This window comes from Carassius carassius, chromosome 17 (genome assembly GCF_963082965.1).
Source record: "Carassius carassius chromosome 17, fCarCar2.1, whole genome shotgun sequence".
Lineage (NCBI taxonomy): Eukaryota > Metazoa > Chordata > Actinopteri > Cypriniformes > Cyprinidae > Carassius > Carassius carassius.
In genome coordinates, this window is record NC_081771.1 from 740,001 (window position 1) to 800,000 (window position 60,000).

The 60,000-nt window shown below is 35.7% G+C and overlaps 3 protein-coding genes and 1 long non-coding RNA gene across 8 annotated transcripts in view; 3 read left to right on the forward strand and 1 right to left on the reverse strand.

Moving 5' to 3' along the window:
- LOC132160688 (zinc finger protein GLI1-like) overlaps nt 1-4,620 on the forward strand; it is a 71,979-nt gene extending 67,359 nt beyond the window's left edge. For both annotated transcript variants that reach the window (XM_059570333.1, XM_059570334.1), the window contains 2 exons: nt 356-662; nt 1,397-4,620. In XM_059570333.1, the coding sequence (XP_059426316.1) occupies nt 356-662; nt 1,397-3,792 (2,703 nt within the window). In that variant the 3' untranslated portion in view covers nt 3,793-4,620. The remainder of the gene's footprint in view (nt 1-355; nt 663-1,396) is intronic.
- Nucleotides 4,621-8,805: 4,185 nt separating this feature from the next.
- LOC132160689 (zinc finger E-box-binding homeobox 1-like) lies at nt 8,806-41,264 on the forward strand. 2 transcript variants are annotated; one of them, XM_059570335.1, is made up of 8 exons: nt 8,806-9,782; nt 28,556-28,762; nt 31,409-31,591; nt 33,769-33,971; nt 34,051-34,159; nt 35,309-36,342; nt 39,449-39,632; nt 40,767-41,264. In XM_059570335.1, the coding sequence occupies exons 1-8, from the start codon at nt 9,725-9,727 to the stop codon at nt 41,129-41,131; spliced, it is 2,343 nt and encodes a 780-aa protein (XP_059426318.1). In that variant the 5' UTR covers nt 8,806-9,724; the 3' UTR covers nt 41,132-41,264. The 2 variants fall into 2 exon arrangements, with proteins under 2 accessions (XP_059426318.1, XP_059426319.1); XM_059570336.1 differs by lacking the exon at nt 8,806-9,782 and adding an exon at nt 24,235-24,422.
- Nucleotides 41,265-46,830: 5,566 nt separating this feature from the next.
- Nucleotides 46,831-60,000, reverse strand: part of LOC132160690 (rho GTPase-activating protein 15-like) — a 57,013-nt gene continuing 43,843 nt past the window's right edge. For 2 of the 3 annotated variants that reach the window (XM_059570338.1, XM_059570337.1), the window contains exons 15-20: nt 59,026-59,124; nt 56,891-56,968; nt 55,973-56,026; nt 52,139-52,270; nt 51,953-52,058; nt 46,831-47,258 (exon numbers count right to left, since the gene is read on the reverse strand). In XM_059570338.1, coding sequence (XP_059426321.1) covers nt 47,066-47,258; nt 51,953-52,058; nt 52,139-52,270; nt 55,973-56,026; nt 56,891-56,968; nt 59,026-59,124 — 662 coding nt within the window. In that variant the 3' untranslated portion in view covers nt 46,831-47,065. Of the gene's footprint in view, nt 47,259-51,952; nt 52,059-52,138; nt 52,271-55,972; nt 56,027-56,627; nt 56,809-56,848; nt 56,969-59,025; nt 59,125-60,000 lie in introns of those variants that run through there. The other variant, XM_059570339.1, reaches the window with a different exon arrangement.
- LOC132160692 (uncharacterized) lies at nt 51,206-52,456 on the forward strand. Its single transcript, XR_009438065.1, has 2 exons — nt 51,206-51,372; nt 51,982-52,456. It is a non-coding gene; the product is annotated as an uncharacterized LOC132160692 (long non-coding RNA).

The following is a 60,000-nucleotide window of genomic DNA, read 5'->3' on the forward strand; positions in this document are numbered from 1 at the left end:
CAGTGCATTATAGTTTGTGCTCTGGAGAAAGTGCAGCACTGAGCAGTGTAGCTAATCACAGTCTTTGTAAATGTTCAGGTAATGTGAATCATCTTGTTATAACATAGTGTAGACGCGATGCAAATAAAAGATTTGTGTGCAGCGTAGAGGACCTTATTGATAAAAATGTATCTTTGTGAGACGGAGACTGCTTTTAAGTGATTATAAAGAGAGCGCACTTTGCAAAATAAATATATATATCTATGCTAAGAGCACTCTCACTACCCTCAGTGATTTGATTCTGAAGCTGGGTCTGATTCATTGTAATGGATAACTGTGTGCGTAATAATTATAATATGTTTTGGATCATTTCTAGAAATCCCAGCTAAGTCCTGGTGGCCAGTCATCTTGTAGTAGCGAACGTTCTCCACTAGGGAGCGCTAACAATAACGACAGCGGAGTGGAGATGAACCTCAATGCGGCGGGGAGTCTGGAGGACCTGACCACACAAGAGGAGAGCGGGAACACTGGCGGGCCCGAGTCGAGCGGAGGCTCGGGGGGAATGTGCATGTCCGTTCAGGCTTTGAAGAGGTTGGAGAACCTGAAGATCGACAAACTGAAGCAAATTCGCCGGCCAACACCACCTGGGCGGAGCGCAGGGAATAAACTGCCGGCTCTCCCAGGTGAAAGATCTTAATCTTTGTTTGCAATCAGTGTCAATCTGGTGAATTCATTTTGTTGACAAATGCTATTTTTAGAATTTGTAAAATGTAATTTTCGTACTAAAATTTGAGAGAAAAACTGACTAAAATCTGTGAATATGGCGTAACAAAATTTGCTGATTATTTTTGTCAAAGGACAAAAATTATGAATCATTTTTTTATTAACAATAATTATTGCAATTTGTTGTAAAACAAAAAGTATAACTAAAAAAATTGTACAAAAACTGATTGCAATTTATTATAAAACATTTGCAGGTAATTATTTGTCAAAAGATACAATTTGTGACTGTAAAAAAATATTGCAATCAATTTATTATTAAGAAAAGTTATTTTTATTCTTAAAAATAAACATTTATTGGGCTAGGCCATCTGAACTGTGCTTTCAGATTAAAGTAAAATTTACATTTAATAATTACATTTAGTTATTTAGCAGATGCTTTTATCAAAGCAATCAAAACCAACACAAGAGCATATAAATATATATATATATATAAAACAAAAAGAAAACAAGAATATACAATAGAAAAAAGAATAGCGGAGGTTATTGTTATGTTGTTGTGCAATTATAAAAACGAACGGTGAGTGCAAGTGTTTGAAGGTGAAGTCAACAAATAGATAAAATATAATTAGAATTCAATTTTTTGCCGTTTAATAATTCTCATACTAACTTCCTCCTCTGCACCTTTCAACAACAGGAGAGATGATGGGCATGTGTGCTCCTTCACCCTTACTCTCCAACCGGCGTGTAATGGAGCTTTCTGCCCCGGATCTAGCCGGAGTTAGTGGAATGGGAATACCCTGCCCACCAAACGACCGGCGGGGCAGTGGCACCAGCAGCCTCAGCTCTGCCTACACAGTGAGCCGACGTTCATCTTTGGTCTCGCCCTACCTATCAAGCAGGCGCTCCAGCGACGTGTCCCAAGTGGGTCACTGCCAGTCCGTAATGGGGACTGATGTTCCCGGCGACCCACTGTCTCCTCAGAACAGCCAAAGAGGCGGATCATGCCAGAACCCTGGGGGGTTGCCAGGTCTACCAAGTCTGACTCCTGCGCAGCAGTATAGTCTGAAAGCTAAGTATGCAGCAGCAACAGGTGGCCCACCGCCAACCCCGTTACCCAACATGGACCAATCTGGCAACCCTGGAAGATTCCTGAGGGAATGCCGTGGTCAGCCTCTTCCTTCATTTCTGCAGCAAGGTGGCACGAGGAGGCACAGTGCTAATGTCGAATACGGCACTGGAGTGATTTATCCACATCAGGCACCTGGGAACAACACGAGGCGCGCCAGTGATCCAGTACGCTCTGCTGCCGACACACAGGGTTTACCCAAGGTGCAACGCTTTAATAGCTTAAGCAATGTGTCCCTTATGAGTCGCCGCAATGCACTGCAGCAGTGCGGATCTGATGGCCCTCTCAACAGGCACATGTACTCGCCTTGTCCACCGAGCATTACTGAAAATGTCATGATGGAGGCCATGGCCATAGATCCTCATGGGACTGCTGATGGCAGAGAGCAAGGCAACATGATCCAAGGTGGAGACAGAGCCTTTATGGGCTACCAGCAACCTCACCTCCACCCTCACAATGCAAGTCAAATATCTCCCGGACAAGAAGGACTGAGTTGTATGGATCAAGTCTACCAGTCTCCAATGCAAGGTCAATACCAGCATGAGGAGATCTGTGTCACCGGGCTAATGGGTCAATCTGACATTGCAAACAATCTTCTACAGCAAGCTGAGTTCGGCATGAGCAACTGTCAGCTTAGCCCCTCCGGTCCACATTATCCCAGCCAGGGTGTTGGATCAGGACCCTGGGGTCAGACCAACCAGCTCCACAGCCCTCAGACCGATATGCAGTACCAGTGTGCAAGCATGCAAGGACAACACTACCCTCAACAGGGTGTGTACAACCCTACATCTGACCCTGGACATCGAAGAGTTACTATAAAACCAGAGCAGTTCAATTCATCCATAGGAGAGTCCAGTTCTTGCCAGAACACTAAACCATTAGACCAGCATCGGCATGATGTGGCGTATCCACCGCAGTCAGGTCAAGGCATCATGGGTAGGTCCTCCAATGCAAACTGTGACTTCCATCATGGCCAAATGGGAACACAAGTCGGTCTTCCACAGCAGAGCCAGGTGGGATCGTTCCCGAGTGGTGGAGGGATCAATCTTGCACTAACGGAGAGCCGTAGGTCGCAGACGCCAATGCATCAGATGAAGGAAATGATGGTGAGGAATTATGTGCAGTCCCAGCAAGCGCTCCTTTGGGAACAGCAACAGGAGCAAACAGATGGTCTCTCTGGAAAGCCTGATGGCATTGAAATGGAAGGACATCAGCAAGCTAACCAGAATCTTTATCCTGGAAACTCCTACCAGGGCTACCCGAATCAGAATTTGATGAGCCCACAGCAAAATCGAGTTCCAGGTTCCATCAAGGAGCATACCGCTGGGATGCAGGGATCCTGCTATGGGCCAGATATGGTGCCACGACCACCTCAGGGACGAAAGCCTCCGAGTCGCCAAAACAACCTATCCCAGCAGACAAGTGGAGCTTACCTGGGCAGCCCAACTCACCTGAACCCGGTCCACTCCACCGCCAGTCCCAGAAGAGGAGTCCGTCTCCCACCGGTTCAACAACAGCAGCAGAATTCGGAAAATTTCAACAATAACAACAACAACCCCATGTACTATTCAGGCCAGATACACATACACCATGACATCGAGAAGACTCAGGATGGACCATGCCTGGCCCAGCAGCACCTGACAGGGATAGACCATAGTACCAAGCCCACCTCGATGGCCTACTCGGTCTCTGCACCCATGTCCAACGCCTTAGAAAACCTGGACTTGGAGAACGCTCAGATTGACTTTACTTCCATCATTGATGACCAAGAACCTTCATCTTACAGTCCAGTAAACCCACCGCTTGGACACCACCAGTGCTCCTCTCAGACCTCCTCCCGTCTCACCACACCCCAAACCTCCATCACCCTTCCAAGAGGCCTTTCCAATATGGCAGTCGGGGACATGACCTCGATGTTGACGTCCCTTGCTGGTGAGAACAAGTATTTGAACACATTGTCTTAAAAAGTTTACACATATAATTGGGCCAAAGTGAGCATGTAAACTCAACACTAAAGGTTCCTCTGGACGTCCCTTTCTTGCTCATACGCCAGGTACTAATGGTTCTGCTGGTGTCCTTCATGGGATCTCAGAGATTTTGGATAATAGTTTTGTAATTGTGTAAAATATGTTGCTGAACATTACCACAGAGGCCTAATGACTATTACTGAAGGGGCATTCCGGACACTACTGTGAGACTGTTTACGATGGAAATATTGTTTAAAATGTAAATATGAGCTTTGGACTGTAAATGGTCGCAAGATAGTATAAAGAAAATCTCCTTTTTGATACATATACAGAGTTCGACTGGAACAAAAGCCACGTGAACTCTACATAAGAAGACTAAAATGCTAAGTGAGCGAACGTGTTAAGGAAGCTGGTAGGCAAGTTCTCTAGACGTATTGGTAAAGACAGGACTCAAGTGCCTTCAACCGTTGTGGCCTCTTTGATTCCTCACAGGTACGACATGTTGGAAAAAACTCAACAGATGAGACACATGGACAGTCAGATAGAAACACTGACAGATGTATAAGCTCAGTATGAAGCCCAAAGTATATGAACACTTAATGTATGAGTACAGTAGAAATGCATAGCCTTTCAAAGTATACTCTACTTTATAGTGCACAAAAACACAGCTGGCTGGCACAGTTTCATGTTTGCCGTTGTCTGTGCTATTTCTCTACTGAAGTTATGAGCAATAAAAACAAAAGTCTTTGTTCTCTATTAAACTAGCAGGTGTCTATATTCTTGTTGCATCTCCAGTAGTTTGTCGTTCTATCACGTTTTTTCTCTTCTACCTAATTAGTGCAAGGAAGGTATTTGCTCAAGCTGAGGGTAAAGAGTACATGCATATACTTTGGGCTTAGGAGAAAGTGTGTTTTCACTAAAATGCATCGTTAACTGATAATAGTAGATTACAAACAGTATTTTGAAGCCTTGTTAACTATCTCTAGGTCTATACAGGAGCCTTTGAGTCATAATATTAATTCAGAGTTCTTGTGTTTGTTTTCTGATTATTTGGCTAGTTTGCTTTCAGACAGCTACGTTAAAGGGTAATGGCACTGAGTGGTTTTTGTAAGGTTTCTTTTAATCTACGCTGCGCTATGTAACCCAAGCTAGCATGCATATGCATTGCACTGACAACAGCACTGAGCTGAGGAGAAGTGATGAATTTTAATTAAAGGTTCCATATAGTATGAAAGGTACATACAGTGCAGGTATTTTATTTGTTGGTTTTAAGTCCTCTGGTATTTCAAGACTCTGTATATGTTGTGCCTAACTCGTTTTAAGTATCATTTTATCATTTAAGTGTTATCAAGGGCTGCAACCCTTTCGATATCCAAGTGTTTCCACTTTCTGTGGCATACCAAAGACGACCTGCACTGAGACGAGTCCACACTAAATATTTGCTAGACATCATTTGCATAGACAGCTAGACGTCATGTGCTTTCATACTGCTGCAAAAATGTAACAATGTCCTTTTTATCATTTCCTTTTTTTTTTTTAAGAAAAAAAAAACATTTTGTGGTTTTTGCATTTCTGTTTGTTTTTGTCAAGTTCACTCAAACCTTTTTTTGCAGGCAAAAGTTCATCAAGTAGTAAGATTCATATTAGCATTTATCTCATCTATTCACAAGGAAGTGATATTTTTGCATACCGTTTTCTACATTTTTGTACAAAAGTACTATATTATACCAGTTTATAAATAAACAGAGCTTGTGATGGAAGAAAATGGTGTGCTGTATTATGTTTCTTTGTGCATATCCATATCCATTGTCATTGTTATTTTTATTTTAGTAACATTTAGATACTATTCTAGATTTTCTGTTTTCATTTTAATTTTAGTTGAACTTTCAATCCCTCAGATTCCAGATTTTCTTATAGTTCTATCTCAACCAAATACTATACTCCTAACAAACCATACATCAATGGAAAGATTATTTATTCAGCTTTCACGTGGTGTATAAAACTGAGTTTTGAAAAAATTGACCCTTTGGTTTTTTTTGCTCCAGGGTCACATATGAAAATGAGAAATGTTTCAACTAGCTGAAATAAGTTTAATTTAATTTCAGTTTATTTTATTTCAGTTAACTCAAGTTTTTTTTTATGGTTTTTGTTTTAGTTAACTATAATAACCCTGATCCATTTACTACCCTTAATAGAAAAAAGGAGACAACCGCATGATCCATTTGAGTGCTTTTTTTTTATGCTTTAACCTTGCCGCCTTTCTTTTTTCAGGTAGAAACACGTCAAATGTCCTCTAGATGTCATCAAAACTACAGCTCATGGTCTTTGTGAGGTCTTGAAAGCCACACACAGGGTTTATGTTACACTTTCATATTAGATCCCTCCTCCTTTAGCTACAAAGAGAACATTTTTGCTCACTAATACTGGAATCTCTGTGACAAAGCTAATCCTCTCCATACTTGCCCTTTCCCTGATTATACGATCAAAAGAAAGATTTCCCTGCACTACATGCCAGTGTGTGTGTGTTTGAGTCTATAATGCTGTGGCTCCCGGTCCCTGGTACACAGATTCGGCCCCACGGATATGTTACTGTGTGCAGCATGAATCCAATGAAGACCTGCCCTCGAAATCACCATGGCCAACTCCGCTGACTCAATTCTCCCTGTCTCCCATCTGTTATAATTGAGTGATCATCTCTGCTTCTTCCTTTCACTCTGTACCTTGCTTCCATCCTTGTTTTCGTGACTTGACCACCATCAGCCATCTCTCATCTCACACTATCCCTCGTTCATCATTAGTGGTTTATGCTCAGGCAAGGATCCATTTACTTTTGCTCATATTTAGGGTAACCTCAAGTATTGCAGCCATCCCACACTGTTTGTGCTATGAACATGAATGATTCCTCTGCGTGCTGTCATTTTTTTTTTTTTTACTAAAAATTTTAAGTTTGCTATTTTTTACCATTTTAATTCATTAAACAAAAATAAATTATGTTTATTTTGATGCATATACATTTTGAAACCCCAATCAGTCCAAAACCTTACTGCCACATGCACTCAACTCTCATTGAACAAATGCATAGGAAATGTACTAGTCGTTCTATAATTAACATGTTCCAGAATATAGCATTCTGTTGATTTCTAAAGAAAGAGTGTTTAACAGAGCTCAGATCTACAGCTTGACTTAAGTCACAATCTACTGAGCTGAGGTTGCTGATACAAATGGAAATGGCAAAATAAGCGCTGAGGTTTTCACATGCAAAGACGTGAAACCAGCATAATGACTTTTCTTTTCTTGGTTCGCCATTCAAGTCAAAGCTTTTTATTCTCTTTGTCACAAAGGTTGGCATATAATTAACTCCTGTTTAATATGCTGTTAAGGAAGACTCCTCCCTTTGCTCTCTGTCTGAACCCCTGCCAAACTCGTGCATGCTGGAAACCCCACCCTTGGGCGTCCCTCAGTGAGTACAGAGGTGTTCGAAACCCTTTGCTGCCCAGATTCTTGCACTTACTGACTGGTTTTAGGCTTATTGCACACAGCAAACTGCACTCTGTCTGCACATAAAAAGACAACGGTACCTCATTTATAACGTTCATGTGAAAACACTTTCTTATCATCTGCAAGGGCAGAGGTTTAAGTGGTGAATGAGGTTTTTCTTTGTGTCCTTCTTTACTCCTCTCATCTAAGATCCCCAGCAGGGTGTAGGTTTATGACCCATTCCATCTCCTTTCCTCTCCTGGACAAAAGGACTGTGACCTCTCATCCCTTCTCCTTTTCTTTGGCTTTCTCCACCTGAAACCCTCTATTTTATGCCTCTGAAAAGACAAATGTCCATTAGAAACAACAAACACAAGCTTAGCATTTTGCCTTTTGAATGCACAGGATTCACTACTAAAAATTACCATTGTCCATACATTATTAATACCTTGTAACATCAATATGGTAATAATTCTGCTCCTCAATGGAAATTAAAGCGCTATTGCCTTCTGATATTATTACTGTAGCCTACCAACGCAGTATTTTTATAAGGTGATATAAACAAACAGTTGACATCCTAACTGCAAAACATTAAACATAGCTTAGCAATTTGATAAATGCCTTTAAAATACACAGGATTCGCTATATATACATATATACATATATATATATATATATATATATATATATATATATATATATATATATATATATATATATATATATATAAAATATACAAAATACCATGATAATACATTAATAGTTTGAAGAACCTTAGGCTACGGTATGTGTGGAAAAAAATCATATTGTAGATTTGAATATGGTAGCTACAGTAGGCTATATGAATATGGTAGGTAATTACTGTAGCCTGTTACATTTTGATATCACTGTAATGTTTTATCGACAGCATTTTGTAAAGTTATATACACAACACGTTAAAATAGCTAACTGAAAAAAAAAACCTGGTATAAAAGAAAGTTCGAATGGCGGGTAAGTCTTGCCACGTAATTTACGACGTTTATGTTAAGCAAAATATCCAAGTAAACTATACAAAGCATTTTCTTTTAAATCTCGGTCATCCTGTGGAAATATTTAGTGTTGTGGGTTTTCTTGTAATGTCTGTAAGATGTTTTTTCCATACAAAAAGGAGAAACCCGCCCGCTGTTGTAAAAACAACGATTAAGATAAAGTTTCCCCTCAGAATCCGTTGCCGCGCTTTTTTTTCTGGCGCTAGACAAGACATATCCTAATCGAGACAACATAAATGTAATCGATAGTTTTCAAAGAGCAGAAAATATTATAATCTATCACAGATGGCGTACGTTCAGATCAATGTGTATTAGCCTACTGCATTACACCAAAATTAGATTAATAATGATTAACAAGAGTAAGATTGTCATTAAATAGAAAACAGAATTACTTAACCATTAACATCGTTTAAAGCAGAAAAAGTCATTTGGAAGCGCTTAGGGATCAAGGTCCACCCTATTGCGCGGCATTATCATGACATTGCGCGTTCATGCGTGTGAATGCCAAGGTAGGGGTCCCGAACGGTGTGTTTGAGTTTTCTGATGTTTTTCTTTTTCATTTGCTAAACAGATTAAAGTTCAATTACTTGCACAAAAGAGGTGACAATACAATACTTCCTACAGAGATCAACGGGAGAACGGGCTGAAGGGGGAAGCGGGAACAGGTGCGATCCATTCATTAACCGATATTTTTAAAAGCTAATGCATTACGTGTAGTCTCATTGCGATTACAAATATACCTGCAAACCTAAAATCTGAGTATGCTGGCGCTTCTTAAATGCAAAAACGATTGAGTCAAGCCGCCTTTATTTAGGCTATAGCATAGCTCTTTACAGTGTCAACATGTAATTCAAGAGGACAATAACAAAGAGTAAACTTTCCAGCTCAAGTCAATTCATTGACGATTCAGTGATGTCATCACCATCACCACATACAGTCCAGCTCTCTTCAAGCGTCCCAAGCCAAAGGAATCAATGCTGCAGTCCTCAACACTAGCATCACATTTTCATTAAACTACATGCATGGCCTATCTTTAATCTGAGCAAGTTTTTCGCACGCACTCTAGCTAGTTATATCCTATTAGGAGCAATACAATGCATGCCTAATTTTTAAGTAGCCTATGTGCTGCTACATCATACGTAACAGTGATGCTTATGACTATACAAATATCACGCATAAGCAAAATTATCTCTTTAATAAAAAAGCAACTCCGCCTTAGGAAATCACACACTTTTAAGTGCGCAAATTCTTCTTTCTTCGAGCACACTTCGCAGTTTGGGCTGACACCAGACCTGCCTCCGATGACATCACCAGAGCCGCTTCTGCTGATCGCGACGCGCGTTTGAGCGCTGCTGCAGAGCGACGCGGAGCGACGTTTATCCGCCGATCCGTCCTCGCGTTCACCGGGCAAACACGGACAAGACATGGCAGAGAGGAGCCGAGGAAAGCGGAGGAAACAGGCGAACCCGCGGAGAAACCGAGGTCAGTGTGTGATCTGATCAGCTCAGTCCTGCGCTCTTTTAATCTACTAGAAAAGCACGAAGTAGCTACATCAAGCACTTCCTAAACTATTATTCCACTAGTATTATATAGCTTTAGTTGAATGCATTAATTTTTTTTTTGCTCTGAATGTCGGCTTTAAAATTTGCAGAACTTGCGGTCAGCTTTGCATCATTTCTGCAGTCCTCAGCATCACATTTTCATTGAGTTTTACAACATTCAGCTGTACTTTATGTGTTGCACTTCCTCACATCCTCGTGTCTTATAACCGATGGACAGATAATTGTTTCGATTTGTATTTGCCAATAAAATGAATCGTTCTCTATAAACTAAATAAAAAATTGCCTAAATCGTTTAAATAAGTAGAACTGTGAGTTTATCTTGCTTTAATATTATAGAATAATATTAAGAAAATTACAGCTGATTTTAAAATTAATGTGACTGGCTTTAATTATTGTTAGCATTGTTAACTTGAGAAACTTATGCATTGTAATAATAAATGCAATACTATAATTTGTAATCACAATTCAAATCCACACTCAGTTTTTGTTTAGGCTTATGTTTTTTTTTTTCTGAAATTCACTGCAGTTCTGATTGCTGTATAACGTTGTCTTTCAAAAAGGGGCTGAAAGTGCATTTGATAAGCTAATTAAAACACTTGTTTCATTAAAATGTGTATTCAAATTTCAATTAACTTTAAGTTGCATTTAAATTGCAGCCATCTCTATTATTTTGCATTTACATTTGAGTAGTTTTAACACCTCAGTCGATAAGACTAAATGAACTGAATGGTTTTCTTGAAGAAAAGTTGCTCTGGTGGGCCTTAAAGAGTTTCATCTCGAGCTCTGAGCCTCTTCTCATGGTCTCAAATATTCACTTGTTTTATACGTTTACCCCACAAAAGTCACACTCAACAAACTAATTAGTTTCACATTTCACATTTGTTTATAGATTGTGTGTAGATATACCCATGAACGCAAGACACGCTCAAAGCCGAGACAATCGTTCCCGGCGCTATCCAGAGATCTGATACATTAGTGGTTCAGAAGAAGTGTGAAAGTGCTTTGCTGGACCATCTGAGTGATCGTTATACATGATTGAAGATGATTTGTTTGACATGCATGCAGGACGGTGTGTATTTGAGTGCATGTATGTGTGGTTAGAGAGCTTCCTCTTTTGGATGCGACAAAAGTGTCATTTTTGTCAACCTCGCACCCGTGTGTGATGGCCAGAGCTAACGGGCAGAAGCCCTCTGTGTCACCTCTCGCACAAACACACTGTGTTAGGAGATGTGAGACGTGACCCTACCAATAATAAACTTGCTTCCTTAATTCCTCTGTTAGTCGCTGATACGTGAAAGTAACATATAGTGGTACGGTTTGGAGCCTTTTTTATCCCACCCATGGTCAGTTTATAAGATGATCAGAGCAAATAAGTCATTTAAATATGCTTCAAATGCTCTGCTGCAGCATCTCTTTTCTCCATGTTTGAGTCTTAAATGTTTGAATCAGCTGTTTTTTAATGGATGTCAGCGACTGGTTGCACTCTTTATTGGCTCCATGGAACTTTTCCATTGTACAAAAGTTTCTTTGTAGTTGAAAAAAAAAGGTTCTTTAGATTATTTGCAGTAAATGCTAGTTGGTCAGACTATTTCTTAAGACACAGACTAGTGTCCTAGTAGGCATCCACAATACTGACTGGCCACATCTTCAACATATCCGTTGATTTAGCAGTTCTTTTTTGTCAATTGTTTCATTTGTAAAGTGTCGAATGCAATGACATTTACAGGTGAAAGTGTGATGTAAGAGTCTGTAGAGGTTTTGGGGCTTACTGTAAAATGACACAATGATGCACTGTCAAAAAATGTTGGAAAACATTGAGCAATGACATGCAAGAAGAGGTAATGCAGCCTTGCATTGTGTCTCCTTCTCTGTTCTTTAACAAAAATAAGTGTGAGTGAGTGTGTGTGTGTATGTGCATATGCAGAACAGATGATTGTGAGGAGAAAACACAATCGCAACAAACACAGTGAGAGTTCGCTGACGCATTCATTGCTTGTTTCATGGCTCAACAGCACATTTCTCAACTATTAAGTGTTAAACAGTGCAGATTCAGATTAATGATCATCTGTATGTGCACGTGTGTGTGTGTGTGTGTAGTGGACAGTGGGAGCTAACAGGGAACGTTCTCAGAACTGACAAACATAAATCTCAAAGTTATGAACAAATGCTCATGCAGTAACGTTAATATAACGTTGGTTCAAATGATCTGCTTTAATTGTTCCCAAAGCGTTAGCACAAACCATTTTTTATACCTCGCTCACGGAATGTTTTAATGAAACTTTTCAGGTCGACGTTCACTAAACGTTTTCCAAATGTTACTCTTTGTTTCACAATGTTCAGATCATTCAAAAGTAACATTCGCAAAATGTTACAGAATGATACAATGTTGTAAAAAGATGCAATGGAATGTTCATCTAATGTTCTCATGATACATTTTTATAAACTAAATACATTTTTTATAATGTTAGAAAAATGTTTTTAGAGCATATGTTTGATAAATGGGCAATTGTATCTGTCCAAAATTATGCAAAGAAACATTTCCGTTCTTTAGTTTTGTGTTTTTCTGGTGTCGCTTTCATCTGACCAGCTACAGAAAACGCTTCGCAGAATGAGCATGAGAGCCACAGATGTTGTTCAATCCGACAACATCATCCTCAGTAGCGAGAGGAATGTCTTCTCTACGGAGGATTTAGTGACGTGCCGTCGATTCCAGAGTGGCGTCCGCATCTCTCTCGTTTGTCACAGCTCCAGCCAAGTTTGTGATTGGATGATATCAGATTTCAGACATCTTAATGTAAGATGTCAACGTCGCATCTTTGTTATCTGCGATTACGGATGGTCTTTGACCTTGGGTCTTGACGTAGTGCTGCAGTTACAGCTCATTTCCTTGCCTATTGTCTCTCTGCGTGTGTTTTCTCTCTCTCTCTTTCTCTCTTATTGCTTCTTTGTGTTTTCTTTTTTCAAGTGCCAATTTATTTAAACTCTTTTTTTTCATTCGCCTTCATTGATTTCCAAACCCCAGCCTTTGTAGGCAGCTGGGGTCCAGCTGTGTGTGTGTGTGTCTGCTGTCGTGTGTGTGTGTGTGTGTCTCTGGCACAGTCTTGTCACAGTGGGCAGAATGCGAAAGAAAAACGACAGAGAGAGAGAGAGAGACTAAGAAAAAGTCGCTTGTCATTTTGGACAACAGAAGAGAACTGGGCAAGGAATCAGAGAGATCTGAGCGAGAGCGAGACAGCGAGGAGTCCAGGCTCCAAGGTTTATTAGTGGTGCTCCCCAAACGAGAGAACCGAGGCGTCAGACGCAGCAGGAGAGAGAACGAGGAGGAATTAAAGAAAGAAACAGAGATTGGGACAGTTAAAGTGGAGCAGGAGCTGTGTGTGTTCATTGTGAGATCGCTGACCAAATCATAACACTGTACAACTCTATATATCACAATATAGTTATTTCTGCTGGGAATGTCATTAAAGATTGCGATATATTTTAAACCTTTAGTGGCTAAGACGGTAAAATGTCTCAGAGGGTGTGCAAGATAAATTAGGACCAAAAGTCATTTTAACACTGTGTTATTGCATACATCACAATATAGTTATTTCTGCTAAAATGTGTTCTATTTTAAACTTAACTGTAAAAGTGGCTGAGAATATGTGCTTTTTAAATTGTGAGATTGCAGACTATGTCATTTTAATCCTGTGTAATATCACAATATATTTATTTCTGCTGGACATTTTATTTTAAGAAATGACATTTGTTTTTAAATTTTAGAGATTGAGTTTGTTTAAGTGGCTCCGAAGATGTGTGAGATGGTTGACTAAATTAATTAGGAGCAAAAGATAAGTCATTTTAACACCGTTTAACTGTAGTTATTTCTGCTGAAAATTTGATTTAAAAAAATGCATTTCATTTTAAAGATGTAGAGATTGAGACAATAAGGTGTTTCAGAAGATGTGTTTCATTGCATGATTGTATCAAAATATAAGTTATTTTAATGCTGTATAAATGTGATTGCATTCATGAATTTAGCAGATGCTGTTATTCAAAGCAAAAAAACAAAATATCAAAAATGTTAATATTTAAATCATGCATTCATTTTTAAAGTCTTATGCTTCTGTATGTTATATAAAAAAATTCAAGTGCACTTCAAGTGAAAATCTTTTCATTATATTATATCTCGTTGGAAGCAAAACATTTGTATAATTTTCATGTTAACTCTCAGAATGATTTCCACATTATGATACGTTCTTGTAATTTTAATAGAATGTTCAACTGGCGTTATCTGGCCTTTAATAATAATTTTGTAGCACAAAAACACTATTTCTGAAACTTTTTAGTTGGACATTTGTCTAACGCTTTTTAAATGTTACAGTTTGTTTCAGAATGATTAGAGAACAATCAAAAGTAACATTTCCATAATGTTTGCAAAATAACAAAATGGAATGTTACCTTAACAAGAAACCAAGAAAAAAAACCTTTGAACATTCCGAAAACATTCATAAATAAAACTCAGTGGCAACATTAGAACATATTTTCATTAGCTGAGTTTCACCATCAGCTCTGAAAAGTTGTATGTCTCAGCACAGTTCTCAGACACGCTCATGTGAATGTATCTTGAGAAGTGTGTGCATGCGTTTCCTCAGGTCACGTCTGTGTGTGACTCAGATGTTCAGCTTCAGTCACATTAAGTCCAGTGTCTTATAAAAAACAGAAATACATCAAATGTCCTGCAGCATTCAATTACTTTGGCATTTGCATTTGTGAATTTTGAGGCAGAAAAATCACACATTTTAACCCAAAAGACCTCAGATAGCAAATGGGGGCTTTATTTCTTTCTATTTTCTATATCTCTTGATGAGTTGAAGGAGAAGTCGATTCAGTCTCCTGAGCTTTTAAAGAGCTCTAAGCGATAACATTGTCCTGTGGGTTTGAAGTTAGATGAGGTTTAGTGAAGTGAACAGTTGATTAATGCGCAGGATGAAGCGCTGATACTCAGCTAAACGATGCCTCAGATGTTGATGTTGTTGTTTGCTTGTCAGAATAGGGATAAACACACACCTATGCAGCACCGGCCGGTTTAAATGTTCACACACACACACACACACCCATGGTGAACACACAAGTGCATACACCCGTGCAATGTGTCGTGATGGACTGACAGAGCTGTAAACAGTGTTTCTTTGCTGAGTGAAGTATGTTTGCCTGTTTGTGTCTTGTGGTAGCGAACTGCCATGCTCAATTTACACACACACACACACACACACACACACATAGTTTATTCATGATATCAATACTTTAAAGAAACTCTCCTAACTGTCGGATCTCGGTCGGATGCTTTACAATGAAGTACTCATTTAATTAAAGGAAGGTGTTTAATAGACCGTCCTGCTGCGCTCGTAAAGCAGCACCATGTGCATTAAAGAACGGTGTAATTTAAATATTAATCTGACACCCGTCAGCAAACACGCATGCATCACTATGAACAGACTTAATCATAAATGCAACCAGTGATATCATGCAATTGTCAAAATCATGCTAGTTGTCAAGTGCAAGGGTTTTGACAAGAGTTGAATAGAAAAATGGTGTAAAAACTTAAATATTAACAAATGAAATTAAACTGAATAATAAATTCATAATAATAAATGTGCATTGCTTGAAATAATTACATAAATATAAACAAATAATAAATACATCTTATTTATAATTAAATAAATATGACTTAAACAAATGAAAAATACATTTAATAAATAATAGAAATGAAACATTTCCCAAATAATATTTGAAACAGTTATAATATTGTTGTAATATTATCTGTTGCATCTAAAACACTGAAAACTCCTAGTCAAGTGTGTGACATATGCAGAAAACAGCATAAAATTAACAGTAAACGGTTAATATATTAGATGTTAATTTTTCTTCAGACTAACTTGCACTAATGAACTGATCATAATAAGAACTGCTTCAAGCTCAGCTCAGTATCACATAAAGACCTTGAGCTTTGAGACTGAAGGAGCGAGAAAGACTCCCTAAACCTCCCTCATGATCTACAGTCAACAGGTACACACACACACACACACACACTCTCTCTCTCACATCACACACCCACACATACACACAGGATCTATCACAAAATCAATAGTTTCATATGAAGTCAGTTATATTTGTAATAACCATATAATTATGTATATTATATCTGTTATATGTTTCAAACCAGCTTTACAGAAAATAATGATGTCAATGATTATAATAACTTACTGTCTTCATGCATTATAGCTGCATTTAGCAGAATAGAGCTGGATGACAATAGAGTTACATTTTGTGTTAATATAAACAAACAGTTAGTAATTGCAACAGTCAATGCTCACACTAAAAACAAAACATGATTCCTGAACCTTCACCACAGTGAACCTCAGCTCTTCTACAGATTTCACTCTTTAACAAGGACATTTTTGACTGGTGAGGACATATGAAGTAAAGCGGAACACGTCGAAGCATTGCGCCAGCACTTTCAACTGGAAAGTCTGGTTATTAGAAGAGAACTCGAGCAGTTTGTCCTGCACACCTCACACTTCTCCAGCTCTGCGGTCAGGAGCGAGTGTGTGTGATGTGATAATGGAGATGGTCAGATTTGATAAGTCCAGGGATCTGACGGCAGGAAGTCGAGTTGTGAGAAAGGAAGTCAGCGATGAATCCGATTACATCACAGAGCAGCTCTGCAACATCAAACACACGGATGATTGGACCTGAACTCTGTGCAGCTCGCACTCAATTCATCAGGAGGAATAGAACTAGTCACAAATGAGTTGTACAGTAAGATACACTGTAGATATTTGATGAGAAAAGTTAATTGCATTGCATCTTACTGTAATATAGCAGATAACAGGGAACGGTCTCAGAACGTAGAGAGAAACATGTAACATTGATAGAACATTTGTTCATTGTTTATTCATTGCTCACGGAATGAGTTGGACGTTCGTCTAATATTTTTAAACTTGTTTCAGAACATTCCAAAAACATTTAAAAGTAGCGTCCCAATAATGTCTGCGAATGGAATGTTCACAGAACTTTTGGAACGTTCAAAAAATAACGTTTTCAAAACACATGTCTGAACGGATTTCCGTTCGCTGGGAGGTGAGATTCCCGGGCGTTTTTCACAGAAGAAACATCTGAAGTTCAGGAGACACAACTGAGATCTTGTGATTTGTCTTTCCAGCGGATCGGATCGGAAAAAGCACTTAGAGAGACAAAACTGGGCCTTCCTTAAAACACATGAATGTCTGTGGTTGATGGACGAGCGACGACGAGAGCGGAAATATGATTGATTATGAAGTTATTTGGCACTGATTTACTGTATATGAGCAGTGATGCGTCATTGAGGTGTGAATATCTATGTAACACACACACACATGCGATTGGATGCGACTGGAGGGGAAAGAGACTCCTGCGCTCCGTTCGGTCCTCTCTGACGCCACACACAGCTCCCTTCCCCCCCGAAACCACATCACACACACATCAAACACACACGGCCCACGAGCCCTTCTGCTTTGACTTACAGTAACTCACACACACACACACACACACACACACACACACACACACACACACACACACACACACACACACACACACACACACACCCACACACACACACACACAGTCCTTCAGTGATACACATCAAAGATTCTCTTAAAAACCCTGTTTGGCTTTTTAAACTTCCCATTTTTCCAACCCACTCAATTTCATTTTATTTAGTTCTTTTTTCCACTTTTCTTTCTCTCATTTTTGGCGAGGCGATCAGCAATCACACACACACACACACACACACACACAATCAGTTCCTTTAGTTTTTTTGCCATCTCTGCACTTTCAGTGACTTTAATCAGTGTGTTTTTAAGACTTTACTTTAGATTCTCATTAACATGCAAATCAAATCAATGTGGACTGTGATATATATAAACACACACACATTTACACAGTTCATCTAGCTGTGTAATGGAGGGATTTTTGATGAATTGAAAAATTCGTGATGAATTTTATTTTTCAGCATTCACAGATGAATAGGAAGTTCAAAAGAACAGCGTTTATTTGAAATAGAAATCTTTTAGAACATTATAAATGAATTTACTTTCAATTTCGATCAGTTTAATGTGTCCTTGATGAATAAAAGTATTAATTTCCTTCAAAAAAAACAAATCACTAACCTTAAACTTTTAAACAGCGGTGAATAAATATATCCACACAATGTTGTTGTATTTTATATTACTTGTTCTAATTATTTGGTTCTTTTTTGTTGTTATTGTTGTTTTGCATTGAGTTTAATCCTTTGCCGGATGGTTTGAATTTAATTCAGCAAGTAACAAAAGTAGTTTTGCTTAATTAAAAACTGTTCTGTGTGCTGTAGAATCTGATCTGAGCTCTTACAGATCCAAACATTTCCACAAGGTGGCGCTGAGTCAATGCAGAACACGAGGAACACAGAAACCTGCCCTGGAGAGATCACACACATGATGTTCTTCTTCTTCTCAGTGCGAGGGGTTTGAGCTCCTTGTGTTTAAACAGCACAAGCTGCGAGATTGTGGATTCTTTAATGACTCGAGGTAGAAATGCCTTCTGAGTTCGTAAAAGCCGGCGCAGGATAGTGGGCATATTTGTGAAACCCCAATGCTAATTTCTCTGCGAATGTCACAACTGATGTGCAGCTAACCGACTCTCACATTATCCAGCTCAAAGAGGAGCTTTATTTAGCCCCCACCCCGCCATTAAAACTTCAAAACGGCCCTCTCGCGCCGGGCCCTGAGAATGTTTTAATATGCACCGACCGCTATTGTGCGGTCTGCGTGAATGTACAAAATAAAGAGCCACATCAGAAAGCCTGGAAGATGTTGCAAACATTTTCCTGCATTGACAGATGGGAAAAAAAGATGAGGAAAACAAATTTGGGGGGGGAAGCAAAGGTATTTATAGTGCGGTGTGAGAGCGAGAGAGATTTGAGACAAGACAGTAATGCCGCAGAATGTGGTGTGTGTTTGCCATCATAGACTCTCTGCAACATTCCTGGACTGAGACACACACATGCAACACAGATGCATGGACATGCATGCAAAAAAAAGGGCATGTACAAAGATACACAGCGCCGAAACTTTCTGCAGTATGATTGTGAGAAAATGCATGACTGAGGTTTCTTTGTGAAACTGCATTAGTTTCTCTTAGAGGCGATGAAATTAAATGCATTCTCCAACAACATGCAATCAAAGGTCAGAGATCTTGAAATTAAATTATGCATGTCAAAATTTGACTCTGGATGATGAAAAAAAGCAACATCTGAGCAATAAACTGGAGATGCCTGCATGCACAAACCCAATGCATTTGACTGTTAAACACTGAGGATTTGGGAGATGCTTAAATATCACGACAAATAAAAACGTGGGATGACTGAGGTGATGTTCTCGATGCACATACACAGAGTTGCTCACAGAAATCACACACAACAAAAAAAAAACCACTCGACAAATGCAAGAATAAAATTGCCTTTGGCATGTAAATAAAAGAGTTGGCTCATCATCTTTTATTAATTGCAACGTAAAATCCATGGTTTAAATTACAACATAAGAGCGATAGTATGATCTGCACGGAGGTCATTAAACGATGTGAGCTAATCAAATCAAAATCAAAGACACAAGTGGTTACTAAAGAAAACATCTGTCTTAAATCACACATCTTCTTACTATTTTTACATCATAATGTAGCTTCAGATCATCTATAAAGCCAAAAGATAGATTTTCTTTCATTTCAGAACTGTGAAGACACATTCTTGACTTTGAGCCACCAAGACCAAAAAAATCAATAAAAAAATAAGTGTAGGAAGTCATTGTAATTTTGGCTCATGTATTTTTGTTTTGCCGGCATTAAGTCGAAATGAACGGAAGCAACAGATCTTTAATTCTGTACTGTGATGTACATCTGAGTTCAAATTGATTGCAGAATAAAATCTGGTTTTGTGCATTACTTTGAGATTGTAAGAAAGATGCAGGATTTAAGTGAACAAAACAATTAGAGAAGTCATGCTTATGTCCCCAGAGAAAACATCCAGAGATATTTTGATTAAAAAATATGGAAAAAAAATATGGAAAAATATTAAGAAACATGGAAGAAATAATCAGAATATGATCAATAAACATGCATTTACAAAATCGTTGAAATGTACTTTCATGCCGACTTTTATGTCATTATAGTGATAACTAATTTAGTTCTGTCAAACGATTGATCTCATCTAAAATAAATGTTTTTGTTTTCATAATATATGTGTGTGTACTGTGTATATTTATTATGTATATACACACAAAAAATATGTTTTTTATATATTAAATCTAAATTATATGAATATTAATATAGACATATAAATACATGTAAAAAATTCTAAATATATATACTGTATGTGTGTGTGTTTATACAGTATATACATAATAAATATACACAGATCACACACACGTGTGACCCTGGAGTCTTAAGTGTAAATTCTGCAAAACTGAGATGTATGCATCATCAGAAGCTGAATAAATGATCTCTCCATTGATGTGTGGTTTGTTCGGAGGACAATATTTGTCTGAGATACAACTATTTGAAAATCTGGAGTCTGAGGGAGCAAAAAAATCTAAATATTGAGAAAATCATCTTTAAAGTTGTTCAAATGAATTCTTAGCAATGCATATTACTAATCAAACATGAAGTTCTGATATATTTACAGTAGGAAATTTACAAAATATCTTCATAGAACATGATCTTTACCTAATATCCTAACGATTTTTGGCATTGAAGAAAAATGTTTAATTTTTACCCACAGAATGTATTGTTGACTATTGCTCCAAATGTGATACTGATGACATAAACTAATCTAGTGTGTGATGATAAAATCTGCTGATATAATTTCCATTTTCACTCACAACCCTAACCAGCCAGGTTCGGTCAGCTCAAACCATTTCATGCTTCTGCTAAGTTTGAATGGTTTCTATCGCAGAAAAATCAACATAGAGAGACAGCAGAGATCTGCACGATATAGCATTCTGTCATGCATCACAGCGCCGCGTCGCGTAAACGTTTGTCATCGTGCTTTCTGCCAGATTTGAGCGCAGGGAATTTCCGCGGCTGTCGTTTGAATATCTCACACCATCTGAGTCAGGGGTCCCACGTCTCTCCCTTTCTGTTTCTCTCTCACACACACACACACACATCCTACACATTCATCTGCATGCAAACACTTTCTTCACAGCACGTTTTCTCCTCAGGTGTTTTTTTTTTTGTTGTTTGCTAAATCACACCTTTGCAGTCTGACGTTCTCTGCGCTCGGCTGGTCGTCTCTGAGCTGAAGGTGCTCTTCCCGTCGCGTTTACCGTAAACCCTGAAGCTTGTGATTCAACGGGGCCAACCCTGATGGAGAGCGTTTTGCATTCTCAGAGCGACACACACAGCCATGCACTCCTTAAAACAACAGCTTCGTCAATGCAGAGGAGAACACTGATCAGGAATCAGGATCGGAATAACTTATGTACTTCACTCCTGTCTGTTTAGGGTGCTTCTTTAGTTCACTTAATTAGGTGCTTTTACTGTAATTTACTGTAATCGATCTGATCATGCATAACAAATGATGCGCTTAATCACCAGAAAATGAATATGCTGTCCTCATTTACGCATCCTCGAGATGTTCCGATAGATATTTAAAAAAATGTCTTGGTGTTTTTTGTACATACAGTGAAACTCTAGTGGGGTTTAGAATAAATATCTTCATCTATTCTGAAAAAAAAGAGCAGACGTGAGAATGAGTGAGTGATTTTTCTGTTCACTATTGCGTTTAAAATAATCAGATTTTGAGTTATATTGTTTATATCAGCTCTAAAAGTGTTTGAAACCCTTTTGTCACCTTTAAAAATTCCTGCATATTATTATCAGATATGATATAAAGTATAATATATTGTAAAAAAAAAATATCCCATAAAAATTGCATTTGTTTATGTTTAAACTGGGTTTTAATTGCTAACACATTAGTTTAACGATTATTTCGTTTTTTTAAATAGGTTTGCAAAGAAAAGTGCACAAAAATAAAACAAAACATTACAGAAAAAGACATTTGTCGGGTTTTAAATGCTTAGAAATATAAGTTTTTACTGCTTTTTAACTGCTACATTATAAAAAAACACAAAATAGGCTTTTTTTTTTTGATCAAACTGTAGATCACAAAGCTCGCAACATCAGGGTCATGGGTTCGATTCTTAGGTAAACATGACCTAATAACATACAAATGTGTGCTTTTAATGCAACGCAAGTCGCTTTGGATAAAAGCATTTCGCAAATGCATGAATGTTAATATCATGTCACTTTTTGTAAAGAAAGATGCAGAGACACACTTTAAAAAAATACATTTGTTGGGTTTTAACTTCTTTAAAAAAAACTAGTTTAACCTTTTAATTCGTTTGAACTAACTTGGGTTTTAACTACTAAATATAAAATCTCATTTATTTAAAAGAAAGATGCAGAAACTCACTTTAAAAGAGACGTTTGTTGGGTTTTAACTGCTAAAACACTAGAAGACTGTCAGTGTGGTTAGTGGTTAGTTAGTGGATGCTGCTGCTAGTTAACTGGTCACCAGTGAGAACTGACTTCACACATTCACTAAAAACACCTGATTCAAACACTTTGAGACGCAAACATGAAGAAGAGCCGTGCGGTTAGTGAAGAGAAAGTATCCTTCAGCACAGATCTGACGAATCACATTAACACACGTAGAAGTGAGCGGATACTTTTGGGCTTTTAATTGTGTTTGGTCTTTGTTTGTGTGGTTTAACTAGCCGTGCAATGTCTAGCACTCCATCTGAACAGACGAATGCATAAACAAACTTTACATTTATGTGAGTGTCTTTTACTGAATTATCGACTTGGCTTCAGATGTTTCTCCAGTAGTTGCACTTCACTTATTGAGATCCGAAGTGTTGTTTCTGGTCCGATCATGTCTTCTGAAGCTCTAGAGGAGACACGTGAGGTTTCTGGGGGGTTTCATCTGAGATACAGAGATGTCTTTAGTGATTTGTCGCTCTTCTGACGGGTTCCCATAATGCATCAGACCTGGAACCGATACTACGTCTGGAACACAAACACACGTTTGATGAAGCCGCTGTGAAACAGCTTCCCACACACTCTGAAAACCCTGTTAATATCTCACTCACAACCAAATATCATTTAAATATCAGAAATTAAATGAAGAATTGGCTTTTTTTTTCTGTCCTAATGATGCTTTTTTCATCAGTTTCGCTCTAAACTCTTACTTAAGATGATTCTTGATGCTTGTGTGTATATTCTTACGTTGTGCAGCTTGTTGAATTGTGTTCATTGGGTTTCTTGCTTTAGTAATGGCATTCATTCTCGCTGCATGAGACACACATCTGTGATGCAGTGGATTTCTGTGTAATATTTATGGTTTCTGGAGCCTTTGCGTCATTGTGGTGTTATTAAGAGGTGGATTAATTCATGTACTGTAGGACGCCACTGAAGGCCTAGGTGTCAAATGCACAGACCACAACTGATATATATATATATATATATGTGTGTGTGTGTGTGTGTGTGTGTGGCACAGAAGCAGTAATCAGTGTCAATAGAAATAGACAACAATACATTGCATGGGTCAAAATTATAAATTTTTCCTTGATGTCAAAAATCATGAGGATATTAAGTAAAGATCATGTTCCTGGAAGATATTTTGTAAATATCCTACCGTAAATATCAAAACTTTATTTCTGATTAGTTATATGCATTGCTAAGAATTCATTTGAACAACTTTAAAGATGATTTTCTCAAGATGTAGCTTTTTTTTGCTCCCTCAGATTCCAGATTTTCAAATAGTTGTTTAAAGGAAATAATCATTAAATTATTATAATTATTTTATATATAAATGTGTGTGTGTGAAATGTATATGAATATAATATCAATGCATCATAATATAATAATCGAAATATATCATTAAATCAATATAATTAAATAATTAGAATGATATATATTTATATATATATAAAATCAAATTTATTATAATAGTGTAAATATAGTGAATGCAATGTATATTCTACATATACATAAACTAAAAAAAATCAATATAATATTAAAATCAGTAAAAATATATAATTAATGAAACCAGCGAATGCAGTGTGATGCAAATAGAGTTTCATGACTAGTTTAAATCTGACCCACTTGTGCAGCGCTTCCCGCAACGAGGTTCACTCTTGATTGAGTCTCATCAGTGATGCAGTGATGTCTGACCTCCTGCGTGGACTCTGAGACCCGCACGGGCTGATGCAGGCAGCGTTCAGTCCAGGGTTGACCCCTGCGGGTGACGTCTGTGTAGTGTGAGGTATGGAGAGCCGTGGGAGGTGTTGAGGCTGTGATGTGGTGCGTCTCTGACTCATTGTCTGAGTGTGAAAATAGCAGAGTCAGATAATTCTCGCCGTCTTGTTGAACTTCTTCGAGACTTGTTGGATGTTTGCTCAAAGGATACTAATCACGGATCGCAGCACACGTGACCTCGCCGAAGGTAAGACTGAGTGTGGTTTAGCTTTTTCGCACATTGTGACCTTTAGTCTCTTGTTGCTCATCACTATATTTGCAGCTTGACCTTTTAAACTAGCAGTGTGTTCTAGTAAGTCAAAATGACACATCATGCTGCTTCCTTGGTTTTGTGTTTGTAGGCACTCTTTCTTACTCATAATTCAAGGTTTAATGCATTTGTTAGGTCAGATAGTAGGGTATGTGAGGGTAGAATGATTTTGTGTTTGCAAGGAACGAAAGTTTTGAAACACCTCCTTCCACCATGACACAACACCGCGACTCCTACTGCTGTTCATCTCTAATTCCCGTTTGATGGTTTTACCTCATTGTAACCACAATTTACCACATGCTTTTTAAAAAGCGTTTGAAGTTTGCATGCTCGAGTCTTTCCTGAGACGATCAAAACACTCAGTTTAGAATATCTGCTTCAGGGTTTTCCAGCTGAAGATGCAGAATATGCGCTTGGCGGCCAATATTCGTTTCTTAACTTCATTGAAATCTTTAGAACACGGATATTATAAATGCAAGAATTCATGTTTTAGACAATTTTGCCTTTCAGGGAAAAATAAGAAAGGAAAATAATAATTAGAAGAAAAAACAAAGGCCTAACATAACATAAGTGTGTTTTTATAGGCTAAGAGAAATAAATAAATATGTTTAAAAAAAAGAAGTAAAATTCCAACATTTAAACATGTTTTAAATATTTTATTTAAAGAAATTTGTCACAGCTTCTGTGCTGGAAAACAAAAGCATGACAGTTTGGACTCATTCTTTAATATTTGCATTTTAAATTAATGGTAAAGTAGAGAAAACTCCAAAGTTACTCAAACAGAGATGATGTGGCGATGAAACTTCTCTGGACTGGTGCATTATGGGATGCATTATGGGATGCTTTTAAACACTAGCAATGGAGTTGCATTCATATTTCATAATTGTAAAAAAAAAAAAAAGTTAGTTAACCTCTTTCTTAGCTTGCTTCCTTAAGGTTAGTAAATTACATTTTGTAATTATATATAGTAGTGTCTGTGTGTGTGTGTGTGTGTGTGTGTGTGTGTGTGTGTGTGTGTGTGTGTGTGTGTGTGTGTGTGTGTGTAAAACAAATATATGTACTATATATATTACAGACACATAAATTCTAATACAATACCAAATAAATTACATTTTATTTATATAATAAATGCACAAACATATCTACTAAATATAAGGACATACACTAATTTTAATACAATATTTTAAAAAATAAATATATAAAAATAGATAGATATTAATATTATACACACACACACACACACACACAAAACATATCTAGTACACTAATTTAACCAGAAGATAAAAATAAAACCATTTTAAGCTCATGAGAAACAGACCTTTCAGACCTTGGTGGTGTAGATAGATAAATAGACAGATAGATAGCACTCATATAAATGTGTTTCTCCATGTGAAATGAAAGCTTTAACACTCATCTGTGCTGATGAGTTTGATCGCCCCGGTTCTGCACAGTCATAACTGGAAAGACCCTGGTCTTTATATGCATTGTGTGTGTGTGTGTGTGTGTGTGTGTGTGTGTGTGTGTGTGTGTTTGCATCTGCAGTGAACCGGTGGGAACAGCACGTGTTTGACATATACATTGAGCAGAGGTGTATTACTCATACGTGAGCAGCAGTGGGTCTTTACACACACACACACACACACACACACTCCTGCATGCGTCAATGCTGCATTGTTTGTTCCATTACAGTCGAACTGAAACTGAAGCTTCCTGCCCTGCTGTACCAACTGATTAGAGACGCTAATAAACTCAGAGTTAGTTAAAGATGAAAGATCGCCCACAACTCCATCCTGCACACTACTTTAATACCACTCTTTATTTTTACACTCGATTGCACTTAAACCATCAGCTTTTATTGGAGTGCCAACACTTATTTAGTATAAATTAATCATGTCTTTTAGGTTTACATTTGTGCATTTAGTACACATGCAAATAAACGTACAAATGAAGGATGATTATGATCAAAAGCAACAATATTAGTGGTGCAACCAAACCAAAATAGTGCAAATCAGCATTATTTCATGCATTTGTACCTTCGTGAAACACAGTTGCATCACAAACACAATGATTCAATGAGTTGCAAAAATACTGCTAATAAAAATGAGCATTTTCATTCTGTTTAGAGAGTGCTAACTGTTCTAGCAGTGATCTGATACTGAAATTATTTAATAAATGCCAGTGTTATTTTTTTACAATTGAGTGCACTTAAAAGTTCAGCTCTAAATACTTTTAAGCAAGTGCCAACAGATATTTAATTTGCATTAATTTGGTAGTTTATATTTGCATGCATTCATTTAGCAGACATATAAAGCAACTTAGAAATGACGAAAAATATTAATAATAAAAGGCAACGGTCTTAGTGGTGCAACTAAACCAGAATAGTACACAAATCAGCAATATGTCATGAGTAATCTGTAAATGTGTTGTTTTTAATGCTGCGTCATAAAATCACTGATTCTGTAACATGTTTGTGATGTATTTGTGTTGCATTCACTGCTGTTTATGGAAAACAAAAAAATACTGCTAATATAAATGAGCATTTTAAACCTGTGCAGAGGTTGTGAACAGTGCAGCAATGATCTGATCATAAAAAAATGATCAAATTAAACATTGACTCAAACCAAAAGTACATTGATGATTAAATGTCATATTACTAGCTCAGGATTTCTCCAGTAATCAGGACAGAATGACAAATAATGTCCAGTTTCATGATGCGCTCTCGATTCCGCTTCGCCCACAGATATGCGCAGTCATATGTTTCTTGATGAATACAAAAAAGATTAAAAGCTTTCACAGGGAATGTGTATTAAAACAACACGTCACGTCAGACCAAGTGAACTCTGAAGCGAAGTCTAATAAAACTGTCTGCCGTCCCAACAGCTTTCAGGCCTTTGTTTTCTCATGTGCTCTTCACCCAAAAATACTGCACACCCCAATTCCCATTTGGGAAAATTATAATGCCGTGAGTCTGCGGCTGCCAATCGATTCAAGTGTATTTATAAATGTATAAACGCCAGCTGATGTAAATCACAGCCTGTTCTCTGTTTAATCAAGTTCATGCTGCACATTTGTGACTTTTTACAAGATTTAAGCGATTAGGCCAAATAAAAATTGAAACATTAAACACACATCTGTGTGTGTGTGTGTGTGTGTGTGTGTGTGTGAGAGAGAGAGAGAGAGAGAGAGAGAGAGGCCTTTGCATTCATTGCATTTATGAGATGAATTTCAATTTTCACTTGCTTGCTTAAAAACTGTTGCACATGTGCACTTGTACTTTTAGAGAACTTCACACTTGTCATGTCTTTTTTATCTATTCCGTTTTTTGTTTAGGTTTTTTTTCACATGATTTTAATCTTAACTCTCTGGCTGGCATCTTGGGTTAAAACTGTTAGTCAGCTTATACTAAATTCCTGCAAGTCTTTTTTATGTTGTGGTGGGAGCACTTAGTATGCAGTATTCAGCAGTATGCTAGGATTACATGGACAAAGTGACATAAAGTGGCATTAAAACCCTGTTTAAAAACAACAAAAAATGTATAAAATAAAAAATCAATAATGACATAAATGGGTGAATGCAATTAATTAGAATCAATTTCCAAGCTATTTTTGCAATGCATTTTTTTTTTTCACGGAATTAGAGCAGAGCAAATGAACATATAAATTGATAAGTACTCTGGAAACACTTATGTTTGTCATTAATTAGATCAAATATGATCATTTTCCAAGCCTTTTTTTTTTTTTTGCATTGCATTGCAAAGATTTTATTGTAAAAATCTATTATTTTGCATTAGACAGAATTAGATATTGAGCAAGGATGATCAAATATTATTTCCAAATTATTAAATGATTATATATGTTGATAAAAACTTGCCTTTTTTGTGATGCATTTTTTATTACATTTTAAAATTCACTTTTAAACTTTCAAAATTAGATATTGAGCGAAGAAAGTAAAATCTGTGAAGTCATCCATTAGATCACGGGTGATAAAGTACGTTTCTGAGACATTTTTGCAATGCATTTTTTATTTGTATTATTTATTGTGACGTCAGTGCTGATGCTGTGTTCTCTCAGGTGAGCCGGAGCGCTGTCTGGGCTCTGAGGGCGAGGATGAGGGCAGTGTTTGGGGGATGGAGGTTCTGGACAGCAGAGATGCTCAAGATAAAGTCAGTCTGACGCCCAGCGAGGGCACGGAGCCCGGCAGTCCTGTCCCGTGTGCGGAGAGCTGGGCCGACACCGAAACCAGGACGCTGAAAATCCCAGCCGCAGACCCTGAACACTGTAAGTCGCTCCAACAGGCACTCCACACAAAAACAACTCCAAAATAAAGACTCCAATTAAAACCAAAAACAGGGTTTTACAGGAGAATCCTTTCAAGTTCCAGAACATTTAAACTCCAGAATAGAAGAACCTATAATCAAACAGTTTTAACAAAGAAGCTGTATGAAGTACACTATACAGTGTACTTTATTGTAGTATGCTACATTGTTGTCACATGACCTCAACATGAACAAGCATCCAGCCATCATTATTTTATGTACTACTCAACAATGTAGCATACTACAGTATGCCTTAAATTACTTCTAAAAAAAATAATAGAATACAAAATCAGAAAAAACAGGGTAAACCTAGGATTTAACTTCAAATATACATTTAGATAATTAATAAAATGCATTTATTTATTTATTTTTAAAGAGCAATATGAAGTGTTTTTCTCGTTCTTGAACTTGTCCATACTACGTACAAAGATGAAAAATAAAATGTTAAGGTTGCGTGACAACAATGTAGCATACTAATGTTGAAAGTGCTGCATGCATTGGTTTGAAAATAGCAGTATGCATACTCAGTGTGCAGTATTTAGTAAGTAGTTTGCTAGGATTACATTCTAAGAAAGGGACTTAAAATCTAGTTTAGTGTAACATTTGGTGTTCTTCTCACCCTTTAACTGATCTGTAATAAGTACAAAAACGTATAAAAAGTATTTAATAGTGATGACTGATGCATGCTGGGTACATGTGACAACAATGTAGCACAATACTGTTGCATACTGCATACTGCTTCACATGTTTTTAGCAGTATGCCTATGTAGTGTGCTGTATTCGGTAAGTAGTATGCTAGGATTGCATGAAGTGACATCAAAACCCAGTTTTAGTGTTTTTCTCATATAGGATTGTGTAACTAAGTAACCTAAAGACATTAAAACATTAAAACCCTAACATTGTTCTCTAGCCCTAGAACTGAGAAGTAGAAAAATGTAAAAGGCAAAATAAAAACTAACATATTTAAGTTAAGATGACAGCATGCTATTCTCATAATGAGGTCATGTAGTGTTTCACATGTTATTTTTCAGAAAATAGCAGTATGCATACTTAGTGTGCAGTGTTCAGTTAGTAATACAGTATAGTAGGATTTCATTCTGAAAGTGACCTAAAATGAGATTAGTTGCCTTTCCAGCCCTTGAAAGTGTGCACAGGATTGTGTTCTGAATAAAGGAACTTAAAGTGACATTAAAACCCAATTAGTTTTTCTCATTCTAGGCTAGAACTGGTCCATACTAAGTACATACATTTAAAATGCAAAATAAAAACAAACGTATTTCGATAATGATAACCGGATGCTATTCTCATATAGAGGCCTGTACTGTTTCACATGTTATTTTTGTTAGAAAATAGCAGTATGCATACCTAGTGTGCAATATTTAGTAAGTAGTATGCAATGATTGCATTATTAAGTGACATTAAAACCCAGTTTTAGTGTTTTTTCTTTCACCCTAGAATTTTGACTTAAACTCATCAGATGTGATCAAGACGTTTCGAAACTTCCGAAGATGAGCGAGCGGCCTACATTCACGTCAGCTTCACGACATGACACATTTAAGAGTAATTATCATCACGAATGTAATGAGTCTGATCCTTTCAGTCAAAACTGCTGCGCTCATCAAGCCTCGTAATGTTTCCTCACATCAAACGAGGTGACAGTCCTCTGAAGAAATCAAAGCTGAGCCTGTGAGCATTTCTCTTTTGTTCGCCGGAGATCAAACGCTCAGAGTTCGCCTACAACAGACTATTTACAGCGCGGACTCTTCCACGGCCACATGAGAGAAAGAGAGAGCTGGAAAGCCCATGCCAACATCTGCAAACATTTGAGAGCTCGTCCTGCGTCGTGGTGCAGCGCTGGCATCCCTTCTCGTGCGCTTCTGCTCGTATTTTAGCCTTATTGGTTTCAAGGGAGGATTTCTGCAGCATTCGAGCCATTTTCTCTTCATATTTCATTAGAGAGAATCACAATAACAAAATCTCTGATCTGAATGACACCAGGCTGATGTAAGGAAACTAATAACTGCGATGTAAGACAGAATTTACATACATACATCCGGACAAATACTTGAAGACCTGATGTTTATTTTTGTTTACACTTACACTTTTTTGCATTTTAATCTGGACTAAATAATGCCAGATTTTTTTTTATTCTTCGCTTCTCTTATTTTTATGATTCTTTTGTGATTATTTGTTTTATATTTTAAAATATAAATGTATATATAAACTATAGAAATTAACTTCTAAGTTTGTTTATTATATTTTTAAATGCATGTGCATGCATGTACTTTTTGTTATTTGAAAACATTATTAAACTTTTTAAATAAATCTAATGTTAATATGAACATGCAAACATATTATTTTATGTAAAGTTAAAATTAAAGGAAACACGAATTGACATGGGACTAAATAAAAGCAAGTTTTCCGAACAAACCACACATCAATGGAGAGATCATTTATTCAGCTTTTTAGAAGATGTATGAATCTCAACTTTAATATGACTAACATTTAAAAGTTAAGATGAAAACAGTACCCTTTGTTTATCTTTCAGCCTGTTTTTGTAATGTAATCCAGCAGTGTGATGATAATGGTGATGCATGTTCTCTTTCAGGTCAGGCTGACGCTCGTGTGATGGACGGCGCGCCGCATTATGACTCTGTGTCACAACTCCTCAGACCGATTCACGCTCAACAATGCAACGGATCCATCAGCTCGTATCATTTAGACTCCGGTCATGGCGACATGTCGCCCGTCTGCTGGTCACCTGGAGATAACAAGTCACCCGAGGTCGAAGGTCAACTAGTAGAGCTTTTACATTTTTTTTTATTATTGTTTTATAATCTGTCCTGGGGTGCAATTATAATCAGGGTATGTTTTTCTTCATTAAAAACAGTCAAAATTTTTGATATAAATGGTCATTTTTTTAGAAAATGGTTGATTGGAAGGGGCGTGGCTTCTGTGAGACTTCAGTGTAAACGCCCACTGCTATGATTGGCTGAAATTTTTGCATATCAAATTAGCATTACATGTGGATTTCTCTCTCTTTCAAAAAAAAACGTTTTCTGTGTTTTTACTATAACAACTTCTCTTTTGTGTAAATTAGTGAATGTTTTTTCCATTAAAAACTGTCAAATATTAGATATAAATGGTCATTTTAAAAAGAAATGATTGAGTGGAAGGTCGTGTCTTCTGTGAGACTTTAAAGTAAACGCCCACTGCTATGATTGGCTGACATCTTCGCATATGAAATGAGCATTACATGTGGATTTCTCTCTAATAACTTCTCATACAGTATTGTGTAAATTAGTGTATATTTTGTTAATGAAAACTATTATGAAAAACGTTTGTCGACTAGATTTTTTCCCATGACTATTAACTTTTGTTTAAGTTAAAAGAAGAAACTAAAATGTTTTCAAAAAATACAAACTTTTCTGAAATGTCTTGTCATTTTCATCAAAAAAGGAGACAAAGTATTATTGCGGACTGCTGTACACACTAATATTTTTCATTTGTTTTAACAGTTTTAATAATGTAGACAGAGAGAGTGCATAAGTCTTTGATATTAATTCATATAATAAATATCCTATAATAAATCAGTATGCTAGATTAGGTAAAAAAAAAAATAATAAAAAAAAATGTGTATGAGAACAACATTCTTTTGATTTGTGTTTACTGGAGAAAATGCAATAAAAGTTAATTTTAAGTAAATTTGTCAAATTTCAATCTTTATGATTATAATTTTTATAATCCAAAATAATTTTTAATAGCATGACAAAAATGTGACTAAGATTTCATAGACTAAAACATTTCGTAGACTAAAACTTGACTAAACAAAAACAGGACAAGGTTGACTAAATATGATAGCTAAAATATACATTTGAGTAAGACTAAGATTACGATTAAATAAAAAGTGGGTGCTAAAATTAACACTACTTTAAATATCAAGAACATTTAGATTCTCCATTTCATGACCACTTTAAAGAAATGATTCATCCAAAAATTATAATTCTGTCATGATTTCCTCAGCGTTCTCTCAACTTTCACTAACGTTTATTAAATGTTATATAAATGTTAGGACTAAATCTTCTTAAAGTAATGTTAATGGAATGTTCTTTAAACTTTATTAGTATTTAATAAACATTCTTATAACACTGAATAATAGAACAAGATTCTGATAAAAATCCTTGTTATTTATACTTAAATGTTCTAAGAAATAATTTGGAACATTTAAATAATGTTACAACCACGGCAGGGAAACTTGACGTTTAACGTTCTTAGAAAATAAAAATAAAAACTGTTAAATAATGTAACATTTTGGGTAAAAAATTATGTCAGTAGAACATTTTAAGAAATGCTTATGTAACCTATAAATTATAAATTTGTAAAATGAATTAGAAAATGTAAAAAATGCTAAATGTTTTGAATAATAAATAAAAATTAGTAGAATGTTTTAAGAAAATTTTATATTATGTAACATTTAAATAACATTAGAAACACACAAAAAACTGCTCTTAGAATATTAAAAATTAACATAAATATATATATATATATATATATATATATATATATATATATATATATATATATATATATATATATATATATATATATATATATATATATATATATATAACGTCTAAATAACCTTTAAATAACATTACATTAAATGACAACAAGTAAACTGAATGGACCCTTTTTTCAAAAGACTGTGACTGCATCATAAATCCTTGAAAGTTTTTTATATTTAGATTTTTTTAATGTATGTACATTTATAACACTATACTGTGCCTTGTATTATATCACCCTGGCATCAATAACTAGTTGATGCTACTGGGAGGATGTTTCTAATGTGGCGTCTATGGACATGTGACTTCTGACTACCGTTATCAGTCTGACCCGGAAATGTGAAAAATGTTAATTTATTTAAAGATGAAACCCAAAACCAAAGGTGACCGGAATCTCTTTGTGCAGACAGTGGAGCCTTAAACTCTGATGCCGTTCAGATGTGTCCATACTGCCAGCGGACGTACCGGCACAACGCGTCTTTGCAGGAACACATGAAGTTTTGTCAGGACCAGGATGGAGGAGACAGCGTTTGTCCTCTGTGTGGATACAGTACGCCGTACCGCGCTCAGATGGAGCGACACCTGACCCTTCACCAGACTCAAGACAAGGTGCTGACATCAAATGCATGCATAACTAACCACACATAAACAGAAACACAGCATGCTCATGATTTCACGTCTCTTCCAGAACTCCATGTCTGAGCCCGGTCTGGAGAACAGAAAGTTTAAGTGCAATCAGTGTGGAAAGGCCTTTAAATACAAGCATCACCTCAAAGAGCACCTGCGCATTCACAGCGGTAAGAGACTCGAGCATGAAACGAATCTCACCAAGAAATGACCATCATAAATTACCCCAAATTATATTGTGCATAAATAAATTAAAGCCTGTTAGGATTTCTCTGCCGTGCTGTGTTTAGTTTTTTAGGCAATTAAGCACATTTAACTGCTATAGTCTCTTTATAGTGATGTAAACATTTATTACTTTTATTTAGATTTTTATTTATTTATTTATTTCAGGGATTTACATTTGCTGTTATAATAATAATACATAATTAAAGATATTAAGGCAATAAATCTTAAGATATTTATAGTACATTATATATAAATATATTTAAAATTGGAGTGAAATGAGCATAAATCAATTTCTGTCACATAAGAAAAAATAATTGTTAAGAAAACAGACATACAGTACTTTGGTAAATAATAATTGACATAAAAAGTCAGAATTATTAATTCTAAATAATATTTGCATTGATGTATGGTTTGTTAGGGTAGGACAATATTTGGCCGAGATACAAGTATTTGAAAATCTGAGGGTGCAAAAAATTATAAATATTGAGAAAATCCATATGATGACTGGTTTTGTGCACCAGGGTCACGTATAGTATGTAAATATAAACTTTTATTTTGAATGCGATTAATCCTTTTGCAATACAATAAAAAACATATATACATATGTGAGTGTGTATTTAAATATGCCTAATAAATATTCACAGTGCACACACATAAAGTATGCAAACATAAAATTTTATCTTGATAAAAGTGTGCAATTAATCGCGACTTTTCATTTTGCGGCCCTTTCAAATGATGTCACATTTCTGTGTTTCTCCCATGCGATTAATTGCGAATAATTATTTTGCAATACAAATATATATTTAAAATATATACACATGTGTGTATTTATATATACCTTATAAATATACACCCACATATAGTATGTAAACATAAACGTTTATTTTGAATTTCATTAATCGCGATTAATCGTTTTGTTTTAAATGTTTACATATATCTGTATCTATTTATAAATACCCAAAAATATATACACAGTACACACACATGTAATATATAAATAAAAACTTTTATTTTGATAAAAGTATATGATTAATCGCGATTATTAGTTTTAATTATGTCTAATTATGTCACATTTCTGTGTTTCTCCTGTTCAGGTGAGAAGCCGTACGAATGCTCGAACTGTAAGAAGCGCTTTAGTCACTCGGGCTCCTACAGCTCTCACCTCAGCAGTAAGAAGTGTCTAAGCGGCGGCGCGACAGGTAACATCGCTCATTATAACGCCCATCCCGCGTACCTCTTCCCTTCGCCCACATCGCCCCCTGCTGCCAGCAGGAGAAAGACCTCTCGGTTCCTACCCGAGTCATCTGTTCCTGTCCTGAGCCACTCGTGGGACTCGGCAGAGGATCTGGCGCTGAGGACGGGTGTGTTTAAGGGCACATCGCTTCTGCCGCTGCTACAGTCGCGCAACAAATTCGAGCACCTGCTGCAGGAGATGCTGCGGAGGGAGGTGAGAGATGAGAAACAAGCGAAAACTGAAAACTTCTCTCGGCTGTATGACATCCAAACATCGCCCACAACCAATCACGCGCCTTATAGAGAGCTGTCGTCGCCACAGCGGTCGTCTTGGCATTCTGTGCCGCAGCAGATCCTCGTGCCTTTACCGACACCCGTGCAGCTGGATAACCGCTGGCCAAGTGAAGGAAGTGCAAGTCCGAGAAAACCCACGTCACCTGCTTTACCTGAGCGCCAGCATCCAATCAGCTCACGCTTCGGCTCTCCTCCCAGCTTGGACCTGTCAATCAACATGTCGCCACGGCAACCAAACCACATCCAGAGCGAACCTTTAGACTTGTCTATTCCCAAAGCGCATTCGGCCACACCGCAGCTTCCGGCGTGTAATGGCAACTCAATGCATCACGAGGGCGTGTTCAAGAGACTGACTCCGCCCTCCCAGCAGCAGGTGGGTGGGGCCTATACAGCGTCGCCACTGTTCAGCAGCACGATGTTCAGCAGCTTCCCGTTCTTCAATCACATGATGCCCCCTGGTTTGGGACACAACGGTCTGACATCACTTCCTCTCACGCCACCCGTGCCCAGTCCGGGCTTCCTGTCTCCTGTGGCGTATATGATGGAGGCGGAGTCAGAGTCAATGCTGAAGAGAATACAACATGAAAGACATTCAATCATGGTAAGAGCAAACACAATGAAATAAAGGCTACTGCAAATATATATATATATGAATTATATGTATAATAAAAAATATATATTTTTTATAACAAAAATGTGTTATAAATATGTGTAATAAAATATAAAAATAAAACATGATATTCTCTATAACAAATGTATTGTGAATATGTGAAAGAAAGATTTTATTAATTATTACAAAGTGTATTTTAAAAATGTAATATTATATAAAAATACAATATGGTGTGTATTATAGCAAAAAAAAAATGAATTTTTAAAATATAAAATAAAAATAATTTTAACTTTAAAAAAACTGTTTTAAATATGTATAATAAAATAGAAAAATAGAAAAAAATCACATTCATTATAACAAACATATATTCTAAATATGTGTAAAAAATTTAATATGATATTCATTATAACAAAATTGTGTTCTGAATATGATTAATACAAATGTAAAAATGGAAAATGATATTCATTATAACAAAAATGTAATCTAAATATGTGAATGAAAATAATGTAAATATGGTTTTCATTATTATAAAATGTATTCTACATATATACAATAAAATATTAAGTACAATATTCAATATACAAAATATTATACAAAAATATGATATGCATTATAACAAAAATGTATTCTACTGTAAATATGAATAAAGAAATCTAAAATATTTATTATAACAAAAATGTATTCTAAATATTTATAATTAAATTAAATTAATGTGAAAAACAACAAAAAAGACCAGTGTAACACCTTGACAAGTAGTTTCCTGTCCTGTGTAGATATATTTCCTGTTGAAACAGGAAGTTGGGGTGGAACATATTGTCATCATTATTTCCTTTTTTTTAAATACCCAGTAGCCCTTGGTTTACATTTTTGTTTATTTTATTGCAAGAAAACAACTTTTAATTGTTTATCAACACTGACTTTTTTTATTGATTTGTATTGCTTTTCACAACACACACTGATTCAAAGCAGCTTTGCTGAAAACAGTGATGTTTATCATATCTTTATGCCTTTTAGTCGCACTTAGCAGATTAGATCCAGATGATAATATAATTGTGTATCTGCTAAAAGTTACATTTAGCTTAGTTTTAACTCCAAAATAGTTATTTTAACTAAAAGCCAAAACAAATTGTATTCATGGTTGATGTCCTGAACTCCAATTGTTTAAAACCTTTCAATAAATTAGCCAAGGCCAATAGTTACAAAACAGAATACTTTCAATTTTATTTAGTTTATTAATGTAATATTCAGCATTAATCTTCAATCTTTGGGAATGCTAGTACTTAGTAAGCAAATTAAATTATATTAGAATGAGAAAGAACGATTTTACACTCTTAGTCATAAAAGCAGAATATGAAAGGTTTACTATATATGTATACACACGCACATAATGCAAGACCACCTCATATTGCACCAGCTGCGCTGACATCCATGTGAAGGTGAATGATTTCCTCTGCTTGAGCAGTAAACAAACATGCCACGCTCAGGGAAATTCCCTGCATTTCATGTCAAAGGGCAGCAAGTGCACACGCCTGCACACTCATATCTCAGCATCTCACCGTTACACTGGTGACATATTCAAGTATATTTAGAAAACAGTACAGTCGTACAGTCCTAGTCATGCATTTGCTTCACAAGGATCAAATATACTAATAAAAGTGAGTCTCTCTTAAATGCACTGTCAAATTTCTAGATAAACACATCTGGTAAATAAAAATGTGCAGTATATAATTGCATGATTAAAATGCCGGATTAAAATAGCAAATGCTGTTTTCCAGAATTATGACCACGTAAATGAAAGTGCAGTAACTAAATAAGTTAATTTAGTTATTAACTGAATTTGCAATGTGGTGTTAAACATAGATTTAAACTACTTCAGGCGAGTTTTAAAAATGTATTTATTTAATATTTGATAAATTACATGGTGAATTACATGTAATAATACTTTATATAATAATGAACTGCAAAAGAAAAAGATTAAGAAAGTTGAAAATATCAAACTGTGTCTTGAAATACACTCCATATTTTCTAACACACTCATATTCATATAATAATAATACATTTTATTTATAAAGCAGAAAATCTTAGTGCTACAAAAGAGTCAAAATGAAATAAAGCAATTAAGAAATTAAGTTAAAACCAGCTGCCAACTAAAAGTAACACAAGAAATGTAAACACTAAAAGAAATGTAAACACTGAAAAACTTTTTAAGCAAGTTTTTTTGAGTGTGGGATGGAGTCTGGCTATATTCCTGAGGTGGTGAAAAGATGTTTTGCAGAGATGTTTAATGTGGGCCTCAAAGGTTTAATGAGGGTCAAACCTGAATGCAGAGATTGGTGACTTATGGTGATAGGGGAATGTCCTGGCCAGAAAATGTAAAACAGGTTATGGTGGATGATCCTGTCTGATGAGAAGAACCAATGAGAATGGCTTCTGTCTTTGAGCTGTTCATCTGGAGAAAGTTCTAATTCATTCACAACCTAATCTCCTCCAGACAAGTGAGTGTGGGTAGAGTTGTTTATGATGATGATGACGATGATGATGATGAGTGAGTATCAGTTTTCATGTATAATTGTGTATTATAAGTGTAACAATGGAAAGAAATTCTGAAGCAACTGTTGACTTTGCCGAGGGGGAGCATGTAAAAAATGAATAAGATAGGTCAGAGAACTGAGCCCTGTGGTACCCCGCAACCCACCGCATGTGAACGGGACCTTGAGCCACAAATTCAGATATGTCTTTGAGGTATGACTCAAACCAGTGCAAGACGGTGTTATTAAGAGTTAATAGAGTGGTGTAGCCGGTTGAGAAGTATACTGTGATCAACAGTATCGAACGCTGCAGAAAGGTTCAGGAGGACAAGAAGTGATGGTGAACCAGCATCATCTGTCATCAGCAGGTCATTTGTGACTCTGTGTTGTTGAGTTTGAGGTGGTCCTGAAGGTGCCTGTCAACTACTTTCTCCAAAATCTTAGGTTTGAGGATTTTAAGATTAATCTACGATCTTAATTCCTAAGTTAATGTTTTTGTGTGAAATATTGAGGAACACATTGAATGCGGGCTTAATAATAACTAATATTTTCTTATTTTCTCTGGGCAGGCTGAAGCGCTGAATCGTGGCGGTGTGGAGTATCTGTGTTTGATGGATGATGGGATGGATGGAGAGATCGTTCCTGGGAGGAAGAGGCTGAAGAAGACGGAGGAAGGACTGTATGCCTGCGACATCTGCGACAAAACCTTCCAGAAGAGCAGCTCTCTGCTGCGCCATAAATATGAGCACACAGGTACAGTACAGCCTTTACTACACTAACTCAACATGAGTCCATTTAATTATAACAGTTTACATCTATATATATATATATAGTGTGTGTGTGTGTGTGTGTGTGTGTGTGTGTGTGTGTGTGTGTGTTGGCTGAACTATTGTATTAATCTTTTTATTTATATTTTAATTTATTATATTATTTTTCTGTTATGTAATATTTTATCAATATTATTATTAATAAATTGTAATTATTTAAATATAAATTGCTATATAAAATAAATATAAATTATTAGAAATATAATATAAAATAAATATAATGATTAATTAATATTATTTATAAAAAATGATATAATATATAATATTTATAAATAATATTAATTAATCATTATATTTGTATATATATATATATATATATATATACATAAACAAATAAAAATTATTTCACTTATTTAAAATAATTTTTTGAAATATAAAGATTTTTCACACATATACAGTTTATATATGTATGTATGTATGTATATATAAATGTATATAACTTATCAAATAAAAATAAATATTTTACTAAATATAATATTCTTAAGCATATACTGTATATACTTAAAATAAATGAAAATTGAATAATTAAAATATTGAATAGAGAGATATAGAATATAGAATATATATATATTTATTTTTATTAATCATTATATTTATTATATTTTATATTAATTTATTATATATTTATGTGTATATATAAAATGGAGTGACGTTAAATGTTAAATGCTTTATATACTTAAAATAAAAATGTTAAATATAAAAAGTTTAATGATTGGAATTTTGAAGATAGATAGATAGATAGATAGATAGATAGATAGATAGATAGATAGATAGATAGATAGATAGATAGTTATTTATACTTATTTTAAGCATAATTTAATTAAAAAAATATTTTTATTATTATTATTCACTCATTTATGTATTATTTTTATTCACTATAATGCACATTTACTAAAGTGTCTAGTAAATTTAATTTAGTAAATTTAATTTAGATACACATACATCTTGAAGTAAATTCATATACTCGTACATGATACTTAAAAAATCCAATATACAGAAAGGTAAAGAGAGATACAAGCAGACTTGAAGAGTAACTACTCTTTGTTCTCGCCCCGTGCAGGGAGGAGACCTCACGAGTGTCAGATCTGTAAGAAGGCGTTCAAACACAAGCATCATCTGATTGAACACAGCCGACTGCACTCCGGAGAGAAGCCGTATCAGTGCGACAAGTGCGGCAAACGCTTCTCGCACTCGGGCTCGTACTCACAGCACATGAACCACCGCTACGCCTTCTGCAGCCGCGACAGCGACCCGGACATCAGCGAGACGCCCGCCGCGTACCAGAGCGACTCCAGCAGAGACGAGGAGGACGAGGACGAGGAGGAGGAAGAGGAGAGCGCTTACCATAGAGGAGGGAGGACAGAGCAGACAGATGAAAACCCCACAGACGGAAACCAGAAACAGGAGAGTCCTGATGGAGAGTGAGAGCAGACCATACTGCAGTGTTTACCAAAGATGTGAAGCACACACTGACTCGTCCTCTTTAGTGTTCAGACTGTGAACAAACACATCCCTGCGCTTTTAGGCCATTTAGACAAATATGTGACCCTAGAGCGCAAAACCAGTCAAAAGGGTGCATTTTTTGAAAGCTGAATAAATCTGAAAGCTGAATAAATCATCTCTCCATTGATGTGTGGTTCGTAATGCTCGGACAATATTTGTCTGAGATACAACTATTTGAAAATCTGGAATCTGAGGGAGAAAAAAAAATCTAAATACTGAGAAAATCATCTTTAAAGTTGTTCAGATGAAGTTCTTAGCAATGCATATTACTAATCAAAAGTGAAGTTCTGATATATTTATGGTAGGAAGTTTACAAAATATCTTCATGGAACATGATCTTTACTTAATATCCTAATGATTTTTGGCATCTAAGATAAATGTATAAGTGTGATCCATACAATGTATAGTTGTCTATTTCTACAAATATACGTCTGTGACACTGATGACTGCTTCTGTGCTGCAGGGACACAGATCCATGAAAATCACTGTGAGGCACAAACGAGTCCGAAACGTCAACAAATTCACACATAGAACTAGATAAATAAATAACAAAACATACTAAATAAATAAAGAAATGCCAATGAATAATCTCAGAAAGCCTGCCAAAGTCATATTTCACATCAAAATAAAATAATATTGTGCATAAAGAAAATGATGCCTGTTTTAGGACCATTAGGATTTTTTTTTTTTTTTTGGCACTGGCATTGCATAAGAAAATAAATAAATAAAGAAAATAAAAAGCGTATTATTGTAATGCATATACATGCATCATGAAATTTGGACATGATATAATAATTTTTTTACGAATAATTGCATTATGTACATGTCATAATGCAGTGATCTGAAATGGTTCTGAAAGGAGGTTTTATTTTCTTTATAAAATACTTTCGACGAGATGTCATATCTCACACCAAAATAATATTTAAAAAAATTATATGGAATCATATTTTGCATACAGATGATTTTTCCACACTGGCATTAAATTGTCATTAGTGTAAGGAAAAATAAAGAAATACCAAAAAATATTATATTATTTTTATTATTATAATTATATATTGTTTTCTTTCTTTTTTTTTTTTGGAGCGAAATATGACCTTTTAGTTTTCATGTATTTGATGCATTTTAAGAGCTCAGGAGCAGTTATTAACACAAGACAACCATATGTAGTGAAATATTAAATATTTCAACATAATAGCTATTAATATTTGCACAAACTCTGATGCACCAAATCATGTGTTGATGATGCAATGCAATCCATTCATAAAGTGTCCTTTCGAGAAAGAAAGCCAGTCTATCATGTGTTGCACTGAATATGAGCCGGGAAGCTTTATAATATTGCCATTTATGCAAATGTCTGCTTTTTAAACATGCAGTAATTTAATTAACAGAATGCAAACGGTGCTTCAAATCTGCCTTCACTCATTTAGTGCTTGACTCTTTTATTACTATTAACTCTCTGTAAACGTAGCACCAGAACTGTGCACCAGTGTTATTTTTATACAAAATTTTTAAGCTTTGTTAAAATGTTAATACATAATCTTTGTAATAAAGTTGTACATATTTTGGAAAGTACAGACCCTGGAGTTTTTATTGTGCTTTCCATGCACTATGAAGCATTATTTGAGAGTGTTGAATCTCTCACTTTAATCGAATCTCAACACAATATTTGTGATGACTCTAAAATGAGGCTTCGTCCCACAGATCATAAATCTAACAGCAGGAGCGCCATCAGTTTCTTTGAACTCTGCTGCTTTTCTTTCTAATGACATGAAAATGAGAGGCTCTGAGGTAAGTGTGTGACTTTACCGCGGTGAGGCGGGGAAGCACATTTACACTGTTGACTCAAATCTGCACTGATTTCAGGCCTCCACCTAAACAGTGCGCTTCACGTCAGAGAGACTGCAAGCGGATGTTGTTTTACATTTTTTAATAATATATAATGATCTCTGGGTTCAGAGATATTGCTCATCTGCATCTCTTAGAACAAGACTAATGTCCCTACAGCATTAAACATAAAACATATGAACTGATCCTGATGCTCGTCAAGTTCAAATAAATCCACAGTGGAAGGTCTTGCCGAACAGAAAGTGTTTAATCGTAAGTAAATTACTGTTATAATGTTATCTTAATGATCCTAAAAATTTATTTAAATGTACATTTTATTAAAAAAAATAATTATATATATATATATATATTTTTTCTTTTTTTTTACTAAGAATTATTCCTGCTAAAAAAATGGAATTAAAATATTTGAAATGTTTGGATGCTTTATTTAAGTATTAAAACAATACCCGTATCTTAATGATCCTAAAAAATAATATTTTGTTTATGCAAATTTAATTTATATTTTTGAACCTTAGTCAATTATTATTGTTGAAATAAAAGAATTAAAAAACAAAAAATGTCTGGATGCTTTTATGAAATTATGGCAAAAAATTTGTTTAATTGTCATTAAAATAATATCATGTTTTCTCAATGATCCTACAAATTCATTTTCTTTATGCAAAATATATATTTTTCTATTTTTTTAGAGCCTAAAAGAATTATTATTGTCAAAAAATAGATAAATAAATATATTTATATATATATATATATATTACAGTAATATCATAATAGTATCTTAATGATCTTAAAAATGTATATTGTTTCATGCAAAACTATCTTATTATCATTATCTTTAAATAAAAACACGTCCAGGTGCTTTGAGAATTTGTTTCAAAAATATGTTTAACTGTCATAAATAATAAAATAATGAATAATATAATCTTCATGATCTTAAAAAAATAATTTTCTTCATGCAATTTATATTTATTTATTTTTTTTTACTAAGAAAATAATTCATGCTAGATAAAAGATGAATTTAAATATTTGGAATGTTTTGATTATTTATTTAATTGTTATTAAAATAGTACCATGTTATCTTGATATTAAAATTATTTTTCTTTATGAAAAATATAATTTCTGTTTTTTAAAACCTAAGAGAACCATTACTGTCAAAAAAACAATAATAATAATAATAATAATAAAAAAAGTATAAAGAATTAAAAAACAAAAAATGTCTGGGTGCTTTGAGAATTTATAGCAAAAATGTGTTGAAATTGTATTAAAATATCATCATACTGTTTTCCTAATTATCCTAAAAATTCTATTGATTTTTGCTAAATATAATTGTCATCGTCAATCAATCAATCAATAAAAAATAAAATGTCTAGATGTTTTTTCATTAAATAATATCAATGTTATCTTAATAAGCCAAAAAAAAAAACTTTATTAAAAAAATTTAAACATGCACACACACACACACACACACATCCACACATTTCTATATAACTGTCTCTTCAGAATAAATCAAAAGCAGAAGCTCTTTCCGAACAGTGTTTCTGTTTTTATTATATACATTTATAATTCTGAAATACAATATTTAAAGGGAGAAAATGCAAGTCACTTTGACTATGGCTGTGGTCTGATGAACTGATGTTTTATGACTAGTCGTCTTCATCATAATAGACAGATTATGAAGAGGAAACATTCACACAAAACTGAGAGCTCTCATATTAAAATATAATATTTCACGAGTGTAGGAGAAACACAGAGAACATGAGGAGAGTCAGACGATGAACCTGAATGAATCACGAAAACCTGTTTCTCTCTAAAAGACTCGTTCACCTACACATGAAAGATGAACTTTCATTTTCTCTCCATTTCTTCTGAAAGAACACAAAACCAGAAGTTTAGCCTGATATTCACAGTTCTGTTTTATATACAACAACAGACAGCTCAGATATATGAAATCTGCAGCAAAAAGAGCATTTCCGTTGCATAAATTCTGTTTCCTCTTTCTAGAAAGGCCATGAAGGTTCATAATAATGCATGCCTTCAGAAATGATGGAGAATATAATATAACATCAGTCCTTTCTGTTCTGCTTCTCCTCTGAAAACCTTCTTTGTGGCCCCTCGTGGAATTGAAATAATAAGAAAATAAAAATGAATAAATATATAAAATCAAACATTAAAATCTGTGTACGCGGTCCCGGTTCTTGTTCTTCTGCCCGGCTCTTTTAGTCGAGAGCCAAAGCCACAGTCCATATAAAATTACCAAACCACGGCGTGGGGCGGGAGGGGATGCACATTTTTTAAACATATGCATTTTTAGTTCCTCTTTTGTTCTGTTATTAAAAGCAGAGTTTTGGAGAAATGGCAGCTGAGCTCCACCCGCGCTGAGACTGGCACACACACACACACACACACTTGCATATACGCACACACATGCATGCATTCGCACACACACACACTTCATATGCACACACACACACTTGCATATACGCACACACATGCATGCATTCGCACACACACACACTTCATATGCACACACACACACACTTGCATATACGCACACACATGCATGCATTCGCACACACACACACTTCATATGCACACACACACACACACACTTGCATATACACACACACACACACACACACACATGCATATGCACACATACACAGACATGCATGAATACACACACACACTTCATATACACACACACACACACTTGCATATACACACACACACACATACGCATATGCACACATACACACACACACACTTGCATATACGCACACACACACACACACACATGCATGAATACGCACACACACACACTTCATACACACACACTTCATACACACACACACACACACACACACTTGCATATACACACATACACACACATACACATATGCATATGCACACACACACCCACACTTGCATATACACACACACACACATGCATACGCACACGCACACACACACACACACACACACTTGCATGTACACACACATAAGCATACGCACACACACACACACTTGCATATACACACACACACACATGCATATGCACACACACACACACACACACACACACGCACACACACTTGCATACACAAACACACACACACACACACGCATTAGAACAATGGAAAGGGAATTGCATCGCATTTTGGAGAGAATTGCATCCACTTTTATTTCCCAATGAAAGGACGACTGAATGGCTGAAGCGTGTGACCTGCACTGATCTTCCTGATTATTGAGGGACAAGTGTGGCTTTGATTGACACTTTGTGTTCTTGTGCATTAAATCTGCAGGAGCTCTGAGTGGGGAATCATTTGAGATAAAAACCTGAAGAGGTCTGAAGAGTCGAAAGACGAATCACACACACACACACACTCTCTCACACACACACACACATTCTCACACACGCACTCTCTCTCTCACACACACACACACTCTAACACACACACTTACACAAATACGTTTGAGTAAAAAAACCTGTCATGAACATTCCCAGGTCACTCAAAACATCAAAAGAAAGAAATTATATTTTTGCATAAAGATTATTATTAATTATGAATCATTTTTCTTCATGCAAAATATAGTCTATCTTTTAGAACAAAACAAATTAAGCAAAATACCTGGATGAACATGTTTTAAATGTGATTAAAAGAATATCTTTAAAAATAAAATAATTACTTTAATTGTGATGAAAATAATATCATACTGTCAATCCTAATTTTCATTTAAAAACGAAGAAGTAAAAAAAGAAATAAAATGTAAAATGTCTTTGAGAATTTATGTTGAAAAAATGTGTTTAATTAAAAATAGGACAATATTATTATGTTATCTTAATGGTCGTAAAAATAAATTTTCTTCATGCAAAATATGATTTCTTTTTATTACTATTATTATTTCTGACATGTGAGCCGGTGGTGTTCTCTCATATCTCCGGTGAGTCTGTGGAGTAATGCTGCAGTCTGTGTCCAGACTCGTCCTCGTGTCCCAGTGCAGTCTGGGATTGTTTCAGGAAGCTCCCGTCTGCTCGGCTCCGAAGATCTGCAGGTATTTGCTCAGCAGCAGCTCCACGGCCTGGTTCTGATACACCATGTTAAAGGCCATGTTTCCGCTCTCGTTCTCGGGACGCATCAGCGTGGGGCCGAAGACGATGCCGATGTTCTGCGTGGTCATGCGATTGCTGTCGGAGCACTCCATCACCCTGAACACACACAGCGAAGGGTTAATGCCATCTAAAAACAGCATTTCCACCAGACCGCTGATCCAGCAGCTGCTCAAAACTTCCACGTTAAAAAAGGAAAGTAAAAGAGAAGCGAAGAGCTTCCTGTGGGTTACTTCCTCCAGAGATACCAAACCACAGAAGATCTTTATGCTCTTCATGTTCTCTAGCTCTGTTTAGTTCAACTTTGGCTTAGATGTTTCTCCTCAGTAAAAATGAGTCACTAGTCAAGAGTACAGATCTAGACGACTTTTCTATTCAAGCTCGTTTCAGAATCGACAAAAATACCTTCAAGGATAATGCTCCCTTCAAAACGTGACACTTTACATTGTCTCGGAACATTCTAAATATCCCCGTTTTTTTAAATGTTGCATTTTGCTAAAATGGAATGTTACATTTGAATTTGAATGAACATTCTAAAAAAAGTAACATCTGAAAAAAATGTTTTTTTTTTAATGTTTTTACAAATAAATCACTCCGTGATCAATGTATAAATTATGTTATTAGTAAATAAAAGAGCGGGTGCACTCTTAAAAATAAAGCTCCTTCACAGCGATCCAATAGAAGACGCATTTTTGGTTCCACAAAGAACCATTCAGTCGAAGAACCATCTCTTTCTTAGATTTTATAATCTGAAAAACCTTCTTTCGACACAAAGAAGCTTTTGTGAAACATAAATGTTCTCCGTTATTGAACCATTTGGACAAAAAGGCATCGTGAAGCACCTTTATTTTAAGAGTGTCACTTTGAATGAATGTTCTTTTAACATTAGAAGAACGTTTGTTTATAACCTTGAGAGAACCCTTTCAGAACGTTCTGGGTAGCGGTCTTATAACGTGAAAAACTTCTGCTCCAATTTGTACAACCCGAATTCCGGAAAAGTTGGGACGTTTTTTAAATGTTAATAAAATGAAAACTAAAAGACTTTCAAAATCACATGAGCCAATATTTTATTCCCAATAGAACATAGATACCATAGCAAATGTTTAAACTGAGAAAGTTTACAATTTTATGCACAAAATGAGCTCATTTCAATTTTGATTTCTGCTACAGGTCTCAAAATAGTTGGGACGGGGCATGTTTACCATGGTGTAGCATCTCCTTTTCTTTTCAAAACAGTTTGAAGACGTCTGGGCATTGAGGCTATGAGTTGCTGGAGTTTTGCTGTTGGAATTTGGTCCCATTCTTGCCTTATATAGATTTCCAGCTGCTGAAGAGTTCGTGGTCGTCTTTGACGTATTTTTCGTATAATGATGCGCCAAATGTTCTCTATAGGTGAAAGATCTGGACTGCAGGCAGGCCAGGTTAGCACCCGGACTCTTCTACGACGAAGCCATGCTGTTGTTATAGCTGCAGTATGTGGTTTTGCATTGTCCTGCTGAAATAAACAAGGCCTTCCCTGAAATAGACGTTGTTTGGAGGGAAGCATATGTTGCTCTAAAACCTTTATATACCTTTCAGCATTCACAGAGCCTTCCAAAACATGCAAGCTGCCCATACCGTATGCACTTATGCACCCCCATACCATCAGAGATGCTGGCTTTTGAACTGAACGCTGATAACATGCTGGAAGGTCTCCCTCCTCTTTAGCCCGGAGGACACGGCGTCCGTGATTTCCAACAAGAATGTCAAATTTGGACTCGTCTGACCATAAAACACTATTCCACTTTGAAATAGTCCATTTTAAATGAGCCTTGGCCCACAGGACACGACGGGGCTTCTGGACCATGTTCACATATGGCTTCCTTTTTGCATGATAGAGCTTTAGTTGGCATCTGCTGATGGCACGGCGGATTGTGTTTACCGACAGTGGTTTCTGAAAGTATTCCTGGGCCCATTTAGTAATGTCATTGACACAATCATGCCGATGAGTGATGCAGTGTCGTCTGAGAGCCCGAAGACCACGGGCATCCAATAAAGGTCTCCGGCCTTGTCCCTTACGCACAGAGATTTCTCCAGTTTCTCTGAATCTTTTGATGATGTTATGCACTGTAGATGATGAGATTTGCAAAGCCTTTGCAATTTGACGTTGAGGAACATTGTTTTTAAAGTTTTCCACAATTTTTTTACGCAGTCTTTCACAGATTGGAGAGCCTCTGCCCATCTTTACTTCTGAGAGACTCTGCTTCTCTAAGACAAAGCTTTTATAGCTAATCATGTTACAGACCTGATATCAATTAACTTAATTAATCACTAGATGTTCTCCCAGCTGAATCTTTTCAAAACTGCTTGCTTTTTTAGCCATTTGTTGCCCCGTGCCAACTTTTTTGAGACCTGTAGCAGGCATTAAATTTTAAATGAGCTAATTAAGTGGATAAAAGTGTAAAATTTCTCCGTTTAAACATTTGCTACGTTATCTATGTTCTATTGTGAATAAAATATTGGCTCATGTGATTTGAAATTCCTTTAGTTTTCATTTTATTAAAATTTAAAAAACGTCCCAACTTTTCCGGAATTCGGGTTGTATAATAAACATGTTCAGTGGGTGCATATAGATTCAGGAATGGAAAAAAAAAACTAATTGTAAAAAAAAAAGTAGAGTCAAAGACCATTGAAAATGATTTGACTTCAGATTCACATGGAAATATGAACAAAACATTAAAATGTACTGACAAAAATGTGACTGTGCAAAAATGAAATAAAATACAAAGTGCACGTTTATATTAAGTTTAAGTTGTTTATATTAAGAATATTATCAGCTCTTTTTCCCGAATTGCTTTCAAATGACTTCATCTGCTAAATGTATAAAGTATGAAATGAATGTGGAGCAGCTCGAAGAGAACTCATATTGAGCTCAAATCTAAGATCTCAAACTCTAGGTGTGTGACATAAATGGAGTAACATCTCAGCAAAATACTTTTTTTACTTAAAGATAGAACTGAGAAGTTAAAGAGATCTCATGGGTGATCTTTCTTGCTCTGTTTCTTCTGACCAAGAGCTGTTTGTGTCTAAAGCTGGAAAACAAGACAAAAAGTATGTTGTGGTCATGAATAGCAATGACTGAAAAGAGGATGTTTGACTATTTGAATTAAATGAATCAATTGCTTTGTAAATGACTCACTGCTTTGACTCAAAACAAGCCACATAGAGAGAGAAAAAAAGACTTAAGCTAGTATTATTTTTATTTTTTCATGGTTCTTCATGTGCTGATGATGGTTCTTTAAGTTTGATTCAATTTATTCAGGTTCAATTCATTCAGCGTTTTGTTTTCTGGCTTCTCAGAACATTGATGCTTTCCTGATTAAAAAAGTAAAAAAAAAATATTTAAAGTGCTTTCTCTGACATCAATCTATAAAATGGTTTTCTTATTTAGAGCATAATTTCCTGTATTATGGCATCTAGGTTTATAATAAACAGCTGATATTACTTTAATTGTTCGGTTGAAAATGAAAGACAGTATTCTGTGGTTGTGAAGAACAGCGATGACTGAGAGGACGATTTTAAAAAAAATGTAATCAAACGAATCAATTGCTTTGCAAAGATTCAGTGTTTTGTCATACTTAAAACTAAACACTGAGGACAAGAAAAATAGACAAAAAGGGACAAGCAAGCATGTGTCCTATCTATTTCTTGAGTGAACTAAATGTCTTGTAATGAAGACACACAGCGCCCTCTAGTGTCTCAATCACAACAGTTCAACCAATTATAACTACAAAAACTATGAACCCAGGAGAGACGGGAAATCATTTTATTATCATATACTACAGAAGGACAGATAAATAAAGAAACAAATGTGTTTCACTGATGAAGCCTGGGGCTTCAAACCTCATTATTATTCTGATAAACTGAGATCAGTGTGATCAATCGTGTCTTCTCATTGGTGGAAGACAAGTGGGCGGAGACTAGAGCATCCAATCAGAGTATCATTATGAATCAATCAATGAGTAGAGCTTAAAAGCCATCAGGGCAAAGTTGGTTTGATTTACAAGGGTTGAAATTAAAGAAGTATTTTGTGGCTTTGAGAAGTGACTGAAGGGAGGCTTTTTGAATGTTTGAATCAAATGAGTCAACTGCTTTGCAAATGATTCACTTAATTTGTTTTGAAGCGCTGAACTGCTTTGCTAAAAGGAGCAGAATTATGAAACGAATCTACAAAGTAAGTGTTTTTATTCAAGCGTAATCCACATGATTAAAATCATAAGAAAGTGGATGATGTTGATAAAGTGATCTCTTCATCTGTGATTCCTTGACCAAACGCCAATATATATATATTGTGAGTTTTAGCTGTGTTATAAGCGTTTAGAAAAATGGGGACAATGTGAGTGAGTGAATGAATGAGTCTGTGTGTGTTTGTGAATGAGTGTGTGAGTTTGAGTGAGTGAGTGTGTGAGTTTGAGTGAGTGTGAGTGTTTGTGAGCGTGTTTGAGTGAGTGTTTGTGAGGGTGAGTGGGTGAGTGTGTGTGAGTGTTTGTGTGTTTGTGAGCGTGTGTGAGTGAGTGAGTGAGTGTTTGTGAGGGTGAGTGGGTGAGTGTATGTTTGTGTGAGTGTTTGTGAGTGAGTGAGTGTGTGTGAGTGAGTGTTTGTGTGTTTGTGAGCGTGTGTGAGTGAGTGTTTGTGAGGGTGAGTGTATGTTTGTGTGAGTGTTTGTGAGTTTGTGTGTGTGTGTGTGTGTGTGTGTGTGTGTGTGTGTGTGTGTGTGTGTGTGTGTGTGTGTGTGTGTGTGTGTGTGATCGTACCGTCTGAGGTGTCGGATCATGTGTTGTAGGGTGTGGTGGTTGGGTGGAGGCATGCTGAGGACCAGCAGCTTCAGTCTCTCCACCTTATCCTCGTGATCAGACAGTTCTACAGGACACAGAAGCACTGAATCATTTCTAATGAATCATTTATCGTTCATCTCCTCTGGTTTCCTCGCCATCACTCACTGACGGTCTCCACAATGTCCTGGAAGAATTCGTAGGGCACGAGAGGCTCGGGCAGCTCCCTGAAGAACAGCTTGAGCGCTCCGGTGATGACGTGGATGTCCTCCCACTGCGGGTCGTCCAGATCCAGACGCTCTGCAGGAAAAACAGAGAGCATGTGAGTCGTGAATGCTGTGCCACTCACAGAGATGCTGCATGTTTTTAGGCATCATGCTGCAGGAAAAGATCTGCAGAAGTAGAAGGTCAAAGGTCAAGAAAAGGTGAAGAAGCAAATCAACAGAGATCATTTGATTAAAGTTTCTCTCTTGCAAACCTCAATAAGGTTTAATACAACTCTGTGACATAATGCTGATTTGAAATATAGTTTTGCACAGAAAACAGTTTTGACTTGAGATGACTTAAAAATCAGTCAAAAAAATAGAAAATTATAAAAAAAAATCAGATAAAATCAGCTTTTGAGCAAAACGGCTAAAAAGCTAGATATATATATATATATATATATATATATATATATATATATTTATAGATATTAATTCAGGTTTTTTTTTTTTTTGCCCTGGAAAACTGGGATATATAAGGAAAACTAACTTAAAAATGGTGATTTCTAGACTTGGAAAGTCACGTAAACTAATAAAATATTAAAACAGCATAATTAATCTAATTTTTTTTAATTATGCCAATCTATGAAATATTTTACACCGTAGAAATCAGTGTTATTTTAGTATCATTAATATTTTATTTGTATATATTTTGTTTCCATTTTAATTTTAAAGTTATAGTTTTTTTGTTTTTAATGTGCCTGTATAGTTATTTTTTAGTACAATTTTTTTAATTTTATTTTAAATCTTAGTTAATGCTTAATTTATTTCAAGTAACAATTGTTTTTCTTTTTCTTTAGGATTAATTTTTTTTTTTTTTATATATTCATATTTTAATTTTTATCCAGAAATACAGGAATGTACGGAAGTTCTAAGCGGTCATGCATTATATATTTTTTTCCTTCTTTTCTTCTCGTTATAACGACATGACAGTTTTTACTGTTGCTATAGTAACAAACTCAACTTTGACAGGCATCTGATGGACCATGCAGGCGCTTTTACTGTAGCCTATATTTCAGCAAATTTTGCTTCGCCTAGGTAATAACGTCTACAATACTGTACATAAATAAAGGCTGATCAATCACTGTTGATTTTTCCAGAGACAGTACACCAAACATTGTTTTTGTAATTAACATGTTTAAATGGCAACACCGCGAACACTTCAGAAGGATGCAGAACTATAAGATCTTTTAGAGCTGCTTCGATTAAACTCACTTTTAATTTTCCCTTTATTTGAAATAAAATTATATATAATTTGTATTTTTTAGTAGTCATTATATGCTGTGACATATACCATGTGCTTTACAAGCTTCTGTTTGAAAAGATTGTTCATGTGCAGTGTGTGTGTGCGGTAAAAAATGATTACAACATTATAGAACAAAACTGAATTAAATTAGCCTATGCATTTTACATATACATCACATTTCTCATCAATATGTTTAACAATAAAGATTAATAAGGAAAAAAAGCACATCACAAATAGCCTACATCGTTAAATCCTGTCCTACTGTAGATACTCAGCTTATTAACTACCTAATCATGTGCCTAAAAGAAGCACAAATAAAGATATAGGTGCGAACAGAATACAGTGACATCAACCTTGGTTTTGATCAGCAGTTATTTTATGACCCAGAACGCGTTGGTGAAACTCATGCATCTAGCAAGAACTTAATACACAAAATAATCATATTGATTCAAGCATTTAACATTTATGAATTAATTAAATGTCAGTAATGAACAAGACAAATTATAGTGATCAAGGTCCGCGTACAGTAAAGTGGACCGTGTACAACACCCCATCAGTTATATTCAGGTCTGTAGTGCCACCTGCTGGAGAGTTTGGTAACTTCTTAGAGAAAATTAAGTTGTTATAACGAGAAAACGACTTTGGTTATTTCGAGATAACGAGAAAATTAAGTTGTTATAATGAGAAAACGACTTTCGTTATTTCGAGATAATGAGAAAATTAAGTTGTTATAATGAGAAAACGACTTTCGTTATTTCGAGATAACGAGAAAATTAAGTTGTTATAATGAGAAAACGACTTTCGTTATTTCGAGATAACGAGAAAATTAAGTTGTTATAACGAAAAAACGACTTTGGTTATTTCGAGATAACGAGAATATTAAGTTGTTATAATGAGAAAACGACTTTGGTTATTTCGAGATAACGAGAATATTAAGTTGTTATAATGAGAAAACGACTTTGGTTATTTCGAGATAACGAGAAAATTAAGTTGTTATAATGAGAAAACGACTTTCGTTATTTCGAGATAATGAGAAAATTAAGTCGTTATAACGAGAAAACGACTTTCGTTATTTCGAGATAATGAGAAAATTAAGTTGTTATAACGAGAAAACGACTTTGGTTATTTCGAGATAACGAGAATATTAAGTTGTTATAATGAGAAAACGACTTTGGTTATTTCGAGATAACGAGAAAATTAAGTTGTTATAATGAGAAAACGACTTTCGTTATTTCGAGATAATGAGAAAATTAAGTTGTTATAATGAGAAAACGACTTTCGTTATTTCGAGATAACGAGAAAATTAAGTTGTTATAACGAAAAAACGACTTTGGTTATTTCGAGATAACGAGAATATTAAGTTGTTATAATGAGAAAACGACTTTGGTTATTTCGAGATAACGAGAATATTAAGTTGTTATAATGAGAAAACGACTTTCGTTATTTCGAGATAATGAGAAAATTAAGTCGTTATAACGAGAAAACGACTTTCGTTATTTCGAGATAATGAGAAAATTAAGTTGTTATAACGAGAAAACGACTTTGGTTATTTCGAGATAACGAGAATATTAAGTTGTTATAATGAGAAAACGACTTTCGTTATTTCGAGATAATGAGAAAATTAAGTTGTTATAATGAGAAAACGACTTTCGTTATTTCGAGATAACGAGAAAATTAAGTTGTTATAACGAAAAAACGACTTTGGTTATTTCGAGATAACGAGAATATTAAGTTGTTATAATGAGAAAACGACTTTGGTTATTTCGAGATAACGAGAATATTAAGTTGTTATAATGAGAAAACGACTTTCGTTATTTCGAGATAATGAGAAAATTAAGTCGTTATAACGAGAAAACGACTTTCGTTATTTCGAGATAATGAGAAAATTAAGTTGTTATAACGAGAAAACGACTTTGGTTATTTCGAGATAACGAGAATATTAAGTTGTTATAATGAGAAAACGACTTTGGTTATTTCGAGATAACGAGAAAATTAAGTTGTTATAATGAGAAAACGACTTTCGTTATTTCGAGATAATGAGAAAATTAAGTTGTTATAACGAGAAAACGACTTTCCTTATTTCGAGATAACGAGAAAACAAGAAGAAATAAAAAAAAAATTATAATGCATGGCCGCCTAGAACTTCCGTAGGAATGACTCAAACCCTGAAGAACATTCAGGTCTGGAAAATTTTGGATTGACAGAAAATAAGAGTACCATAGATTAAAGTTCAAAAAACATTGTCATTACAGCAGATGAACCAGCATGTCACAGACTTGTACTGAGCATGTCATGTTTGTTTATCAAAGCGTTTTGCGTGATTCAAACCCATAAGCCCTTGATCAAACTGGCCACAGATTTCCTGCACTAAACATCTCGCGAGAAGCGAAGAGCAGCAGGAGACCCTCAGTCAGAAAGCAGCAGCGAGACGTCTGCAGGGTAAAGCTGTTAGATCAGGGTAAAAGAGCCTGCTCCGGTTTATTAGAGACAAACCTTGAACTAAATCCTCAGGGAAGAGATAGCGTCCATCTGTGGTCACGGCTCGCTCTGAAAGAACCGACATGAGTTACACACGTGTGACCACACACTTGCATTTGTGGTTTATGGGGACTCCCCATAGGTGCAATGGTTTTTATACTGTACAAACTGTATGTGGTATTGCCCTACACCAACCCTACACCTAAAAGATTTTTACTTTCTCAAAAAAAAAACTAATTCTGTATGATTTACGTATAAGCTTTGGTACCATGGGGACCTCAATATAGGTTCCCAATGTGACGCCAGTCGCCATGAGTCTGTGTGTATTCAGGTTTAAGTCCCCACCAGGATATATAAACCTGCGCACACACACACACACACAGTCTCTCACTCACTCGCACACTCACACACACACACACACGCGCGCAAACTCTATCACACACACTCTCACACATGCAAACTCACACTCACACACACACACATGTCTGATGACATCATTCACAGGTCACATGACAGGCCGCTCTTCTGTGATCTACTGATGAGTGCGTTCTACAACAACACTGTAAAGAAACATTCAAACATGTTACCTGCAAAAAAAAAGGTACATGAAAGGTACATTTATGAGTAACTAAAAACCAACAATTTGGTCCCAAATTAAAAGCATCTCTTGCATTTTTCAAATCATCAATAAAAAAAATGTATTACTGTATGTATGACATGTTAATTTTTAGAAATAAGAATAATTATATCATAAAACTGGGTGAAATGTATTTATGCCCCGAATATTGCTGATAGTTAGAGTGAATAATTCACAGTGAAACCAGGACATGTTCAGTTTTGATATCATGTTGCTTTTTAATTGCAATGAATGACCGCTCCACACATCATGACAGTTATGGGTATGATATTAATGTGATTTTGACTCTTTCTCACCATGATTGACAGCGAAGCGCAGTTTCTGAATGACGGCCAGATTCCCGCTGACTCTGTAAATCCCATCAGTCTCCAAACCTGAATAAACACATTTACAAATACATTATTTCAAGGAAAAGAACAGTAGACATGTTTTTAACCAAGACTGGTTGTTAAGATTGTGCTAATGAATCAAGCAGACCAATCTCATTCTGGTTCACTCTCAACTTGGTTAATTTTATGGCACTTGGTATGTGAACACAAAAAAGTTAAGTGGTAGTTAAAATAATAGTCACACTCATGGTCTTCGGTCCAAAATTAGCAACCATAGGAAATTAATGGGAAAAAATCTAAATACAGAAGTTTTTAGTGTGTTCAATCTGCAAATCCCCCACAATGCAGAATAAAAAAATGCACAGCAAGGAAGAAGTTAAATTCTAAAACATCAAGATACATTCACTCACACACACACACACACACACACACACACACACACACACTCACAGACACACACACATGCTGTACAGAATTATACATACTCAAATGAATTGGCACGGCTATAACTTTATTACCAAATGAGTCAGAAGACTGAAATAAGTGGTTAAAATCAGATCAGACCCAGAAGGATTTAGCTTAAGCATTCGTGTTCATTTGTTACATTTTTACAGAATTATGTTTTGTGTAAAAAAAAAAAAAAAATGCTTTCTGTGTTCAGGTTTGAATGTAGTAATAATAATGCAAAAACCTACACTTCAAATCAACAATTAAAACAACAAAAAATATAAACCTTGACAAAAAGTAGTTTTTGAGATTGCCTTAAAATGCATTTAAATCCACAATCTAATAAAAGTAAACAATTCTGTATAAAACCAACTAGGGAATTCACAAGCCTATACTGGCATCTAGTGGTTACACAATGAAATTACAGGTTTGTCTTTTTCTTTTGCTCTCACCAGGAGGTGTTGTTATTCTGCCTTCTAAAAATGGATTTTAAAGACCTAGGCCCGTATTCATAAAGATTCTAAGAATCCTCTCAGAAAACTCTTAATTTAGCTTAGAAACTTTTACGTAGGAGTCTTAGCTTAAGAGCGATTCGGGACCGATCTGAGAGCAACTCTGAGTAAGACAAAAACTTTCATCTTAGTGAGGAGGCGGGGTTGACCCCGTTGCTATCTTTTGAAGACTGTGATTGGTTGGTTGTCCAAGAAAGAAAAAAAGAGTGATTTTAAGTATAGGGTCTATTCTAATTCTCACTTTGAATTTACATGTGTAATTTTTCCTAAACTGTTCTCTCTCTCTCTCTCTCTCTCTCTCTCTCTCTCTCACACATTATATGTGTGCATATAAATCCTTTTTTTATTTACCATCACTCTGCTTACAGAAGGTTGTGACAGACCCAAATCATTACTATTGCATTGTTGCATTTTCCCAGTTGCCAAATATCGTAATGTAGTGATTACTTTAATTTCTGGCACTATGTCGGAGATGTTAGCACGTCTCTAATAAGATCAGTCACAAACATGATCCCTGCACAATCTAATCTAGCGTCTTATTAACTCACTGTCATCCACTGTCTGCAACACATTTCTTCTGCCTCTTCGTCTTTCTGCCATTTTCTCCTCTGCTAAAGAAACTCTTAAGCCTCTTAAAAGTCCTCGTCTGTGCTCCTAACAAGTTTGACCTCAAGACCTCTTTTAAGGGGTAAGATGCTTTCTGAATTACTTTTTTCTTCACTAGGATTTTTTCTTTAATTTTAAGAGTAAACGCCCACATTTCTAAGAATTTTCTTAGAATTTTGTCACTAGGAGTTACTTTTAGCATTCTTTATGAATACGGGCCCTGGCCTCTATTTTAATCTGAAATACTGCATTAATTAAAAATAATTTTAAAACATTAGAAATACATTTTCGTTTTGTATTTTCAATGGGAAAAATGTATCATAATTACTGCATAAATATTAATTGGTACTAAAAAAATCTCTCAAAATACAAAAGAAAAAATCATTGAACAAAAATATATTAGACTGATTTATATTTCAGGTGTCTGGACACTTTTGACCGGGAAAACCATGAGTGTGACTCCCAAATGAGGAGCGCACAAAAACGTCCTCCTCTCTTAGGATACTGTCCTGCTGAAGTGTTTGTGATTGATCGCACCTCTCCTCTCCACAGTATCGGTGCATTTCCTGACGAACTGAGGGACGGAGCTTTTCTCTCGCTCACACAGCAGCTCCAGCCCACAGCCGAACACCTGATCTGAGATCAGACACACAGAGGAACAGGTCAAACCAGCGCAGGACACTCACAGACAAAACCAGCAAATAACTTCACATTCCATTTCATAAACTGAAGTCTCTTCTGTGCATCAAAGCTGCATTTATTTGATCAAAAATACTGAAATAACAATTTCTATGTAAATATCTTGTAAAATGGAATTCATTTCTGTAATGCATCATTACTCCAGTCTTCAGTGTCACATGATGCTCAATTATTATTGGTGCTCAGTTATTAATAACGGAATTAATAACAGAAGCTTTGATGAATAGAAAGCTGAAAAGAACAGCATTTATTTGAAATAGTTTTTGTAACGTTATTTACTGGCACTTTTGATCAATTAGATGCAATTAAAAAAAAAAACATTAATTTCTAATAAAAATTTGAATGGTAGTATTTCATGCTTTCTGCATAATTTTTCCTTTATTGGACTAATGGACTTTATTGGAGTAATGATGCTGAAATCAATCACGGCAATCAATTACATTTTACAATATATTCACATAGAAAACAGCTTTTTTAAATTGTAACAATATTTCACAAGTGTTTATTTTTAGTGTTTGTACTGTATTTTTTCAAAACATTTGCTGTTTTGATGAGAAAAAGAGGCTGTGTTAAAAACAGTTAAACATCGCAATGTTTCCACACTTTTCTTTTTACAAGTATTTTCATATACTGTATAAAAAATAACATTCATAGCCATTTTCATTCATGGTCATTGTAAATATAATGATTCTATTTCAGCAACAAACGGTAGAAATAGAGACACACACACACACACACACACACATAATGGGAGTGGTTTACAGTAGTTTTGACAAGTTGTGGTGTGTGTAAGGCCCTTTCACACCAAGAATG

Coding starts and splice junctions, on each gene's coding strand:
- LOC132160689 (XM_059570335.1), top strand. CDS start 9,725: ATGGCAGAGAGGAGCCGAGGAAAGCGGAGGAAACAGGCGAACCCGCGG. Junction 9,783..28,555: donor GAACCCGCGGAGAAACCGAG/GTCAGTGTGTGA, acceptor GTGTTCTCTCAG/GTGAGCCGGAGCGCTGTCTG. Junction 31,592..33,768: donor CAAGTCACCCGAGGTCGAAG/GTCAACTAGTAG, acceptor CTCTTTGTGCAG/ACAGTGGAGCCTTAAACTCT.